Here is a 60,948-nt window from a genome sequence, read left to right as displayed (position 1 = left end):
TTTTTTCGTACATCTCTTCGGTAATGCATCAAAGGTCTCAGAGTTATAATTATGTATGGAAGACAAACTCTTACCTGTTCATTGCTACACATTTTAGAAGCTTGCCTGGATGTGATGTATACCTAAGCTTGAGTTTATATTGAGTTTGCATCAGGTGGTTGATACTGGACAACTATTAAAATTCAGTAATGTAATACCATTCGATATGACTATTACAGGGACATGATATCCATGTAACAGTAATACAAATCAAAATGATAAGTTGAATAAGTTATTTTTGTCAAACACCAATCATTGAGTACTCAAACATTATGTGTTCTTACTCTCCTTCATTTACCAGGTCAAGAAAAAGTTATGTGCATGAGAATAAGTCACAGTTGTACACATCTACTGCTCGGACAAAGTAATAAAATCTAAATGTTTGCAGTTTTATAGAAAAGGGGGGATGCACAAGTTGTGCCAAAAATTAGCATTTTGCCATGCATTCATCCATTTTTTTTTTCTCACCAGGATGCAACTTGCCATACACATGTGTACATTTGATATCATTTCAAGTATCACAAGTTTTATATCATTATCAGACTGTTACAGCTGTAGTTCTGTGCCATTGTACCACCATTTCGGGGACATTATGTCCATGTAACAGATGCATGCATATTTTAAGGTAATGTCTTGAAAGAGATATTGACATTTTAAAGTAATCAAAGATTTAGAAATTATAAAATTTAACAGTCTTTTTGTATTTACACAGAAAAAGACATGATTCAAAAGACAAACTGAAGTGGAAACTTGAACAGGATTAGTATGATTTTGAAAATCACATGTAAATAATTTTTTACATTCTCGTTTCAACTTTAATATTTAGTTCTTTTATTTCCATCCAAAGAATTTGACATTCAAGGTGTTTTTCTGCTAGTACAACAGTAGTAGTATTAATTGGTCCTGTGGCAAAAAGTGAAATTTGGTATGTAATGACCCCTGATGGGCATTTAGTTATAATGCTCCCAATTATACCTCTGTTACAGAGACATGATGTCCATGTAATGGTGGTAACATAAAAAATGGAAGGTTAGGCCAGAAAAAGTAGTCAAGTATTTCCAAAGAAAATTATTGCATTCTGATTAGGCATGATTTCTCTTCAATACCTAGTTCTGCATTCCATCATAAATTGAATTTCTTTGCTTGGTGAGAAAAAAGAACAACACAGAACATGGTACTGCTATACACAAGGAGTCATATGTTCCATTTATTGATGCTCTATCTGTCAAAATACTTGTACCATGTTGAAGAATGTGGAACAAAGTGATTAACAATTTTGTTAGTAAAAAGTTTCTTAGGAGTGATTGGAGATCAACTCCTTTTATTTTGAAGGTAAGCAAGTATAGTCTTAGCAAGGATGATAAATGATGTCCATGTAATGGTGGTATTTTGTCAAATCTTGTTTCTCAGTTTACTCACATATGAAGGACAGTATTATGAAGCCTTGAGTGGATTTAGTTGAAGAATTGTCCCACAAAACTTGGAATAAACAAAACAATCCATTTATCACACTTCTATTTTTGGACTCTGATGTCACAATTTTTGCCCCAACCCGATGGAATGACCCAGTAGTGTCTAACAACTAACGTTAGACGTCTAACAATTAATGTTACTCGTGAAGAGTGAAGAGACAGTTTACTGTCAAGCAAGATGTTGGTAGACACTAGAAGTAGTAGCCAGAAGTGTGATGCTATTCGCAGGACAGGATTTCGGACATTATGCGGTATGGTGTAGGCCTATAAAAACTATAATTTGAGAAGTTTGACCACATGGGATCATATCAACAGATGGCATCCATACCACACTGACCATCTAAAATTTTAAAGATAGACCCCTTCTATTTTCATTCCAGGAGAATCACAAGTGCTCTTCACCTTTTCTCTGTCAATCAACAATTAATCAGTATGTATTCTCTGTTTTGTTTTGTTTTTCCCCAGGTTTGCTTGTCAAATTCAAAACATCATGGAGAACTACCACGTGCTGGAACTTATTGGAGAGGGTTCCTTTGGGAAGGTTTACAGAGGGAGGAAGAAATACACTGGCAAGGTTTGTTCATGAATTCTTTCTGAAATAATGTAAGTCATGATGGCAAATTAATATTAATGATTATAATGATGATGATGGTAATAATGAAAATAGTAGTGTAGTAGTAGTGGTAGTAGTAGTAGTTATGATAATAATAATAATAATGATAATAATGATAATAATAATGATAATAATGATAATAATAATGATAATAATAATAATAATAATAATAATAATAATAATAATAATAATAATGATAATAATAATAATAATAATAATAATAATAATAATAATAATGATAATAATAATTAGACAACAATTAATGGGAGTAACATATTATTGTTATTGATGTCATTATTATTATCATTATCATCATCATCATCATCATCATAATGGTTGCCATATCATTGCTGTCCTGATCAACAGATTGTGGCCCTGAAGTTCATCCCTAAGCTGGGACGCAGTGACAAAGAGCTTGACAGTCTCCGGAAAGAGATCGAGATCATGAAAGGGATGCACCACCCAAACATCATTGAGATGCTGGACACGTTTGAGACAGACAAGGATGTGAGTAGGGGGAGAATTAGCTGAGGCAGGTTGAGGGGAAACTAAAAATACAGAGTCTCCATATAGAATTTACTCTCATTCTTTGTCATGGCAGCTCTCTAGCTGTAAACACATCTAGTACCGGTAACTGTCAACACATGCTTCAGTTGAGGAGTAATATCATTGCCCACCCCCCCCCCCCAAAAAAAAAAAAAATGTACAGCTGGTTGTGTACCAAGAAGTTGTGCTAGCTGATGCTAAGCCACTAAAATTAGGTGTGTATTTACAAAAGTAAAGCTGTAGATGACTTCTTGGTGTTTAGAGGCAAAACTTTGACACGAGCATGATACTTATGGCCATTTTTTTGTTTTGTTTTAATGCCTTGTATGTCACACGTTTCTTTCAGTCTATTCTGTGTCATGGAAAGCTTGTTTGCCTGCATTAATTCAGTTGTTGCAAGGTCAGGCAAACTTTAGACAAGCTTAAATGTTTGTGGGTGTAGCTTTTGCTAAGAAAACATACACAATGAGGGAACTATAAGTGACTCAGTGTGGTGGATATAGGAACAAATAGCATCATTTATTTTTGTAAATCATGAGGACCTAGGGTTTCAGAGACATTCCTACAACGTTTCCAACTAACTGCAAATGATGTGAAGACACTTTAGACAATTTGGTGCTGGATTTTTGCAAAGAATTTGTAAATTTTGTTCAGTATTTCAGCTGTCTCTAAAGATAGACCCCTGTTTGTATATAATATCATATTCACTCCTCATCTGATCAAGGTAGAGCTCATGTGGTGTATTTTAGCAATAACACAGTGAACCTTTGACACAGAGAAGAAGCTCATGAGACCTTTTTTTCACACGTGTGTGTCATTATGTTTAGTTTCTTTTCAAACACAAAATGATATACAGTCAACCTTGCTTAAATTGACCTCGCATAAGTTGGATTATCGCCTAAGTTGAAGGTCTTTTCAAGTCCACTTCCTTTTATATCCTATTGATTTTAATTCAAGGCTATTTCTTCAGTCCGAAAAGTTTCAACTCATTCAAGGTTGGCTGAATTGCCCTTCAAAGACATGTGCATAAAGTAATTGATTCCATGTGTGCCTCTGTCACTCTAGGTTGTCGCGGTAACAGACTACGCAGAGGGTGAACTCTTCCAGATACTGGAGGACGATGGTAATCTGCCGGAGGAACAGGTAAAGGAATTGCTGTTAGCTTTTTGTACTTTGCATGTTTTTCTCTGATGGGAGTAAGACTAAGATCCTGCTTACTGTCTAAAACCATGTATTTGAGTACGTGGCATGTAGAAAGTCCTCCTGGAACTCATTGGTCCTCCCAAGAAAGTCTCCCCAACTCATCACAAGTGGTATTGTGATGGAAAAGATTGAAGAAGCATTTTGCCTATTAGCATATTGTGATTGTCATTGGAAGAATGAAATAAAACAATTATGAAAAAAAAAGAAAAAGAAAATGTAAACACGTTATTAGTCATGGAAGACATATCATAACCTAACATTTATATTCATTGCATGGTGCTCTACATCTCACAGGAAGGTAGGTTTTATGTACTAGTATGCTGTAAAAGGGGATTGAAACCCAAATATATTTTTGCATCGAGTAAATGCAGCAATATTAGGTAGAATATATCAGCAAAGTTTGACGAAAACTGGATGATCTGTCGAAAAGTAATGAATATTCAACCTGCTGAGGACGGTTTGATTTTGCTGCAACACGCATTTCCCATAGACGCCTGCCCGAGTATACTCGGGACTCGTCCTCAACGAGTTAAAGCTTCTGTGCAGCTGTCACTGGACGAGAAGACTACTGCAGATCATAGCAACCCATATGGAGAACGATATAAAAAAAAGATTATAAAAACAATTCCACAAAATTTTATTTTTTACGAAAAATGCACTCATATTCCCATGACTTGTTGCTGGCATATGATAATGGAAATATCATTCCCCCTGCTTCCTGAAAGTGATAAGTCAAGTGCTTTTTATTATGCTAGAAAAGTGGAAATTATACATACATGTATGTCAAATTTTCTTTATACTTTCTCTATATCATTGTCCATATGTGACTTCACAAAATGTTGTAGTCTTCTCATCCAACATTGGCTGCACTGAAATTGTAACTTTTTAATGGATTGTCTGATTTTCGTAAAGCACTAATGATGTATTCCACTAATAAAGCTGCATTCACTCACCCCACATACATATTGGGTTTCATTCTCTTTTGAATCTATGCAAAATGATCTGTGGTACCAGTAATTTATTGAAATGATTACCAGTGTATTATGTTGTCAATACTGCCCTCTATCTGTAGGTGAGGGTGATTGCCTGTCAGCTGGTTGCCGCTCTGTATTACCTCCACTCCCATCGTATCCTCCATCGAGACATGAAGCCACAGAACATTCTCCTGGGCAAAGGAGGTGTGGTCAAGCTGTGTGACTTTGGTTTCGCTCGAGCCATGAGCATCAACACACTGGTCCTCACATCCATCAAGGTGGGTGCAGTCAAAAAAAAGAGAAGGAATACTGTAAAAGTGGAAATTTTCTCGGGGGGGGGGGGGGGGGGTTATAGTAATTTGACCATTCAGATATTATTGTGATGATTATTCAAGGAATCTCCAAAAATGAAGAACAAACCTCTTGCTCCTTATTACTGAGCACAACTGCCAACTAGTATGGCTGTACAATACATATTGGTGGGGGGGGGGGGGTCTTTTGAAAAATAAGACAGAGTGTGTTTAGCATTTTCCATTTTCCTATAAATTGATTAGTCATGCTTATAATGATTGATTGTTCCATGTTGAACCAGTATACAGTTTTAAACCTCAAAATATATTTTACACTGCTTTGGTATGTTCATTATAATGTTGCAGAAGTAGGCAGCCATGCCTGTATTTCTAGTCAAATCAGGAGAACACTTAAATTCTTAGTTGTGGTAAAAAGCTTCTGACGTATGCCATGCTGCAAGCTAGCTTGGGTCATTGAAAAAGTACTGATACATCCCTTTTAATAACAAATCAACAGAGTTGGTAGAGAAAAGAAGACAATGACATATAGCACTGTGTATATGTCTAAACCAAGAGTTTATGAGTCAAAGATAAAATAGTAAGGAGCCTATAGGAAGATGCCAAGCGTCTAACTTGTTTCATTTGATTTGCAGGGCACGCCTCTTTACATGGCACCGGAGCTGGTTGAGGAGAAACCGTATGACCACACAGCAGACCTCTGGTCTCTTGGCTGTATCCTCTATGAGCTGTTTGTGGGCACACCCCCTTTTTACACCAACAGCATCTTTCAGCTCGTCAGCCTCATCATCAAGGTGATCAATTACAACTCCATTAATTACCCCATTTTGTAATGCTTTAGAATGTTTCATACTTCTCCAAGAAATATAATCAGTAAAAACTGCAAATTTTACTTGTATATGACATGCATTAAATTTTGACAAACCGATATCTAGCAAATGCAAAGTTAAGTATTTCTTATGTTTGCCCAGTTGGTATATTAAATGATTGCCTTCCAAATTTTAGTTGTGTGTGAAAAACAGTTGATGTCCTAAGCAGACAATGGAATGTAGAGAGCATCTTAAAATGGTGATTTAAAACAGAATAATGTAAATGAATGTCCTCGTAAGATAACTATCTTAGCATTTCTCAATAAATCTTACCTTTTCTCCACAACACTGCAATGATATTCACAGGAGGTTTTTTTTTTTTTTATAAAGAAGTTGGATATAGCAAAACCCTCTTTAATATAGCAAGGTGAATTTGTAGGTCCCAACTTTTTTATATTCCTTTGTATCTTTTACCCTGATATAGTGAGAAACCTGATATGATAAGGTAATTGTCCCCGCCAAACGAGTTCGAGCAGGGGACTATGAAACGGGCTCCATACGTGTGTGTGTCCGTCCGTCCGTCCGTTCGTCTGTGTGTGCGTCCGTGTGTGATCAAAATGTTCAATTTGCTACTTCTCTGTCATTTATGAGTCGATTTTGATTCTGTTTGCTTTATATGATAGCACTACATGGGAGCTTTGAAACTTCTACACAGAATTTCAGTTGTGACCTTTGACCTTGACCTTTGACCTATATTGTACATTTTGCTTCAAAATGCTACTCTTTCGCCATTTCTAACCCGATTTCGATTCCGTTTGCTTTATGTGATGGTACTAGGTGAGGGCTTCAAAACTTCTATACAGAATTTTGAACTTTGACCTTGATTTTTGACCTATATTGTACATTGGCTACAAAATGCTACTCCTTCGCCATTTCTAACCCGATTTCGATTCCGTTTGCTTTATGTGATGGCACTAGGTGAGGGCTTCAAAACTTCTACACAGAATTTTGACCTTTGACTTCTTTGACCTTTGACCTTGATTTTTGACCTATATTGTACATTGGCTACAAAATGCTACTCCTTCGCCATTTCTAACCCGATTTCGATTCCGTTTGCTTTATGTGATGGCATTAGGTGAGGGCTTCAAAACTTCTACACAGAATTTTGACCTTTGACTTCTTTGACCTTTGACCTTGATTTTTGACCTGTATTTTACATTTTGCTGCAAAATGCTACTCCTTCGCCATTTCTAACCCGATTTCAATTCCGTTTGCTTTATGTGCTTTTCCTTGTTGTCATGGTTTTTATATCATTATTGTAATGAGGTTCCCTGTATAAACATTTGTGCTCTTTTCTTTTTCTTTTTATCTGTGACATTTTCAGGATCCTGTCAAGTGGCCAAAGAACATGAATCCTGATTTCAAAGTGAGTAGAATAATTCCAAGAAGCAGTAGGCTGGCATTTTAGAAGTCAACTTATCCCCAACATTAATATTTGACAAGTCATATAGTCCTGTGCATGACACTGAAACACAAAATGTCGAAGTAGTCAAGCATAAGCATGCCATACAAAATACTCTCTTCTTGACTGTGTACTATATACACAATATGCATATGTATACTGTATGTATAATAGATGGGTATATAAATATAAAACATCCAATCATACACCTCTGAGACTCAAATTCAAACTCACACTGAAGAAAATGCACATTTTAACTTTTGCTTGTTTGCTTTCTTTTTCAATATACCTATGCTAATTGCTACAACAACAAAAAAAGGACTACTATATCACAGTCACATAACATGCTGGACACATGACTTGGACAGCAAGTACAAGGTGCACACATGACACCATATTGGGAAATTTACTGACAGAGTTTCAGATGTCACTTCATATGTGAAGTTTAAACAACAACAAAGAAAATGTCAAAGGTTGCTTTGTGTTACATATTTTTCCATGAGTTGAATTTTTTTCGTGTTTATGTGAATATGTGTTGTGATGCTGAGATTTCATTCAAACAAGACATGTCAGTATGTCTGTTTTTCACAAATATGAAATAATGGTAAATGCAAATATCAAACATGTGTCACACTTGAATTACTTTTTATTCTGCTAATGTTGCCCAATTTGTAGGATTTCCTTCAAGGTCTGCTGACAAAGACGGCCAAACATCGGCTCTCTTGGCCCCAGCTCCTCTACCACCCTTTTATTGCTGGCGGAGTCCATGGTGAGATCATTTGTTTCTTTGAAGTTGGAAAAGAGCAAGAAGCTGGTCACACCAAATTTGTTTTGGTTTCTGGGTACATTCGACTCCTGTCATAACGAAGTCCTTGGGACCAGCAGTTTTCTATTGTTATATTGAAATTTTGTTATAACCAAACAAATAAACAATGTAGAGCGGATAATATCGGGGCCTGAATTTTTATTGTGTTATAACCGGAATTTTGTTATAACCATGTTTGGTACAACAGGAGTGAACTGTATAAAATCATCTGCTAAAACCAAACTGTCTTTCCTGTCAAGCAGATGTGGAAGAAAGTATACTGTGTTTGCCAAATTTCTGTGGCATAAGCAGCTGCCCACAAACTTAAGTTTTATTTCATTTCTGGTCTGAAGATTGAAGATTGTTGTATAGGTTGGAGATTCAAGTTTAACACAAGATTTTTCAGTTTCAATTTGAGTTAAGAACTTCAAATATAAAGATGGAAAATTATAATCTATAAGAAATGATGTCCACCTGCAAAGTGTCCCATTACACCAGTAATACTCTCGCATATTTTCATCTCAGTGTCTTAAGTTTAACTTCAGATCTATGTGTCAATTTAAGTCGAGGACTTCAAGCGTAAAGTTGAAAAATTACATTTTGGGAGAAATGATCTATGCCAGCAAAGTATCTTATGTCACCAATCATACTCTCTCTCGTATTCTCATCCCCCAAGTGTCTGAGTCTCTGACGGAGAGACCGTTCACCGAGGCGCCCTCAGCAGAGGATCTCGCCAGGAAGGAGAAAGCAGTCCAGGAGAAATCTAGCAATGTAGCCCCGGGGACCACCATCATGAGGAAACTGAAACAGAGGGAGCAAGGCCCACAGGTGGGCCTTAGTTTTCTGTCAACCCCTTTGTGGGCTTTAAGTGCTGATTGACACAGAAAACCACTTAGCATTGTACACACTGTCCAAAGTCCCTGGCAGATAAAGGGCTATTGTTAAGAGGTAGTTAAAAGGGATGGCCTAGCCTTGGTAGAGACCTGGCTTCAGGTTTCCAACATTTTTCGGTGAGATAATGAGAAACCTCTTATGAAATATGAAAGAGCTTGTAATTCCACAAGGATTCATTTTTTTTTTTAAATAGCTGAGATATCCAAAACAAGTGATACTGATAAAAGGTGGGACCCACCTTTCATTAGGATTTCTTTGTTCTACCTTGTTTTTGCATACATCTCAACCATTTTAAAACCAATTTTCATCAAATGAACCTTGAATTCCTATCAGAATGGTATGCTCTGTAACATTTTATAAGTGGTTTCTCAGTATCTTGCAAAAAGTTACTAGCTCAGTCCTCATCCCCACCAATACTGTACCATCCCTTAAAATTTTGGCCAATAGGATGCGAGGTATCATTGTGCATCCCTTTAAATTTTGACCAATAGAATGCGAGGTATATTTGTGCATAAACAATCCGAACAAGCTAAACATAATAAGGATAATCATTGTACACTCACTGTTATGTAATAAGACACTAATTTTTTCTTCTGTGTCTGTGCCTAGGAGGGAGGGTCAGGTGCAGGGGATGGGAAGAAGCCCCACAAGCCTGCCGACAAGCCCAAGGGGAAGCCCCGGATGGCCAAGAGTGAGCCCTGGCCCAGTGTGAAGGAACAGGAACCGACCCCTAGAGAGAACCGAATCACCCATGACTACAAACAGGTGAGTTGGGGTCTGAGTCCTCTGTTCTCCTTGTCCTGCTTCTCTTGTACAAACCAAGATTGAAAATAACATGAAGGAAGAGACAGGTATCTTGATGACTTCCAAACAGACATCATGGGAAACCTACATAAACATTTCCTCAAAACAGCTGCAGATGGGGTCAATGAGGCTATTCTCTCTTTCTTCTTCCATTTACTTACAGTTTTTTCACCCATATGAAAATATCTGAACTCACAATACACTATATATGGTGTGCCAATATATGTACAGCAGAGGATATGCTCTGCTGTGTAGAAAGTGCAGAATGGTGTGAGCTGATACAATCACAGTATTCTACTCTCCTGGGGTAAACTGATGTTCTGAAGGTGCCTCATTATCATTTTAATACACTTTCAACATACCTTTGCCTTTTAGATTGTGGGTCTTTTTTTTTTTTTTATCTTGTAGCAGATAGATTCAGTTTACAGCATATTTCATGGATTGTCATGGACACATTGATTTCCTAAAATTCCAATTTGGCTTCTTCTTTATCAACATTTATATGTTACATATCACAAATAGTTGAAATTTACAAGACAAGACAGATTAGATAGCCAACCAGATAACACTTTATATGTTTGATCGTTTCTTTGGTTTTATTTCTAGTTAAGGGCAGGTGTCACTCCTAGATTTAGGATCAGTGAGTAGTAGTTTTATTCCATCTGTGAAATGTGATATATAACTGTCAAATTGATGTAAATAAACAGATTAATCAATTGATGGAGAGAGACCATTGTAAATCTCTCATTTTCATTCTATGTGTATAAGAATATGATAAAGTAGAGAAGCACTCTGAGAGCGCAGACCTCCGCCAAGCATGCAGCTCATTTCCACCACTGATCTTTTTCTTCCATAGAGATATCAGTGATTTCCACCCACACATACTTATAGCATTGTGTGCTGAAAGTGGCCCGATTTCCCAATATAGAAGCCTTTGTTACGTCATAAACCCTCTGAAGCACGGCGCGCCTCGCCCTAGCAGAAACCAGAGCACACACTTTAGTGCGCGCATGCAAACCTCAAATACGCGCAGCCTGAACTCTCAAGTTCATTGATCCTACCTGCCAAAATATCAAAAATCCTTCATAAATTCCCCCAAAATTCTCAGATCACCACCAAAAGTTAATCGTTTGTTACTTGTGTCATTCTAAACCTTTCCTGCAAGTCTCATCCAAATCCGTTAACTACTTTTTGAGTTATTTTGCACACGGACAAACAAACACACACACAAACCAACGGTAACGAAAACATAACCTCCTCCCTTGGCGGAGGTAATTATGACTTTCGTTTCACCCACAGAAGTGTGATGATATCACATAAATATGTCATTAGTGACCCTCTGCCACTGAAGTATTAATTCCATTTGCCCCTGTACCTGTCATCCAGGAATTCCCCAGCGTGGAGGTTGAGAGCAGAAGGGTCCTTAAGAAGGAGGGAGGGAAAGTCAAGGATGTGAGGAAGAGTATTGATAATGTCCGGCTACAGGAAGAGGTAGGCAAGCAGTCTCTTCTATTTGATTATTCTCCTAAACATTTTGGCTTACCTCAGACTAATAACCCTAGCACATTTTACCTGGGGGCACTCGGATGAACCTGGGATTTGGTAGTATGTAAAGGTCTCATGGACGATATCATGGGAAAAATGCTGAGTGACTTTTCAGGAATTTTACCCTTGAACTGTCCCTGGTAAACTCCCAAGTGCCCCTGGGAACATTTGTGCAATACTACAGTGTAAATGCATTGCAGGTAAACTAATGGGTGAAAAGTGAAGGTCAGTATGCCAACAATGTCTTACGGGCCATTTTGCTCCTTTGCCATAACATGTACCTCCACTGCAAAGGAGCAGATGAGAGAAATTCCAATGGAAGGTCATTCGCTAGTTTGAAAGAAATTCTTTGCAGGCGTTCCATGTTTGATTCTGCAGCGATTCTCTCGGGTGATCCCCTGACTGATTAGTGTGAAAGGGGTATGACAGTCTCAGCTCAAGCCCTAACTACTTCTGAAACCATTCCCTCATGTATTTTGGTGGTAAGAACTATGCTTTTTTTTTTTTATGATAGCAATGATGATGATAATGATGATGATGATGATCATCATCATCATCATTATTATTGTTTTCATATCAGCAAAGATTAGATTTATGGAAAAAAGAAAGATTAACCTCCCTCTGGTTCTGTAGTAATGGTATTAATCTATTGCCAATGGGAGCTTGGTAGATACTGTGCAGATTCTATGGGAATTTTGCAGGGAAAGTGATTAACTAAAGCGATGAGATGATATAATTACCCTTATCTTCTACTTCACTGATTCCCACAGGATGTGGACAGTGAGGATGAATGGGACACCCTTTGTGATGTCACAAACCCAGAGTCCACCGACCCGGAGTCCATCGGCCGTCTCCTTGGCGACTCCTCATTCGTCCAGCGCATCGCGGCCAGACTGGAGGGCACGTCGCGACAGACCATGGAAGGGATGCTAGAGGGCGCTTCACGCCTCCGCCTCGTCATCAAGGTCATCAACAACCTTCTGGCATACAAGGGGTCAGTGTAAACCCATTGCTTTTATTCCTTCATTGCTCACTGCTGTGGCTTGGAACTGTTTGTCACTGTTAGGGTAGAGCATAATAAAGCAATTAAGAACCTTTTAGTTATATCGTATACTATATTAAGAGTAGAAGTTTTTGCGCGAGTAAGTTTTTGCACTCAGCCAGTAAGATGAATTTGGCGTGTTTTTAATTCCATGGACGTAGTGTATCACATATAACAAGCAAAAATTTTGCGGGCTTTTATTTTTTTTGCTAGTTTCATGTCGCCTGAAAATATTCACACCGTGAAAATTTCCACTTAACAGTATGTGTAAACATGTGATTTTTATCTTTGCATTTGTTCATTTAAATATTCATTCATTAGTGCATTTCTACCCTGCTTTGTCATTAAATTTGTGCCCTCTGTGTCTTTTCTTTGCTTGGGTGTTTAATGCTCACACAGCTTTGCTGATCTCCAGGCTGAGTTTTGTCAAACAACTAAAGTGCCAGCCTTACCTCTTGCCATACTCAACCAGATGAAGGAAAACAATGTCGTCAGAGAAGTATGCACAGCAATGTTTTCTCAATCATTTTATCAATTGAAATATGCTTTTCATGTTTCATTTCTTATTCTGTATTATGAGGATTTTTGCCTTTTTTTTTTCTACTTTTCTTGGCTCTTTTGTGATGCTTATTCATTTGTATGAAGGAGAGTTATCAGGAAAGTTTGCAGATCATACAGGACATCAATAGTCACTCAGTTGTCTCATGCTACATCTGAAAATGAATGTTGCATGTGGAGCACAGATCACTTGAAACAATCAAGAATGTCCATTACGTATTATTAGCTTCAATAATAACAGCTTCATTGCCTTCATTTATTGTTGAGAAATGCTGGGACATAACATTACAAATGTTCATTTCCTTTAACCTGTTGAGAACGAGTCCCGAGTACATTCGGGCAGGTGTCTATGGGAAATGCGTGTTATAGAAAAATCAGCCCGCCCTCAACGGGTTAAGTTTCAGCCTGCCATCATCTCAGACGCACAATGGATGTTCGTCATAAACTTGCAAACCATAACAGATTATACAGTGCTGATGATAATATATCGAATGGTAATGTCCCAAACCAATAGTTTATACAAAATGTATTTTCTGACCAATTAATTTGATTATTTTCATTATATTTTCTTAGCAACCCTGGTACGTACAGATCCTGATAGATCTGGCCAGTGTGGTGACAGCCTACACCATGTCAGACATTGCCAGTGAGCTCACCATAGACAGGTCAGTCAGTATCTTGGTTCATTTCCTTTCACCTACTAGTACATTTTCACGTTGGCTGCATGCACAGTCTTGCTATTTCAATTTGTTGCCCCATTTCAAATTGGCAACAGTTTGTTCTCTCTCATAAGAGCTTGCAATGTCTGCAAATTTCATGCATACTTCATTTACATACAGTGGTCAAGTTCTACAGAATTTCCTCAAAAAGTATGAAATGGAAACAATACAGAGGGTGTTTAAGTATAAAGTGTTGAGAAATGGTAGGCGGCTTTGCACAAACTTACAAAATCCTTCCTGTTAAGACTGACATGTTTGCATGTATATTTAATACTTTTCCATTCGAAAACACACTCACCAGAGTGTAGAAATATGATACAACAATCATAATATGAACAACTAATGGTCCTCAGCTGTGGCTATGTGACATTGCTGTCCTTCCAATGGGTTCATAACAACAAATTACAACATATCAACATCTTGAATGGGCTGATTATATGTGCAAAAGGAATCGTAACATTATAGTATTATACGCAAATGCATGTATGTACATCTATTGTAAAACGAGGAATGTTCGCGTGCATTTTAATTTCGCGAGAGCCAAGATTTGCAAAATTAAAATGCACTCGAAAGTTCTTGTCTACACAATACGCATTGAATGCTTGAGGCAACTCGCGAAAATTTCATGCCGCGAAGATATCATGTTCTACAGTAATTGACAGGACAAAAAGTCAACATTGATATCAGAAATGTCTCATAATTCAAACATTTTGAGCACAAAAGCAGTTTGGATAAGTATGCTACACAAGAAATTTCAAACTGTTACTAGGATATCCATTCTTTCAAAAACAGTTGGTTTCAACCAAGATTTGGGTTTTGGCAGTAATTCATCACAGCTGCAAATTCCCCCTGTTCACACTATGACCTTGAGGCCTTTCGTGATTTGTCCATGGTATGATTGGTTGTCGTTCAAGGGCCAAGGATATGATGGAGAGCGCCCTCAACTTTGCCGGCCTCCTGCCCTGGTTGATTCACATCAGAGAAGACGAGGACCTCACACTCAGGGCTCAGTGTGTCTATGTAAGTCCTCTCTGTGGTGACTACTAGATGTGCAACTTGATACATGTATCTACGTGACAGTTGGTTCATCAGTGTGTGATGATTGTACGGTCAAAGATGATTGCATCACATCATGATGGAGTCCTGATAATTTCTGTTACATCGTAAAAGCTTCTAGCTGGTAAACCGATTAGAGATTAAAGACTAATCATGACATTAAGCTGGTCAAACACTAAGAAGGAAGAAAGAAAGAAAGATAAGTGTGTCTGTGTGTTTTATGCTATGAAATGAAATTGATATTGGATAGAGCTTCTGTGCACATTACATGATTCTGATGTGATGAATTTTGATTGTGTTGCTGGCAGTGTTTCATCTACCAGTGTGAGGTGATGGACCGATGTCCAGAGGAGTTTGTGACTGGGTTCTACACCGGTCTCTCTGTCGCCCACCCAGACATCATAACCTCTCTGATGGAGACACTGAGACAGGATGAAGCCCTCCTCATTAAGGTCACAAGTAAGTGTCAGAGGTCAAAGGTCGTTATGAATTTTATTCATAGAGAAACTTACTGCTTGTCACATTTTGTTGCTGTTTGTTACTGCTTGTCACATTTTGCTCCAGGATAGGATTTGCAGCAACATCCATAATGGTCGGTTACATTGATGTGAAGATCTTTTCATGTGCAAAAATCTCTTAACAGAGCATGTACATTGTCTGTACTTCAATTTCTTCTTTATCAGGCTGCTCTGTGTTTTTTCTTAGTATATAACTGATCATATAAGGCACTCTCTGATAAGCATGTCATCATTATGTTCGCGAAGAAAGGAGGTTATGTTTTCATCGGCATTTGTTAAGCTGATGACATAAACAAAATGCCTCTATTTTGGGAAATTGGGTAATTTTCAACATGTGTGTATGGGTGGAAATGAGTTGCTTGGCAGATTTGAATGTTTCTTCCAGTATCAGGATTTCACGAAATTCATTTTAAGTTCTGCATCGTTTACAAACTATCATGTAGATGAAGAATTTTATGGTGAAATCATATACCATCATGCAAAGGTCAGTCCCTATAAGAACGATACGACTTGGAAATACTGTGAAATTCTTCAAGAAGTTGTACATTACAGCTGCCAAGTGAGTTTCACACAGACATGATTTGCCAACAAAGCGGAGGTCAGAGTTCACCATTTACCATCAATCATTATGTGTCTCTCGCTGTAGGTGGGCCCGAGGGGGAGGAGTTTGGGGAGCGCTGGGAACAGATGTGTGGTGTAGTGATCGGAGCACTGGCTGAACTGGTCTACGTCCAGCAGGGACTTAACACCTGTGTGGAGGGAAAGCGCAAGGTAGGTCAACACTTTGTTTCATTCAAAGAAATCGCGAGAATGTTGCAGAGCACTCACTTTCTCACAAGAATGGACCTAAAGTGCCAAGTTTGTGTAGATATTTCCTTCGATTAAACCCAAAACATGGGTGCAGATTTCTCAGTTAACCGTGAGTTCAAATTTCATTGGATCATTTTTCATAATACACTGCTTGAGATCCTGTTCTCGCATGCAGGATCAAGTACATGTATGCTTAGCAATTTGTACCACTTTATCCAATATCTTATTCTTGTGTTGAAGTCGAACGGCACTTCACAAAGATCGTGCGACTTCCCACAGAAAATTTGTGTGTGGCGGTATCACCCCTTGACACAGGCAAACATAGCCATTTGTTTCTTATACTATGCTCTACGTGTTGTTTTTTTTTACTTGTATAATTTGCAATGCTGCTCTGCAATTGAGACGTTTGGCCGCATGAATCAGCTTGAAATGAAATAATGAAATGAAAATGAAAATGAAATGAAATGAAATGAAATGGGAAAAGAAAATGAAAATTAAGTTGGAAATAGAAAAAAATGAAATGGAAAAGAAAATGAAGTGAAAATGAAAATTAAGATGAAAATGGAAAATGAAGTGAAATGGAAAAAAGAAAATGAAATGAAAATGATTCACTTTGCTCTTGTGATCAATACAGATGGCTGCTGTCCTCGGGGATGAACTAGCCAAGCCAAGTCACCATGAACTCACCGACAGCTTCATGAAGTATGTGGCACATCTGTCCTACTGTGAAAATACTCTCAAGGTAAGCTTTCTTTTACTCAGTATCCCAGGCAGCATTCTTGTGGATGGTGAATATGAAAAAAAAAATGTATTTCCCTGAGGCAGTTCAACTGAGCATCAGTCACTGTTACTTTGATTTAGTGATCATCCAGCATATTCAGAAGTAGCATGTAAGCCTATGTAGTTAATTTTATTTGAAATGATGATAATAATGATAATGATGATGATGATGATGATGATGATGATGATGATGATGATGATGATGATGATAATTATGATAATAGTTGGGATTTATAAAGTGCAGGATGATTATTAATTATTTCTCTAGCACTTTACATACGTGTACAAGTAATAGAAGTCATAGGCACATATAAAATGTGTAATACATTTACATAACATATGTCTGGGCTGTTTTTCCCCATGTACTTCTGCATCTTTTGACACAAATATCAGTTATGTATGGTTAAAGATAGTGAAAACAAAATGTTATGACATATACATTGTTGAGAGAGAGTCAGGTATATTAGATAGATCTGATGAACAATAATACATATTAGTAAAAGAGTAGTGAAACATAATTTTTCACTGAATGTGATGACATTCTTTCCTTGAAACTAGACCATCTACTTTGGCTGTCAGATGTCGCCACAGCTCTGCAAGTACCTTGCCAGCAAGGAGGAACACATCAGTCTCATTCTTCTTGTCCTCCAAGGAAAGGTGAGACATTGTATATCAACCCTACATTCACTCTTTTAATATTATGAAAGTCTCACTTGAAATTGTTCCTGAAGCATTAATGTGGATAGACTATTTACATAGTTCAGCCTTGTAGGAAATTTTGCACAAATTTTTACTTATTGTGGTGCGTGAAACACTGAACTGACGGAGTTTGTCTGATCACATTCATATCCTACTGGGGATGCCGTTGTACATACTTTTTTTCTTTTCTCTTTTTTGATGCCCAAGCCCTTAAAATAGTTATTTATAATTCCTGTCATTTTTTACCTTTAGCTGGGCAACGCATCCATGTCTCTTATCTCTCTACTGAGGAGGATAAATGGGTCCATGGTAGGATGGAAACCATTATTTTTGAACATATTTGTCAAAAAAAAAAGAAGTTGTAGAAGAGACAGATGGAAAAGGAGCATGGGAAGGTTGGTTTGAGAAAGGAGGATGCCCCAAATTGGGCAAACCAGGTGGCTAGAGGGTGTGAGAGCAGTCGCTTTTAGGGTGAGGTAAATCCAGCCACCCCCGTTATCAGGGAAAGGGATGATGATGATGATATTTCAAGACAAAGTTATGTGATATGTAGCTGTAGAGTAAAGGCTTCCCAGGTAGGGAACATTATGCAGTGTGAACGTGACATTGATTGTGCATCCAGTGAATTTATACATTATTATAGGATTCTCTGTGAGAAATGTTTTACTGGATGTTGTGGTGATGTTTATCTTAATTCTATTATAATTGTCATTTCATTTCACATGTTAGGATTTGGAGCCAAATACCACACAGTCAAAATGGTTTCAGAAATTAAGCAAGGTGTTGGGATGATGATTATTTATGATACTGATAAGTATTGCCACTGTTCACACCAATAACAATTCTTTTTTCGTTTGTGCGTGTTTGTCCCATACAGACAGAGATTGAGGACATGAGTCAGAACACAGTCTATGAGATGTGTTCACACATCCTCAGCACCATTATCATCCAACTTCAGGCCATACCAGAGATGTGAGTAGGGGAAAAAAGTGATGGAATATCATTTTACTCATTCAGTGTAATGTTTATTTCTTTAACCCCTTCTGTGCCATCGACTTTGGACAGTGTGTACCATGCTGTGGGGGTTTATTGTGTCAATTGGCACTGAAGCACTCATCGGGGTAATTAATGTTTCATGACATCCCTGAGAGTATAGTTTCAGTGCAGGTATCAATGAGGAAAAGGTTCAATGATTGACTAATGCCGGTTGGCTAATATTTAGAAGATTGATTAGAGGTATTTTGGGATACTTTTATGACTTTAGTTGACAGTTTTAACTTCAGTTATGTTTGTTTCATTGGCTGATAGAGGTACAAATTATTAAGTGAAGATCAAAGAATAAAAATAAGCAGAATGTTCATGTAGAAGCATATGGGTTTTGATGCCTACCACAAATATCCAGATATTTGCATAAAGCTTGCATTATTCACACTCACATGTAACTGCAAGATGCAGATATTTGCCTGTAAAGAATCACACAAATACTGTAATGAGTTGAACTGTTCTAATTTCTTAATTCTGTGTGTGTGTTGACAGTCTATTCAAAGCCAGTGCTCTGTTTGCAGCCATCTTGCTGGACTCACAAGTGGCAAGTCACACTGTGAGTAAAATACTTCCTTCATGTAAATATCAATTGTTTTTGTGTAATTGTCTTCCTTGTAAGTCGTGCAAATTATATACGAGTGACAGCATTGAGGACACCTGAGAACAAATCAAAGAGAACATTTTTACCCCAACTTCAAAACTGCACTAAAACTGTAAAAAGTGTATTATTTATTTATTTTTTTTTTGCGCTTAGCCAAATTAGATGAATTTTGCCGGTTTTTATTTCTGCTGGATCAAAATGTTGATTACTATTGTATATAACAAGCAAAAATTAATGTGATTGTATTTTAGTTCTAGAATTCATGTTGTGCTAGATGTGCAAAAATGTTCACCTTTACAGTAGCAGAAATCCAAGACTTAGAAAGTATGAGCACCTGTTAACCTGTTGAGGATGAGTCCTGAGTATACTCGGGCAAGCATCTATGGGAAATGCATGTTGTAGCAAAATCAAACTGTCCTCAACGGGTTAAAGACGACATGACTTCTGCATCGTGTTAGGATAGAAATCATGTTCCAGCAGAATCCAGCGTGATAATGTACCTTGCCTTGAAGAGAGGATAGTAAAGTTGTTGTATCTCTATGTTGCTAGACGGCAGCTGCCCTGCTGGTCAGCCAGTTACTCCATCACGGTGTTGCCCTAGAGATGCCCACTGGTGACCTCTTGGATGCCCTCCACTCAGCTCTCAATGACCTGGAACAGGTGGGTCACATTCAGTCTATTATCTCTGTCATTTTGGAATCGGGGAAATCCCCCATGGGGGTCATAGGGGATTTTCCCACTGCCGAAATCAGTCACACAATACTAAAGACTGTTAATTCTTCATAAGGGAGATACACTGTATGGTCATTGGAAGAAGAAACAATAAACTTGCTAGAGTAACACACAGAACTTTTCTTAATTACCAGAGTCTCTTACAGAACAATACACACATTCGTAGGGTTTGTTTTATGTACAAGGAATCATACACTTGTCAAAAATTATTGAAGTGACAAGGAATTACTAATGCTTTGAAATACCAAATGTGAGATATGAAACCATTACACGCTGGCAAAATAATTTACTCAGTGGACTTACAGAACAGAGTTTTTCAATGCAACACCTAGGCAAAATTACAGCCTATTGATATAAAAGCAATATTAACATTAATGCATAAAGGCATATGGGGGCATAAGAGGGAAGGGTAAAGTTAGTATGAGTGTTTATCATTGCTCTGTCAGGCAAAGTTTGGAATTCATCTGATGTAGTTATGAAGGATGCATTTGATGAGAATTGCATATTAATTCTTATCACGATTTCAATTCATAATATTGTCATGCTTAAAAATGTTCACAATTTTTTTTTTTTTTAAATGGAGAAATAGTTTAAAGGTCAAGATCAAAGACAAAGTAAATGAGTTACTATAAGCCATTTCGTGCAGTGTCAGGTAGTCTGAAAAATGTGAATTTATGCCTCTCAATGCTACCCACAGATCTGTGTGCGTTGTCCATTTGACTACGGCATCCTGGATGGACTCCTACTCCTACTGTGCCAGTTTCTCAGTCTGGACCAGACGACGGTCAGCCACTACCTCATAGAGGCCGGAGTATGGGATCTCCTCTGGCACAGGTAAATGATCATCTCGTTTTATCCACTCCGTTCATCTTCTTGTGATTATCTCTTCATTTTCATCAGAGGAATAGAATCTCAAGTATTCACCACACTCTACATACAGAGACTCCAACCCCAAAGCATGTCTTTTAAACTAGAGATTATCTGGCCTGACTGGACCTCCTTGCAAACTGGAGATGCTGATCTTATGACCATCTGCACAATACTATGACATGTGTATGTGGCACACATTAATAGCATGAAGCATGATGTTATCCTAGGACAAATGATGCAATGCAGAATATTCATGGCGGGACCCGACTTGTAGTTCCAATCAAGATACTTAAAGGACAAGTTCACCTTCATAAACATAAGGATTGAGAGAATGTAGCAATATTAGCAGAACACATCATTGAAAGTTTGAGGAAAATCGGACAATCCCTTCAAAAGTTATGAATTTTTGAAGTTTTAATGCAGTAACCACTGGATGAGAAGACTACTGCATTGTATGAATAACTTAGATGTCACATGCGTACAACAATATAAGGAAAATACAAAGAGAATTTCACAAAATTTCATCTTTTGAAAAAAGTACACATTCCCTTGACTCGTTACCGACATATGTTAGGGGTAATATCATTCCCCCTGCCTTTAAAAAGAGGCAAGTCAAGTGCTCTTTTATTATGCAAAAAAAGTTAAAATATGTTGAATTTTCTTTACATTTTCTTTATACTGTTGTACGCATATGACTCACAAGCTGTAGTAGTCTCCTCATCCAGCGGTTCCAACACAAAAATTTTAAAAATTCATAACTTTTGCATCGATTGTCCAATTTTCCTCAAACTTTCACTGATGTGTTCTACTAATATTGCTGCATTCTCTCAATCCTTATGTTTATGAAGGTGAACTTGTCCTTTAAGCCCCATCAATTTGCTGTAGTCCCACACAATGAAAAAAAAAAAAAATGAAACCCGCTGTCTTGCCTACCTCAGCTCCAATGTTTGAATGAAATGAAATCTTTTCCTCTTCTTCCCTTTAGATTGATGCAGACTTTAGGAATTCAGGAGATTTCCAAGAATCCCAGTGCTGTCGACGATGATGATGACGACGATGACGACCAGGTCATTGAAGTGTCCGCAAATCCCGAGTGGACGTTAATGTCACCCTCTGGTGTGGCTGCATCACTCCAAGTCATATTAATTGTCTTCACCAGGGTGAGTAAACGTTTGCTGATCATCACATTGAGCACTAACCTTTTGCATTTTAGCTTCTTCACATTCTCACTGGTAGAATACAGAGACATACTGTTTCTTCACATTTGAACAGCAGACCATACAGTAGAAGCTGCTTAAAATGTGGGGAAAACTGAAGGGAAATTCCATGCAGATATTGTGCTGCTTTGCATGAAAACAGAAAAATCAGAGTCAGAATCAAAATCACATTGTAGAGTTTCTTCATTTCACTGCAAGGAATTCTGACCCATGCCTGTTGATGCCTGCTGCTTATAAAATTTTCAAAGACTATCATACAAGTACTTTCATAGTCATTTGTGTGTATTGTGTGTTATTGGTTTGTTTGTGTATGTTGGTGTGTATGTGCTTGCACAAGTGTGTGCGTGGGCATGCATGCACATAGTTATGTATGTATTTCTGTGTCTGTGTGTGTGTATTCCTGTGTGTGTATGTGATTCAGTCTTGCAGGAGTACTTACTGCAAGCCCAGTATAAAACTCATGTACTTTTGAATATCTCAGGTATGTTGATGTTGGTGTTGTCATCATCTGTCATTAAGGAGCTTTATAGATTTGCAGTGCGGATGCTTAAGATGACGCTTGAGCTGGACATTCTCCTCTCCCCTGCGTCGTGCTGAAAAATAGCTGTAGATTACGCTGGGACGCAACGTACAAAAAATAAAATGGCGCCCCCATATGATCTGTGCATGAAGTAGTTCTCTACGTTGCAAAATGTGCGGACGTAAAAATAGCCCAGAACGCGTAGTGAAAAGCTCAGACGACACAAGCTGAAAATAGATCGACTTGACGCGTGCTTCTGTGCATGCTCAGAACATGTGTTTTTTCCTCTGAACGTCCCCGTCACGAAAGTCTAAAGCTCCCTATTATCTTATTTGCCCATTTCTGTAGGAGCCCTACCACTGTGTGCCCCAGTTCTGTCGGCCAGATGGGGTGGTGATGCTCACCCTCAGCACTCTGCTCTCTCCTCACTTCCTTGCCGTCCTCTCCTCAAGGTAAGCTACCTTATTATTCCCACCACCAGAAGAATGGTGCTAAACCATGTACAGAGAGACCAACTGTTACTCTCTTTTTTAGCATTATTCTGTACTTTTTTAGCAAAAAAAAAATACTCCAGGTTTCATGGAAATACTGTTGTTGTTTTTTTCCCCAAAAAAAATTGCATTGGTACACATGTCTATTGTAGGTTTATTGAAGGAAAGGTAACAACACTGTTTTCCACCAAAATATGCCTTTTTAGCATTCAGAGTACGGCAATGCCATTTGCAAAGTTAACATCCTACATTGTGTAATGTGTAATGGACTTTCAGAAGTGATCAAAATGAGTTGGGATGGAATGTTGGAAACAAATGAGGATTATTTACACATTGTAATTTTGACTTTAGGCTTGGATCATGTCTATGGGTTACAGCACAAGGAATGTCAAGCAATCCAAACCAGTTGTTTGATTGTTGTTATGAGTATTACAAGCTTGGTTGTAAGCACTACTGCTGAGCAGTGGATTATTGAGTCTCTCCCTGCTGCCCACATTACCCTAAATTTAGTAAATTAAATGTAATGCCTCTTTGAATAAAGAATAAACAATGCATGCAGCTTTTATTTTTATCTTGTACATACAACACTCATTCCACTCGTTCTGTGTACTGAAAGAGTAAGCATTAGTCTAGATCACACTGCAGATGTGCTGAGCCTGTGCAGCGATATATGTTGTTTTGCCAAATCACAGCGCAGATATGTGGAGCTAGTATAACGGCATACATTTTTTTTTCTGCCAAATTACACCAGATTTATGCTAGGTTGAAGTGTGCTGGCAAAACAACATATCACCACAAAGTTACTTGTTACATTAAAAAAAAAAGCTTTATAATTTCACCATGGATAGTAGAAATGTGTTATCCACTACCTGTAAACAACGTAACTTAGGAAATGATTCAAATGGAGGGAGACCAGAAACATTTAGTACCGGTACTATGAAACTGTCAAATTGAAAATCTCAGATATCTCAGAAGTATGGAAACAGATGTACATTATTGTGCAAAACCACACCTGAGCAATCATCACCCTGTCTGTTTCTGTTATTAGAGTAGAAGCTCATCTGTATTGGAAATTCAACTGAAATTGGTGTCAAACTTTTGATCTCAAATACAAGATGTTTACAGTACCTTCAGAATTTTCAGCTGTCAATGCTACAGCTCCACCTCCTCGGAAGTATCACAGCACATCCATATCGAATCGTCAGGCCATCACATGGACCTGGAGAAGGTGGAGGTTCTAGACAGGGAACCTTGATACTTCAAAAGGGGAGTTAAGGAAGCAATCTATATCAGGGCCTACCAACCTTCTCTCAACAAGGAGGTGGGGGGGGGGGGGGGGGGAGGTGAGGTACAACTTCCGAAAGTCTATGACACGCTTATTGACCATCATGTGTTCAAAGCAAAGACAGGTCATTTTGCTGATGAAGGCTGTCGCTTGATAGCTGAAAATTGTGGAGGAGGTAAATATCTTGTGCTGAAATTAAAAGTGTAACATCAATTTCATCACCCTGTCTCATTTTCACCCTTCTATCTCTCACAGCGAGAGCAAGGAGCAGAACATGTCTGAGCTGGTGTCAGACATCATCCTCCACGTCTGCCAGCTCCTCTGCTTCCCCTTTGCCGTGGATACACACGAGATGATGCTGTCAGCCATCCTCTCCAGCTTCAGGCAGTGCCTCCTGGTTCAGAAGCTGGTGGCTGCCTGCATGGGCCACGTCCCACTGAAGATGATGGAGATTCCTATGGGTGAGTTCTGCAGCTGAGATTCCTTTTGGTTGGGGATCTCTCGCTTTCATGACATTTTAGCAAAATCTCCCACTCTCCTGCTTAAGTGTGAATTTCTCCTGCTCTAGCTCTGTCTCTCCTGGTTAAGACATATTTTCAGTCTCTTATAATGTAGCTTTCTCCAGCCTAGGTTTAGATGTGTCGTATGATTTTTATGTAAAAACAAAAGGCTATTAAAAGATAGCATGAGAGAGCATATATAACCCTAAAGCTTCCAGGGCCATTAAGCAGACCCTGGACCCAGGCCGCAAGGGACGTCATGCTTCACACTTGTGATTCATGCAAACAGTGCACATGCAAACAGTGCACAGTGCACAATCACAGTCTCCTGTTTGTAGGGGGTCCAGGTGGGAGAATCACCTGTTTAAGAGATGCTTAGGGTTGGCGTCCCTGCTAGAGAAGAAAGTGAGGTTGTAGCTCTCATGTTGCAAAAGCATTGCAGAGGGAACTGTAGTCTTTGTCAAAGACCCTCTTGGTGTAGTAAATTGCAAGAGAAGCCAACAGAGGGTTGTCACTTGAGACAGAGTCAAGCCCCAGTGAGATGGCTGCTGGATACCCGTCAGAATTGATGACTTATTTTTTAATCACTGAATTTCTCCTTCTAGCATTTGGTAGCAAAGATCACAGCCAGAAAGCAGAGCTCTGTTTGAATAAGCTCATGCATAAAAATTTCATACCGATGGTGGATGGGCAAATCTAGCAATTCCTTTGGTATAACTATCTATTCGTCAGTAGAATAGTGCACAGGTTAGGCTTTGTACCAGCTCAGAAATTATAATCACATTTGCAGATCTCAAAAGGTCCTTGTGCTGACTTACTCAGCTTTGGCTCTTTTTGCTCATAACTGTCAGTGCTAACAGTGTTCAAAAACAGAAGGCTCAGGAAACTGTTATGGTAATGGGTGGAGTACAAGAGTAGCTCACACGTAGATCATTGCGAGGGTTTGTGACAGAAATAGAAAAAAATCTGCATTGTATGTATTCTCAGTAATCAAAAGTGCATCAGCATTACCTTGGCTACTATAATTTGTCTTCACCAGTGTATTTTATTTATGTGCATAATCACAATATTCACATCACTGACGCAAAAGTTTTATTATTGATTACATAGAGACTACAAAGGAGGGATTGTGGAAATATGTGACTATTAGTTCTTGATATTGCATCCAACTTCTGATTTGCTAATGCTGTTGATGTTATTTCTCTTTATTTGTAGGTGTGCTATCAAGACTTATTCTCAGTGAGGAGGCCTTCTTAACACAGTTCTGTGACTGTGTATCGAAACTAAAGGTAAGTGCTATTGGATTACGGATTGTGGAAGTTTCTCGTGAAATACTGTATACGCTGAATATTTCATGAATTTCGAGAGTCAGGTGCTATTCGCAAAATTAAAGACATGCAAAAATATTGACTCTGATCCCGATATGAATGTGATGTCCACATATACATTTCTCCACTTAGTACACGACTCCACGATCGCAAATTTAACCACTCGCGAAATCGTCGGGAAGTCCCGATTAGCGAAAATTAAGACTTGCTAAATATATGGCGTATATACAGTATATCTTATGTGCCCAAACTGTGCAAGGCTGTAAACTTTAATAAAGGCCTCATGTTTGATTGATTCTTTTTGCCAACATCTGTCACAATCAGGCCGAGGAGTACCTATCTGGTCTGCTGGCCAAGGAATGTCCAGTGGAGGTCCAGTGTGACATGCTGTCCATCTGTAGCCACCTGGCACGGAGTGGGGCTCACCACTTGGTCCTCCTCAAGACTATCCTCTCTGGAGGGAAAGGTAAAAGAAGAGAGTTCCTTGAGAATATTTAGCTCATTCACAGAATTCCTTAAGGTTTCTGTAAATGAGCTGATAGCCCTCAAGAAATTCCTCAGTTGAGAATTCTATAAATGAGCTGATACTTGTCAAGGTATTCCATGAGAACTCTATAAATGAGCTGGCAATCCTCAAGCAATTGTCAGCTCATTTAGATTTTCTGATGTATACCATATCAGGATTCTAGGCTCTCTCTTGTGGTCCTTTGTTTGGCTTAACACTGAGTGCAGCAGTTGTGTCTGCTGAAAGGGATATGATTTAGATGCTAGGAACTTGATGCTCTCATAACTTGCACCCATCATGGTGTTTCTCTATGGTGTTTTTTTCTTTGAGTGTATGTGTGCTTTTATCATTCGTTTGGGAAAAATTATGGCCAGTGGTTATCCAATCAGATACGAGGAATCTTTTATTGAGACAACACACACAGCTTATTTTTAAGCTTCCTTTCTTCACATGCTTAAAATTGTCAGCTTTAATTTGATACCTTGTTTTTGGTGCCATGAAAGTGGAACATTTCTCAGAAAAGGAAGGATTTTCATCAAATCTGCTGCCATGGTTAAAACTGATTACCTGAAGAGCAAATAAGCAACACATGCATGGACACATATTTGATGTTAGCACTAAAGAGGTGGATATGACAGTAGAGGGGTAATCTTGATGACTCCATTGATGTTCAGTGCCTTTTCTTCTCTCTCCTAAGGTGGGACATACCAGGGTCTGACCAGCCTACTGGACAGCGGTAACCAGACGGTCAAGTCTAGGGCCTGTGGTCTGGTGGGTAACATGATGAGACACTCCCCAGCCTTCTACTCAGTCCTCAACACCAATGATGGTCTCCTCACATCACTCATCAAGGAGCTCTCCAGTGATGATGCAGACATCAGAAGAGTGAGTCTCAAACGTTTTCATTCTCCTGCTACATCTATCTTTCACTATTAGCATCTCTCTTCATCTCTCTCTCTCCCTCTCCTCTCTCACTTTCCATCTCTTCATCTTCACTCTCTCTTTTTCCCTCTCTCCCTCTCTTGTTATATGTCCAACTATTAACCTGTTTGTTACGGGAACCTTGTGTGCCAGGTTCCCAGGATGAAGACACGAGTGCTTGCTTTCGTGGCCTAAATTTATGATTCTTTGTGTTATTATGACCAGAAAAATGGGTTTGATAAAAAGATTAGAGTTTATTCTATCAGTATTCATTCTCTTTCTGTCAGGAAAAGGCATATTTCACAGTGTTATTTACCTTTTTTCTGATTTAGCTTCCGCTTGTTCTGCCATAAAACTTGTATGAACATGGGCATAGCGATCAGAGCTGAGCTCAGTAGATTTCTGTGTTCACTGACCCCAGTCATCCCATTCAGGTGCCTGGTTTTGTTTAGAACAAAAGAGGCTATGAGCCCATCAGTGCACGCTCTATTCATACCTCACACCCAATCAATATTTCCATTGTTCGATGGCACATGTAGTTGACCGTGGGGAGGGGATTCATGTACTTGACTTCTTTCGCATAGGTGGATTGCCAACCTGTCCGTTCTCTGTCAGTGGGTGAAAAGAATCTCGTTTTGGGGCATTAAAGGCACTCAGAGAATTGTGGAAGGAACGGGTTAATCTTTTGTCTACCTCCAATTCACCCACATCACCCAAACCATACAATAAACTATATGCTGCGCCTACAATTTTGCAATCTTCTGCTCCAAATATTACCATAGTTTATCACTGCTGTGCATGAAATTTTGCCATAGGAAAGTTTAATAAATGAAATACAAGTTCTGAAATGTCAGAAGAGAATTCAGAATTTCCCAGCTCTCATATTTTGTAACAATTACCAGGGGTATGCAAAATGTGTAGCAGTTGGCACCTCCGATATAGTAGTGATTTGATAAGTATATCTGACACAGTAAAACTATCCCAAAGCAATAGGAGAGTAAGTGTTTGCTCAAAGTGTAAATACAAGCTATATTTGATTCCCATATCTTTCCCTGTTGTACATGTACTTTGGTATCTGTATGAACTGATAATGTCAGCTCACAGCTTTGTTGCAATCTTCTATTCTATCCCCAGTCCTCATCCTATGCCATTGGTAACGCGGCCTATCACAGTGGAGACCTCTACCACAAACTTGCCTCCGCCATACCAGTCCTGGTCCAACTCCTGTCTGACCCAGTCACTAGAATCAGGACCAATGCAGCAGGTCAGAACCAAATCAAATATTCTCTGTTCATTTCAGTGAAGATATTCCGTCCTTTTTTTCTTTTTTTCTGGTTCTCCATCCATCAAGATTAGTCTGTTCATGGGATTACTGAACTCCTACAGTGCTTTGTTCACCAATTGTGACCCGCTTCAACAAAAGGATCCTAAAGTCGCTGACGGGTGAGCCGAGCATGGCCAAGAAAAAAATGCTATTTTCAGGCCTTTCCTTTGATCATTTAGCTTTGAAATTTCGGCAGGTGATAGAAGATACATTAGACTACAAAATTATGTTAAAAACAGAAATCTGAAAGTTTTGACAGATTTTGGTGATATGACTTCAAACTCGATTTTCTCGGCTCACCCGTCAGCGACTTTAGGATCCTTTTGTTGTAGCGGGTCACAATTGGTACGCATACTGGAATGCCTTTTTTGCCAATTAGTACAGACTTTTGGAAAGCAGTTGTCAATGAATAGAGATTAGCTAATTCAACTAATCCCTATCGTGTCACCATGGTCTTCCTTCCAGACTGAGGCAAATTGCTACACCTGAGTGGGCTTGCTAACTTTACACGTAGGTCAAGTTTTGATGGATTATTGAATACTGATGAAAAAGGTTGGCAAGTTAAGCCAAGGGCCTTGGTACGTGGTAATGATAATAGTAATGACAAGTCATCTGTTAAGCACAGAAACTATATCTATATGAACTACTGTGCTGCAAAGAGCTCTTTAATGCTATTTTGCAGTACATGAAGGGGTAAGAAAGCATTACTTGTGTTGACATTAAATTCGGCATAAGAGTCAGATGTAATTGCCTGGACATTTCAGTGTAAACCCTCAGGGTCCACCACCTTATTAGAGGCAGGGGCTTAAATTAGGGAGGATGGGAAAAGAAGCCCAAAAGGTCAAGGTGCACTTATGATGTTTTACAGCTTTCACAGCAACACAAGGGACATTCTCCATCATGAAAATCAATTCATTGTTATGGTATGACCAGATAATAAGCCAGTTAGGAGATACCGTAGCTCACGTGCACATGGTTACAAATGACCTTTCATTTTTTTCTCAGTTGGTTAGGCACTTCACTCGATTCAAAGCGACATAATGCATCAGTGTGCCCAACATAGCAATTTATAGAACTCATATTCAAACAAAGAATGAACCTACATAGATCAAGTGACAAAAATGGTTCATCAATTAACACTTTGGGAAGCATCCATTCGTTAGGCTGTATTGAATGCATTATAAATGTTTTTCTCTTAACATTGCCAAAAAACAGTCTTGCTGTCAGATGGATGTAATGGCAGGCATGATTAATGAGGATTACATGAATAATCATTACATCACAGATGCTTAACTCAGTGAATTCAAAAACCAACCTCTCTCTGTACAAATGACCTTTTTCTGCTCATGGGCAAACTGGAACCTCCGAACTGGCTTATTCATTGTTTCTACCCTTGTCAAATCTGATATCGGCTGTTTCAGGAGCCTTGGGGAATCTTGCCAGACACTCCCCCAAGCTCTGCCCACAGCTCCTCAAGGCAAAGGTACCCGAGAGCCTGTTAGAGTCGGCTCATCGCGACAACCAGCTCAGCGTACAGGAGGTAGCTCTGGTGGCCCTCAGGACACTAGCCAGGCATCCACCACTCCGGCAGGTCAGTGATTCAAAACCCTCAACACCGACACACTGAAAAACTGGGCCATTCAGGAACAGCTTCGGATGAAATTCAAGTTGCACATACTTTAGTGATAATTCATTTCAGTTCAATTCAATTTCATTTAATTCCAGTCAAATTATGCTAAAGCTGTTTGGGTCCTGAATGTGCAATGTGACTATGGACCACTCAAGTCTTTTCTTGAGTTTCATTTCTTTGTGTGCTTTTATAAATAAAGAAATCTCTGAATCTCTGAATCTCTTTCTTTGGAAATGTGAACATTTGAAAATCTAACAAAGGCAGAAATGTCTTCAAATGTAATTATGATTACTGGTAATGTAATGTTTATCCAGAAAAATGTAAAGGAAAAATGCTTTAAACATCAGAAAAAGTAATGAGAAGTATGGACTATACTTTTAAAATGATAAGTTTAACACTGGAATTATTGAATTTGCTTTCTGCAGGCACTCCTGAAGGCCAAGGCAGCAGACAAGCTGGTAACTCTAGTCGACAGTATCCGTTCCTCTGGCATCACCACACCAGGAAGCCTGCCCTCGTCAGCCCGCAGCGAGCGCAACAGTGCCAGCGCCGTGTCGCACCACTCGTCCAAGCTGCTGGCCCTGCTGAAGAGAGGGGGCAGCGCCAGGTGACCATAAGATGACCATAAGATGACCGTTCTCTACCAAGGGGGAAAAGAAAGTCACACAGTATGGAGGAGCATGGAGGGAAGAAAATTCCCTCGGCATTTTATCCGGCTGTGTCAGGGAAGAGCGAACAGCCTGGGATCATGAATGACAGTGTGTAAGAGACAAAAGGGCATTCATAACAGCAATGCTTCTCTGTAGAATGTTGTGCTACATGGATAAGTGTGACTCTAAGAGATGACTTGCGTAACAATTGCCAAAGGTCAGTTTCTCCATGGTTAAATTTCACCGATTTCAGAGGTACAAACGTGTACCATTACAATGCTCCATGTGTGGCTATTGTGTATTGAGTAGAAACAGTACAGAAATCCAACCTGTGTATTAAAGGACAATCCAGACAATCTCATAATTTCTTAAGTGTGGATGAGATACATGGTAGTACCAAGGTGCCGCAGGCGGAATACCAGTTAGAGGCGGTAGGATTGGTCTTGCAAGAATTACTTTCTGGCGTTGATATGAATGGCATAACTTGCTCCGCCCAAGTTTGATAGAGGTATCTTTTTGGTCATTAAGCCATTGATTCAAGCGTTTGCCATTGAAACTAGAAATGCTATTTTATTAATTATCACTTTCTGTCTTTCTGCCAATAAATTACATGGACTTTCACACATTGAATTTGCTATATTGAACTTTATTCAATGCTTTACTAATTGAATTTAGTACATTGAATATGACATTATGAACTAACACATTGTATATCACACAGAGTACTTACCACTTTGACCTTGTCACATTATTACATTGAAATTAATTTTTGAGCTAGCATTAGACATTAATTCTAACATTAGCCAACAACAGGTTGTATAAAGTTATCATGAGTCAGTTATAAGTCAAAATTCTTTGTGATTAAATCAACACTTTGCCTAAGGTGAGTAATTTAACCTGATTTTTCCACTCATATAATCTGACTTTGTTGGTAAAAAAAAAAAAATAGAGTCATATATAAACTAAATTGCATATCCATCTTTCCATGCATGCTGCTAGAATATAAATCTTTCATACATTGATATGAATGCCAGTGAATTTTCCCCCAGAAGCAGTTGACAAAAATCAGTACTTGTCTCTCATATTGTGTGGAGAATGTGGAAAATTGTGATATGACACATAGCTGTGTATGTAAGTCAGTCTATGTATTCAGTTGTAAGTGTAAATTTCTATAATGTATTACATTCCATGTGAAAGATAAAACAAGTACAGTGTTTTAAAGATGTGCGCTGGAATGTTTTGCTTTGGGGGGGTTAACTTTAATAGCCTCATTGTTAAAAGAATAAAGAGAGAAAAGAAAGTATTTGTTTTCTCCTTGCTGATGCCAAAGTGCAGGAATAACGTGTATCGAAACATTGGGAATAAAAGAAAAATTGGTTAACAAGGAACATAGCTGATCAGCCACGGGGAAGTCACTTTGAATGGTCTTTGGGGAATGCTATTGCTGAAGTACAATGTTTGTATCAAATTGTCTACTTTGAGAAAAATTGGACAATTATGGTTTTGAATACAGTGGACTCCTATTATAACGAAGACCTTGGGACTGGTAGTTTTCTTTCTTTATATCAAAATTTTGTTATAGCCGAACAAATGAACAATAAAAAACAAAGAGAGGGTAATTTTGTGGCGTCAATTCTTAATTCCTTGTAAGCGGAATTTTGTTATAACCATGTTCGTTATAACAGGAGTACACTGTAACTGATAACATAATGTCCTATACACTACATGCAGCAAAGTAGAAAAGAATTGCGAAGGCTTGCTGGCAGCATTGCATATTCTAGAACACATACGTACATGGTATGAGTATGTGGGCCAAGGTGAGTTTGTTCTTCATGAAGAATGCAGTTTGATGGTCAAACTTTCCTTCTCTAACTGACTTGGATACATGAACCTTTCTTGTGTATGTGTGATATTAAAGTCTTCTGCTTGTAATGGCAGCATGAGAAGGGGATAGTGCGGTAATAACTGTGTTTCAGGATGGTTTCTGAGAAGTTTATAGGAGCTTTAAACAGTGGACACTTGGATGTTGTTTTAAAGGAAACAATGTCAGAACATTTGTCCTAAGATTGCCAAAAAGTGAAATGCTTTTGTGCTGTGTGCTGTGGTTGTCACAACATGGCTGCAAGACATCAATGATTATGTAATGTCATTTGACATCCAACTGACTGTACATTTGTGACATACGCGTCTTGTATCTTGCTACAATCCCAATGTGTGAGATGAACTACAATTTGTGTCCTTGACGTGGTGTTCAAACCAGGAATTCTTGTCTGTTGTTATATTGTATTGTAAATATCGATCCTATTTATTTGTGTATATGAGGTTAGATATAATATGTCAAGACTATTGATACAATCCAGGAAGAGCAAAAGATGCTTTCAAAGTTATATGAATGCATTCCATTTAGAAAAAAATAATGTCTAATGATAACAGTAACTATATTGATCTGAATATATGACTGGTACATTATAACTCCTGTTTATCAGATATTTATTTCAATGGATAATTTCAGGCACTTGTACTGTAGATATCTAAAAAAAAAATTACACTGAATATCCATTGTTTGGCTTACCTACTCTGATTATAAACCTCAACAAGCCTTTTATACCTTCTTCTTTAAAAAAAAATCCTATTCATAATACATTATTAAATTGATGTGACCTAATCTAGCCATTATGATAAACAGTGAAGCCTGTGGTGTACAGCATGTTCAAAGTGTACCAAGCAAAGTTACAAACCCAAAAGCCCTTATGCATGAAGATGATTTAAATTTAGTCCATGGTATATGCAAATTTCTCCTTCGTAAATGCACAACAGATTGCATACATCAACACACATCCAATAGTAACCACGTGTTGATATGCGCATGTGAAAGGTACACCTATTTCACACTTATTGTAGTCCATGGATTAAATGCAAACCATGGTTTTGATTTAAACCACTTTCATGAGTACGGGCCAGTGTTCAAACTTTATAGATTGAAAAAGTATCCCTTGCTACTGAGGAAAATCTTAAAGGCATCAGTAAAGTCATTAAGCTGTAGGTGCCAACAACCATATGTAGTAACCAGTTAATGTCAGTCACTCCACATTTCCTTTGGGTCACTAAAATAACCAACTTTTCATAAGCTCTGTATTTATGGTTGCTGTTTTGTTTACAGGGAAGCTCAGATAGATAATTATTCACCTTGACTACTATGAACAGTGTGTGAGTGTAGAAATATTTTCCACAAATTGTAGGACTACTGTGGTCATTCTTGTCGCTTGTTTCTATTACACAGTTTTGATATGTAGTTTATGTAACATATTACATTATGTGCTCAGATAGATGTGTGTGCGCAGCAAGATGTAAAACAGATAACAGCAGTTGCAATTTACAATACTTGCAAACATACTGTAGTTATGAAAGGGGGGCCAGATGTTTGTAAATACATGTATGCTACAAATTCAAATACAATGCCAGGTGTTCCATGTGAACAAAATTTGAGTAAATGGTTTTGTTTGGAAATTATCATCTCATTGCAGTAAGTGGAAATTTTTGCAGTGTTGGAATTTTAGTGCATTTTGTGCGACCAGAAACTAGTGCAAAAATAAAAGAACGCAAATATTTTTGCTTGCCATATGTTCCAGTAGTCGATGACTTGATTACGCGGAATTAAATACATTTGAAACCCACCTCACTCGACCAAGCGCGAAAAATTACTCAAGAGAAAATGTCTGCTTTTTCAGTATGTTGGAGCACAAAATTTCCTTGTTAAAGATTATCCTGGTCTTTTATCATTAACTCTTACTGTGCTTTGGGGTCTCTTAAAAACTAAGGGATATTTGTAGCTCTGCTTGAAAGTATGCCCAGACCTTTCCTTAAAACCCATTTTTATTTTTCCTTTTTCTTAATGAGGTTTGTCCACAACTATCCAGTAGTTTGGATTAATCTCTTTTTACACAAATTTCAGACCCAACTTATTCCAATAAAGTGAGATTTGTATGGAGCACAAGTATGTAATATTCCCAGGGTTTATTCTGTAAGTTGTAATGGTTGAAATATGTTGTGGTGCATTGTGGATCCCAGATTTGTTATTCCTCACAAGTCCTTATTTCAGTGCCTGTCGTGTGTTCTGATTAGCTGCCAATTAAATGTGCCTAGTAAGGTGTCATCCACCTGTAAATGTATTCTCTTTGTTTCTAGCATATCAGTAAGTTGTTGTTTTTTTTTGGATCAGTGTTTATTTGAGCGGATGAAGGGCAATTTGTCAATCAGCTGCAATCAAAATAACTCGACGCAAGAATGATTAATGCAAAGTTTAATTGACTGATGCGCAAACTAACACATACACACTCGCACAAACACACTCGCATGTGCAACTAGTAAAATGAAGATGTAACTCCGGATTATAAAAGCTTCATTGATACATTTTCTTTTTTAGTAACTTTTTTTAATTTTCTATAAATATATAATTTTTTCAATTTAATATACACATGAAGAGATATGACATTGAAAGCCATATTATATGAAATTAAAACAATTCTTATCATAGAAGAAGCAGTACAGCATAATGGCTAAGTTTTAGAGCATAGATAACTGTCATTCATTATATACCTTGAGAGTTATGCAAGAATAAGAATTTGGGCATTGTAGACCCATTTCTGGAGATTTTATCATGAGTAGTAGCACAATAATTAAATGACAAAGAGGGAGAAAAGATGCACATTTCATGTCACAATTTACACACATCCTATCCAATCTCCAATGTTTCTTCACATTTCACAATCTTTTTAAGAGAAAAGGAGTTAAAGTCTACATGAAAAGGGAGAGAAAAATACGAAATACAAACTTGTTAAACAGTCATTACATGTTTCTCCATATACACGTATTAAAAAAAAAAATCAAAACATTAAAAAGCAGCACCCTAAAAAAATGCCGCTCCTTGAGCAATGGAGACAGCTAAACCATCATTCAAAGAACATCAAGCGAACAAGAAAAACTGAATTCTCTGCTGACTGCTTGGGATCTTTGTCTAATTTTATCTGATTTGCAAACACATTAGCAAGCTTACAAAGCTACAAATACTCGAGAGCAGGAAATTTGTGTATTCCTCTTCACTGGGGGTCATCCCACTAGACCAACACCAACGAGTCATATACAGCCCACAAGTTCAACATTGGAAATGGGTCCATGAGTCATACAGCTCACAAGTCGTACAGCCCACGAGTTCGACACTAGGCAAATAAAGCCCATGAGTTCGACACTAGGTAAAACAGCCCACAAGTTCGATAGATACAACACGGGGCTTAATGTGTTGGTCTCGTGGGCCTTGTTAGCTTAGTGTCGAACTAATGGGCTGTATGACTTGTGAGCTGTATAACTCATGGGCTGTATGACTTGTGAGCTGTATAACTCATGGGCTGTATGACTCGTGGGTGTCGGTCTCGTGACGTGCACCCCTTCATTGTGCAATGACATTACAATACACCATCAAACCTAAGAGCAATTTTAACCTATTGGGGAGCTGGATCTAAAGTGATTTACAACGCAAGTTTTCAGTTTTCTCTTCCCCCCATAAGAAAGACAGGATATTGCATGATCACATTTTTCATCTTGCAGATATAAGCAGGGTTTGCTAACAGACACGCTCAATAAATGGCACCGACATAACAGTATGTGCACACACACTTTATGACCCAACTCTGAACTTTGACCTTTTCAATGAATTCTCACTATACATTGTAAATGCTTCTCACCATACATTGTAAATGCTTCTCACCTCACAAATTACAAGCGCAAAAAGCTTCTAACAGACAGAAGCTAGTACAGACACTTAGAATGCTTTCGAGTCACTCCTTACTGAGAACTACAATCCTTTGGTATAATGCAATTGAATGACAGTAATGTTAACACTTCTTTTCTTGCGCTGACAACCTGACAACATAATGTAACCTCAACACACAATATCAACAGCCACACAAACATGGAATTTTTGTCCTTTTCTTCATGCCCAGTGAACATCACAGAATCTACAGACATCTTCTACAAACACATTTGGCACAAACCCATGTGACCTTGAAACAGTTCGTAATGATTGAGTCAATAGAACAAGAGATCATTAAAAACCTACTCTACTGTAAAAGCTATTAGTTTCTTGTACAGATATTTTCTGTGAATGAGGAGGTCACAGACAATTTTACGAGATTTTTTCCCCGATTCGTGAAGTACTGCCTGTCCATTCACTCCACAAATTTAATGTGCTTCAGATCAGGTGGTCATATTTTTGTGTGTTGTTAAATTTGTAGCCCAACAGTGGTTTGTGAAATACATGAAAATTAAACCCTCGCAAAAATAACCGCTTTTACAGTATTACATTATCACAATGTTGACAGATATGCTAAAATATGTACTCTTACATGTTTTTTGTACTGATATTGTGACCAATATCCTTTTTTTTTTTTTTTACAATATACATTGATACAATGTATTTGGCAGGATTGTGATTTTGAGCAGAGCTATTTTTTTCAACCACAGAATTTTATAAAAACCATTGAATCACCCAATGTTAGATATCACTGAGCATCAAACTGCAGGGTTATGGGGTAAGAAAATATCACAATTCACCCTTCAAATATGGAGCATTACAAATATTTCCACTGATTCAGTATCTCAGTCTTGAGTCTGTGTTGTGTCAAAGAACATTAATTTTTTTAGATATTCTTCTTTTTTTTTAACAGGTGGCATCCCATTTTTTCAACAATCATTTATGGTAAAGCACCATACAGTCAAAGGTACAGTGCATGTCTTAACGACAGCCTGTACAATACCTTACATGCAGCATTGCTTCCAGTGACAAAAGGTCAACACAAAAGAAAACTGTCAGAAATTCGCAATAAAAAAAAATAATAATATGCATTATGCATCTCTTTTTCCATCCCAGTAGTTCATTTTACCAATTTTTTCGTCAATAGAACAGGAAAATTACCACACACCAAGTATCTGATAAAAATGATAAATGGCAGGGGTTGTAATGGTGATGGTAATGAATGCTATGAGGATTATATGAAATGATATCAATATTAATGACTAAAACTAAATTTGACAAAATGTGTATGATGACAACAATAATGATGAAGATAATAATAATGATAATAACAATCATCATCATCATGATAATCATAATCATAATAGTGACTGTAACAAAAATAAGCCTGATGTGTTCTGAATCAAGTCATCTTACAGAGCTTAGAGGTGGGAGCAGATATAAATTTAAAGTATTCGTTCATCACATTAATCATAATTTCAACATTTAGTTAAAGACAGCTAGCTGCAACATTCTAAAATCCAGGCACTTCACAATGAAGCCAAAATAGCTTGATAAATCTGTATTTCAACTACTGAATTCAGTATATTCTTACTGAAGGCACATGGTGTGTAAAGATACTGTTAATGGTTTCTTTCCATTTTTGCACTGATTGCTACTAGCATACTACAGCTACAATAAGCCGACAAGCTGACTAAAAAATTCAAATATTTCAAACGAACCTTGTCATGATGGTTTCCATGTCAACTCATGCTTGCCTGACACATGTGACCCGCTACAACAAAAGGATCTGAAAGTCGGGGAGGACGATTTTCTGAAAATGATATGACATTATTCCCTTACTCTTCCGCTTTAATTTTGTATACAACACAACTCATAAGGCACTCGGATGTGGATATATTGGTGATTTTATGAGACCATGTCAAGTGGTCTAGGAAATCAGCGTTTCGAGAAAACTGCCTTCAAAGTTTTCTTTCCGATGCAATTGTGATCAAGGGAGGTAAGACAGTTTTCACCTCTTGACACTAGATTAAGGTCTGCTCATAGCAACCTCCATGATGTTCATTCAAGCTTAGTGCAAGCGGTCTATGCACGACCAATCAGTAACGAGGGTGCCACACACTGACCAATAAGATCTCTCCCTCGTTGCTAGGGGCGGAGTCTATCTGCGGCACTAAATCCAAATCTTCAGACACGTTTCTGTTCCGTTGCTAGTCAGAAAATCATGGCCCAGAAAAACACTAATTTCTTGCCTTTCCTCTGATCGTTTAGCTTCGAAATTTTGACAGATGATAGATGATACATTAGACTACAAAATTATGCCAAAAACAGAAATCCAATCGTTTTGACCAATTTTGATGACTTGACTTCAAAATCGATTTTCTCTGCTCAGCCGTCAGCGACTTTAGGATCCTTTTGTTGTGGCAGGTCACAGATAAATAATCAAGTGAAATGGGAACAAATTCATGGACCAGAAAAAACAAACAAACAAACAAACAACAGGAATACTACAAAGCCCTTCACATATTACACGGGTCAAAAAGATTTGTGAATATGAACACATTGGTGGGGTGGTTCAGTCTTTCCATACAGATGAAAGCAATGTGCTAGTAATCAAGGCAGATAGATGGTTTTCTATGATAAGCTCTCCTGGTTTCCTTGACAACTAATCTACAGATGGTAGCAAACATTAACATGAATACATTGTATCTTTCATGTCTGTGCACAGATATCCCCCCTGGCTCAATGATCTTAAATTAAAGTGTTTTTGGTTGTTTGTTTTTTTCTCTCATTTTTTGCTGCTGAATACTTAAAAAGAGTCCAGACGATTTGCATAATTTCACACCATGTAGTACATAAACAACAGCTCCATGTAAAAATTTGTGAAATTTCTTGTGGTCCTAAGTAGATTAGCAAATACTCTGAAAAACCAGAATAAAGTACTCTGAACAAGGATATGACATAGTTGCTCACATATTTCAGAAATGTAGCAATGTAATTCCAGTACAATACCACTTGCTTAACAAGCCACCAGGGCAGAACTTATGCATGCTTTCTTCTTTTGATCTGCTTCCTTGAGCCCCAACTGATGCATTCTTTTGAAGCTGCCATGTTCTCATCCTTGTTCATTGTGATTTGTTACAAATTTTGAATACACTCTTATTTCTCATCCCAATCACTACAAATTCTGAAACTCTGTACCCACTATATAGTTGTCAAAATGCAAAAGTCTGGAAATCATCCTGAGGTCTCCTTTAACATGTTTTCAACTTATATCAAGATGACAATGCAGAGTGATAAAGATGATGACTTCAAAGAAACTTGCATAGTACTGCAAGCAAATTTCAAGATTCCCTGAACAAAAGTACTGGCAGTTTAGTGGTTTGTAAGATGGAGATAATAAATTATGTCTTATTTGTTACAGTGGACTCCCGTTATAATGGAGTCTCGTTATAACCGAACAAATAAACAATAAAAATACGTAGAGCGGATAATGTTACGGCCTGAATTTTTACTTCGTTGTAACCGGAATTTTATTATAACCGTGTTCATTATAACGGGAGTGCACTGTACTCTGGTTCAGTGTACACATTGAGAAGAGGAATAGATTTCATGTTCCAAACTAAAATGTTGACAGCTTTAAGCTGAAGGATGTCTGAATACTGTGAAATTATTTAATATTACAGCTTTCATTGTTAAAGAAATTTGCAAAGGGGTCTAATGTTCTAACCAGCTTATTACAGATTATTAGTCTTTAACAATCATTCAATATTTTTTTTTTTTTTTTTGGGGGGGGGGGGGAGGGGCAAATAGTACTTTAACTAGTCTCAAGTCAATCTTTAAGGACTAGAGCAGAAGAAATATGTATGTCAGCATGACCAGAAATTAAACAGCCATGAAATGTTTGGAAAGATATCAATTATTTTGAGTTACAATCAATTCATCTTTACTCGAGATTCAAAAATTTCTTTGCATACAGGAGCTAAAAACGTTGAGAATACATCATACAAAGATTAAGTCTTGATGTCGAAGTACTGATACCTTTTTTTTTTTAAAGTGAGAATACCATTCTGATTATCATTTGAAAATATTTCTAGTGCAAGTAAAATGTTGAGGTGAGACAAAGAGAATACAATCACAAAGTACATGAATTATAACAAGGTTGTGACATTTGAACATCCCATAGAATATCATCTACCCTAACTTTCACTTTTGTGTCATTATATTGCTCCTTAAAAAATCATAATTCAAATGTCTGCAATTTGATTCCATAAAACATCTGTATCAGGTATATCAAAGAATCCAAAAACTTTCCACAACAATAACCTTACAAACAACAACAAAAAACAACTGCACACTTCAAGCACCCTGGGTAAGGTGGATGGGGCATTTTGCAAAAACTTATTAATGTTATCATCACTATTCATCAATAACACCATTGGCAAGTCCAATGGTTACAGTCACAATTTAATGTTTTTGAAGAGCAAAAGAAAAGAAAAAATTACACAATCAGTGCATCCTTGGTCATGAGTTATGTATTTGAGACATCATCTAGTGGTATATATCCTGTTCAAAGTATTTTGCAAAAATTGTGGGGGTTTTGTTTTCCTTTGTTTTGTTTTTTACTGCTACAGACTAGGCTGATCTTATTACCCTAAACATTTTTAATACATTACATCTTGAAGGTAACATTAACAATTGAATTCCACATTCTTCCATCAATCAAAATTTTATCTCTCCTTCCATCTATCTCTCACTCTCATCATCCAGTATGCCACACACTCTCTCATCAAAATAAATATATTCCTGTATCTCATCTCTCTCTCTCTCTTTCTCTTACTGTTTTTGTAATGCCTCTTTGGCATCGTAACACTCATCATCATTATAGAATACAACATGCAACAGAGATTTCTCGCCAAAAATATAAATAAATAAATAAATAAATAAAAATATTTCTCTGGCACTGAAAATTTAAAAACTTGGAGATACGTAGACAATACAGTACCTAGTGTCCTAGAGAAATCAAGTTGAGTTTGAAACATGGAAAGGAAATGGCAACATTTTAAAAGAGAAATAGCAAAGATTTCCTCTCACAAAATGACAGTCTTACATTCTCTCACACCCCTCCCTGCAGCTTATGACACCCCACCCCCTTTAATGCATGCAGTGACTAGCATAGATATGCAAAGAATTAATATAGGGCCATGTTACATAATATGTGTTACATATGAACTACAGTTTTTTGTATTACACATTGGATATGTACTACATGTTATATGCTATGTGTTACATCATACATAAAACAATTTCTGATTCAATGTAAATCTAGCACGCTTAGGTGCAGAGGCATAAAAATCAATTTAATTTACACACAAGATTTGATTTGATTGAAAGTCAAGTTCTGAATCACTCTGAATGCCTTCTTATTAAACATAATTTTGTAATTAATTTTGTTGCTATCATTGTGGGCATCAGAACTAGCAAAAGTGTATGCATAGATTTAGTTTGTTTAGCAAAATTCACAATGGACAGTGTATGCAAAAAAAAGTCTACAGTCATCAATAAATAATTGTGACCTCGTCAAATCCACAAATATTCTTGTGCTCCCTTTAACCTTTGGTGCAATGACATACCAATAATTCTAATTTTCAATTTCAATTTCAAATGTATTATGTATTACCTTTCCTTGTACGTAAATAAAATATAACTGACTTGAAATTGAAATTGGAAGAACCCTTCTGGAAGAGAGTCTCATCCAATGTGATTTTGATCTACACATCGATGTTAAAACCCCCAAATATGTCACTGTCCGCCAAATAGTGAACTGAATAGAATAATACAAAACAAGGCTATTGGATTGAAAACAAGTCAGTAGGTGTCCTATATCCTAATCAGAGCTGATAACCTATCAAATCATATAAAAAGAAAGTGTGAATGCATTATGCAGATTTGGCATATGCAGCACGATACACAAAGCCCACCATGTATTGCAACCTAGTCTGACCAATCATGTAGGATATTCATTGGTTGAATCCACATACATCTTACAGAAGTAGCTGACCTACATTTCCCTCAGAGTAAGAACTTTGCTTACTCTCTGTTTAGCCTGAAAGCATTTAAACACATCAAATTTGCGGTGGTCAACATTTACACAGTGCAAGTTCTTGTGACATGATCATACACACAGACAAAAAGGCGGACTCAACACACATGGAGACGATGCGCAGAGACCTTTTTCTGCTTCCCCTCAGGAAAACATCAAGTTGTATCTGCACTACACACCACAAGTGTGCAGCAACACAAATTTGGATTCACCATTCTCAGAAAATCCATCAGTGTACACACTGTTCTCATTAAGTCAAGCTGGAACAGTGATCCATCTCAAGAGCATTATTGCTTTGAGTTGTAATGCTCACAAATTGAGTTCACATATCATGTGGAGATTTCTCTCTCACAAACATAGTCGTTGACAAAAAAATAGCCACTGGAACACAGGACGTAAGGACCGAGTTGTGTCAAAAGAAGCGAACACTCCTAAAAAGGTCAGGCTGGACAAAACCCCATCTCTGAGCACACTTGATGTGACAGTCGCGCACAAAAGTCAAACCATCACTAAGTTCGGTGGATTATACGCAGTCACAAATCACGCAGGGCGAGATCAGAGCTCCTCGAAGAAGGCGACACGGGCACGCGTGGTGCCCTTGCTGATCTTGTTCAGCGTGCTGGACTTGGTCTCTCCGGTCCGGTTGACCTCATTGAAGATGCGGTCTAACTGGGTCTGCTTCTCTTCCACCTTCAGCTCCTCAATCTCTGACTTGAGCTCGTTCAGCTGCCGCTTGAGGTGTTTGGATCGCTCCAGGTAGTCCACCCGGCTCTCCTCAATGTCCTTTGAAAGCTTCTCAACATCCACCTCCTCCATTAGTTCCATCTCGCCCGAGCTGAGCTCCTGGTCCACCGCCAGCGCCGCCAGCTCGTTGCTGAGGGAACTCTGGCTGCGCTCCAGCTGAGGGTGGTAGTGGTAGTGGTTGTGATGATGGTGATGATGATGATGGTGGTGGAGATGATGGTTGTAGTGGTGGTGGTAATAACGATGGTTGTGGTGGTGGGGATGGTGATGATGATGGTAGTTGTGGTGTTGATGGCAGTGGTGACAGTGGTGAGGGTGATGGCATTTGTGGGGATGGGAGAGAAGTTATAAATACATGAAAGACACTAGCAGAGTGGGGTACACCAGATATCTATGAATCTATCATGCCAAACTCTACAAAGTTGTTTCTATCAGCAACACAACTTTGTTAGTCATAGACCAGTGAAGGCACTTGTTAAGTAGTTTCTCCTTTCACATGTCAAATGGCAAGTTTTACTTGCTATTTCAGAATTTTTCTGTATGCTACACCATTTCCTTTTGTTTGTTGTTATTTATTTCACAAGGTCAACATTGGAATTGAAAAGAATATTAACCTGTTGATGACGAGCTGACTTTGCTATAACACACATTTCTCATAGATGCCTGTAAGAGTGTACTCTGGATTGGTCTTCAATGGGCTTCTAAATAAACTTTAATTTTCAGGACTTCAGAAATAATTGTGGACAAGTGCCAAGTGCTTTTTTCAACACTTCACAAATAGTGTGTGAAAAGTGGCCTTCACTGAGTTTATCTCATGACCATCATTTCAGCCAACTTACTGCTGTCATGGGTCTTCTTGAGATCTGGATGAGTTTTTCCTTTGCCTCCTTCTCAGCAAGCCTGGCACTAAAGAGCATGTGCTTCAGGTCTTCCGCCTCTTTACACCTTCATCAGTAACAAATCAAATCATATGATTCACAAGTCAAGTCACATGATTCATAGGTCAAGTCACATGTCATGTCACATGATTCACCAAGAGTCTACACCTCATTTCATCCATCTAAGGTCTACTTTTTTTAAAAAGGATAATCCAACTTACACTTAAACTTGCAAATGTTTCAGATCTAGAGAGCCACTTGTAAAGACATCACACATAGATGCAAAATTTCTCTATGACAACACTGTCAAAAGTTAAAAATGTGGCAGAGCATATTTGAATAATACAAATGAATCCTTCTCAATAATCAAATCATATCTGCAGAAATAAGAAATTTCAAACCATGTGAAACGTACAGTTTTGATATAAATACCCAAGAGTCACTTGAAAATTCCCGCCAGTGGTACAAACAAGTACAGTACATTCAGAAACTTTGCCTAATGTGCTAGTCCCATTAACTGCAATTGCTGTATGGACACACTTATCCAGTCTAAGTATGTTTTTCTGTAATGAATTTCTAAGGCAATCCTTCCTTGCCAAAAATTATGGCAGTACTTACCCAAGCTTATTATTCTTATTCATTTACTTTTTTTTAAGCCAAAAAATCTACTCTCCTCCTAATACAAGTCAATGAAAAATCTGATTCATTTTCCCCCTTTATTTAACAAAGCCTGCACAATACACAAATTATATTGTCACCAAGTTCTTTGTTTCTTCAAGTTTTCTTTGAAAGGGATCTCACCTTTGTTTGGATTCTTCTGCCAGCTTGAATGCCATGAACTCTGCTTCCTGTGCCTTCATTTCCATCAGCCGCTTCTCTTCTGCTGTCTGTTGACAAGATATCATATAAAAGTGGGTCATTTTTAATCATTTTTTATCACTTTTCCACTAAATTTGCCTAATCCAAATAGTCATTTTCATTTTTTGAAAATACTGGTCCATGTTATAACAACTATGTTAAAAGGAAACGGTAATATTCATTGAAACCTCCAATGAAATGAACTGCTTCTGAAGCATGTCATTTCAGAGTAAAAAAAAATGCAACAAGAAACGATGTGCAATCTAGGGTTAAGGATATATCAGATTATTTCATATTCCCTGATAACTAAAAACATTTCCTAATTACACTGTACACGACAGATCACCTATGTCTCATCCAAGCAAAAACATATGAGTGAAATGCTGGACTTATGACTTATTCAAAACATCAGGAACAAAGTTGGCCAGAATGGTTCAGTAACACTTCAAGATCCTCTGGGCTGTATTCAAAGATAATTTTTTTAAAAGACAGCAAATTACTTTTATATCAAGGTGATTTCAGTCAAAGGGCCCTAGTCTTAATTCCAGACCTCCTCTGCTGTCCCTAGAGGGGGAAACAGTATCCCCAAGAAACACAGAGACTCCAACCCCAAGCACCTTCTGATCTGGAAATTCTCCCACGTGAAACCCCTTGAAAACAGGAGACTCCAACTTGATGTGCTCAAAGCGCGAACTCCCTCACGGCCGGAGTCCAGGGTTCTAGACGCTCTTTTGTGGTATCTCAGGCTTATTTTTAGCATACAATGGTACTAAGTAATAAATCAATGATTCATTGATAGGTGTTTGGGCGAGAGAAAGATCATTTAAAGTGGGAGAAAATAATCTTAGCAGGAGACACACAGCCAGGGCGGGAGAAATTAAATCTCAAGCAGGAGAATGGGAGATTTTGCGAAAATGGGCTTTCAGCGGGAGATCTCCCGTCGAAAGCGGGAGAGTTGGAGTCTCTGGAAACAGATTCAACCAGAGATAAGAGGAGTCACTAACCTTGATTGCCTCCATCCGTATGGCCTGGATCTCCCTCTCCGCCTGGTCTGCCTTCTGAGCTAGGAGCATAGCCTCCTCCTCAGCCACCTGGGCCTTCTCATTTAGCAGCTCTGCCGTTTCCTCTGACCTCATCTAATATTGGAGAAAATCAAAAGATGTCAGATAAATTCCCACTAGTCGAAGCCAAGAGGAACTTGGTAATAGGACTGCAGTTCCAGATAAACTGTCTTTAAAGGTACTAGCCCACATTTGCAAACCCACGAAAATCAAAACTGCATAAAACAGGTCCAATATGACTTCAAGTACAAGTTGTAACAGTAACATACCTCACCTGTCGCTCTTTGTCTATACCATTCGATAAAAGAGAGAAAATCATCGTTTTAAAATCAATTTTCAAACCGGGTCAACCCAACCCAAAATCGAATTACGACCGCGGGCTATAGCTACGTACATTGTACATGTAACACGTACGTGGACCGGAGCTAGTGAGCGTTATACGCATGCACACGGATTACGGTGCATTTTCATTTATTTTTATGAAAGTAATGGACTAATTGGAACGAAATTTTGCACAGGTGTTACTGCAATCATACCCAAACTCCATGCTAACTATGAGACCAATTGCTGCAGGTTTACAAATGTGGGCTAATACCTTTAAAGACCCAGTAGTGTGGGATACCATGGAGTGGGAAGGTGGTCCTGGTTGAGATATATTTGACAATCCTATTATTTAGTATTAGCGAATCATGTACAGCTTTATCACTGATTTCTAAGTAAGTACTCATACAGCCGCAGAATCTCCACTGGAGTTGAGCATACGCTTCGATGTATACATATTCACTGACCAGTGTAATTTGTGGTTTTTGTAACATACCCTGGTGGACAGCTCATGATTAGGACCACCCATGTATCCCAACACTATCAGGTCTTTGAGACGTACACTGGATGTTTATCCCCAATGTACATCTACAGTTAACTGGACTTAACTAAGAATTGTTGAGACGAGTAAATGTACACACACATTTAATTTTGTGACTGAACTCAGTGGGTGACATGAATTAGGTCAATGATGCCCATAGCTTTATTACATGCATTCCAGAGGGTCATTCACACCAAAGCCTCTTGTACTATCCTTGAGCTCAGCATATGGTGTGTGTGAAATGGGTCAATGATGTCTGTAGCCTTACTACATGCCTACTTTACGGTCATTCTAACCAATGTTCCTTGTGTGCTATCCTTCATCGTAGTATATATAATATACAAATGTATGACCAAGGTCAATGATATCAACAGCCATATGACATAGAATATTTGGCTGTTATTTTCAGTTGACTTTGTGATCAGGCTATAACATATGGCCTAGGCTAATTACATCCATCATCTTATACTATGCCTATTAAGCCGCCATTCTCACCAGCTCCTTGTTTGAACTATCTTTGAGTTCAGCACAAGACATGTGAACTAGGTCAATAATATCCATAGCCTCATAACATGTCTACTCGGGAGTCATTCTCACCAGATGCTACATGCCATCAATGTGATCAGGGTATTTCACATATTATGTGAAATGGTTCGACGATATCCATAGCCTTAGAACACGTTTACCAGGGACCCATTCTCACCAGAGCTTTGTGTGCCATTATTCAGCTTAGGATATGATATACAGTATGAACTAGATCAATTATATGTATAGCCTCATTGCATGCTTCCTCGGGTTTGTTCTCACTGGAAGTTTGTTTGCTATCTTTCACCTTGTGATGCGATATATGAACCGGGGTCCTGTTTTATGAAGAGTTACAACTGATTATATACACGCATAGTTGATTTCTATAATAAGTCTATGGCAGCCTGTGTGGTAAGGGAATTTATAATCGATCATATATTTTGATAAAATGGGGCCTGGATTAATTATATCCATAGCCTCATTGCATGCCTACTAGAGGCTCGTTCTCATCATCATGTGCTCTTTCATCCAAGAATATGCTACACAGTATGAACTAGATCAATTACATCCATAGCCTTATCACATGCCTACCAGAGGCTCGTTCTCACCACAGCTTCATGTTGTCGTTCAGCCTAGGATATGTTACACAGTATGAACAAGATCAATTATATCCATAGACTTGTCACATGCCTACAAGGGTTCGTTCTCACCAGAGCTTCGTGTGGTCTTTCGGCCCAGTATGAACTAGATCAATTATATCCATAGCCTTCTCACATGCCTACTAGGGCTTGTTCTCACCAGAGCTTCGTGTGCTATCCTGGACTCCTCCTGGATATGTCTCAGCTGCTTCTCCATATCCTCCTTCTCCTGCTCCGCCTTCTGTCTCAGCTGCCGCTCCTTCATCAACTTTTGCTTCTCCACCTGGAGGCAGAGAATGCATCCCAGAGATTAAGATGGTCACTGGAATCAAACCAAGCTTGTTGGTCACTTCATTCCTTTTATTTCATTATTGCATTATTTATATGCATTCCTTTTTCCCTATAAAGCAAAAATCAAAATGAACTATTGAAGACAACTGTGTAGACAGCATTAAGCTTCAGGAAAGGGGGTACATCTACAAGAAGCTGAGGACAAGGAAATAAAACTAATCCCAAATGAAATAATGGTGTAGACAATCACAGGTAATCAGTCTTATAGTAAGGTTATCCTGGCCAGACCAGATCATACTCATGTTATCATTAATAATATAATTGCCATTATCATTATCATTATCCTTAAATTCAACTACCACTTGTAGTACGTAGTAGTATTAGGAGTAGTAGTATCACCATCATTATCATCATTACTACTTTTTCAACTGGAACCAACCCTTCTTCAACTTCCACCATTACTTCTTATTCTACTCTTGCTGCTAATACTACTATTTTATCTAAATACTACTATCATCGTTACCACAACTTTCATGATTACCACCTCCTGAGGTGTGGATCACACTCACCTGTTTCTTGGCTTTCTCCTCCCTGGCCTGAGCTCTCATCTGCTGAACCTCCATGGAGTCTACTCTCCTCCTCTGCATGAAGAGCTCATGGTTCCCCATACACAGGTCTAGGATCTGGGGGCACAAGCATTAGGGAGTGTCAGGTTTGACAAACGTGGTATCACACATCATCCTCAGAAACAAACTTGAATGGAAATTGGGATGGGGAGTAGTAATGGGAAATTGGTAATGAAGGAGGGGCATAGGGGAGGGGTAAAGGGGGAAGGGTTAATGGGAAGGGACAAAGGAAGAATGGGCAATGGGAGAAAGCATTGGGGTGGTGAGGGGAAATGGGTTGGGGGCAATGAAAAGGGGTAACGGGAGATGGGTGATAGAAGAGGAGTAATTGGGGAGTATCAACAGGGGAGGGGCAATGGGGGATAAAGGGAGGAACAATGGTGGTACGGCAATTGGGAGGGGCAATGGGGAAGGGCATTGGGTGGAGAAGCAATGGGGAGGGATAATGGGGAAGAGCAAAGGCGGGAAGGGCAATTGGGGGAATGATGGGGGAACAGTGGGTTAGGGAAGTGAGAAGGGGCAATAATAATGGGGCAGGAGCAATGGGGACGGGTAACAGGGGGAAAAGCAAAGGTGGAAGGGGCAATGGGGGAGGGCAATGGGAGGAGTAAAGGGGAGGGACAATGAGGGAGGAGCCAGGGCAGGAAGAGGAAATGGGGTATATTGGGGGGGGGGGGGGGTTACGTAGGTGGGAAAGTGGGAAGGGGTAATAGGGGTGTTGTGCTGGTTAAGGCTGAGCAAACTTGTCAATACAATACTTACCAGTTTGTTCATATGAAACTTTGGTGAAATGAAGCAGAAATTTGGTGACTTCTTAGTAATGGGCTTAATGGTGAACTGCAGAAAAAATAGAAAGAAAAGAGGGAATAAGGAAAGAGACTTGTAAAAAAAAAATGTTTTTAAACTTTAGTACATGACAAAAGTTACACAGATCAGCACTCAAACATAAGCATGATAATGTTAGCAAACTATAGACAGAGTAAATGAATACCTTAAGGTCCCTTTTATCCTGAATTCCAGTTTCAATACAGCATCAAATTAAAGTTAAGTTCATCCCTGGTGGCATTCATCAAGAAGCTGGACAAGAAGTACAATGATCCACCAACAGCAATGTTTTCCACTTGCATTAAAGAGAAAGACATATATTTTTACAGAAGGAAATCTCTCCACTTTAACTGTAACTGCTATTTTTGTGGTACATGTACTCAATATCACCTGTCGCACTGAAGCATGCATTTCACTTCTTGTTTGAGAGAGAATAATCTTCTGTTTTGTTTATACCCACTACCATAAAATCTGGGCAGCATCACAACTTACAAAAATCGATATACCACTCAGATATTAATATATTGTCTCACAGAATAAACCAAATACAGCACTTTACAGCACGAGTTTGAACTGATACCCCATTACCTTCTTGTCTCGGTATGATATATGCCTGATGTCACTCCATGGGAAGGCTAGCTTTGGTACCAGTTTGTTATCCAGTTCATATATACTGAGACCCGTTGCATCAACTCCGAGGTAAAGATTTGTACCCTTCTCATTCTGTGGGGAAGAAAAGAAAAGACTGATTTTACCAGAAAAGAAACTTAAAGACGACAATCTAGACATTTAAGTTTGATTAAGATCTGCTTGAAAATATCTCTTTGCATATACATGACACTACTGTTATTTGCTGACCGTTATCAATTATTTGAGGTGAATCACAAGTGGTTGGATATTATGCACCTATCTTCCAAAATATGTGTGAAATGGAACATTTTACTGGATCTTCACCTTGCACATAGCAACATGCAAAGACGGATCTTTTACAGAAATTGGCATGATGTCGTTTAAATACTTCTTACATTGGACCTCCATCTACTGTTCTGTGTCGGAGACAGAAAAATTCTTTCCCCTTAACCCAATGAGGATGGACTCATTTTGCTATAGCACGCATTTCCCATAGACACATGCCCGAGAATACTTGGGACTCGTCCTCAACGGGTTAACGGAGGGGAAGGTATGAAAACATACAGTTCTAGTTCAGCTGAACTCCCTTGGTCTTGAACCACAGACTGTTTGTTTGTTAGGCAGACACACCTGGCTGCTTGTTCTCTAACACTAAAAGCATTCACCGAGACATTTCAGTTTCATAAACTTGAATACTGGGAGTCTACAACTGCACACTGACAAATTTGTCACACGTCAGAGGTACCAATTTACTCACTGACCTTGATTTCAAAGTAGCTGACTCCATACATCTCAAGATCCTGAGCTATCTTGAGGTATTCCATCTCAGCTTCATCCCTGTAATCAAAGGCAAATAAATTTGACAACAACTTTGACAATATTGCAGTTAAAAGCATATCAAGGGACAACATAAAGTCTAAAAATCTCATCAATGGACGGTAATGTAATGATAGTTGTACGCGCAACCTCAACATGTTCCCTCTCAAAATAGCTCATGTGGGAATATTTCCTGTGCCCATTTTCAAATCAATTAATATTCTCTGTGAACGTAATAAAAAAACATTCAAAATCCACATCTTCCTAACAAGAGTATTTCTATTACTGGAATCAAATTTATATATGCATAAATTGTTGCTATGTCAGGCAAACCTTGGGTGAATGTTTTGGTTGCCAGAATCAACTTTTCAATTTGTTATGAAGATATGCAGGAATCATTACTACATTACTACACTGTTACACATTAAAAGCTGTTGCAAAATGTTCCTTTAGGATTCCCCCCTCCACATATTAGCTTGATTTGTACCGGTATCTAGATGGCATGTATTTATGCATTATAAGTTATCACCTTCTACAACTATCATAAAGAAGCACAATTCCATCACATCACATTCATTGTACCAACAGTACAATCACACAAGAGAGGTACACTGTACAGCTTTTGAGATGACCAAAAGCAAGATCTGCGGACAAACCTGAGGAGGCCCTCATGTTTCTTGTACCACGCCGTTATCCTCTCCTCCCATTGGCTGACCGACATGTCAAACTGGCTGATCACTCTCGTGGGTAGGAGGCCCTCATTGGCCAGGAATCCAGGTTGATGTACATTGGCTTCATAGTCACCATACTATTCACACACACACACATGTACATACACAAAAGATAAAGAAAGGATGACATCATAATATATAAATTTCCTGCCTACAATTATTCATATGATTGTATTTATCTAAATACTTGAGGTAAAGATTTATGAACTGTACCTGAGATGTGTTCAGGTACAGGGTTGCCAACATTTATCGATCAAAATCAGGGAGGTTCTAAAGAGCAATCAGGGAATTGCTGCTCGTGGGTAACATCCATCTCAACAGGCAAAATATCATAATTTAATTGAGGTTTTCCTTTTGTCTTCAGGACATAAAGTGATATTTATGTTTTCAGGAAGCCTCCTGCAGTATCAGTGAAGGCTTACAGTTCTGCAAAGTGACTGTAAAATACATTGCATCTTAAAGGGAAATTATCAAGGATTCCAGAGGGCGCTATTTCACGGTCCCTTATTTACTAATCATGCATCTGTCATGTTCTAAATGTCCGAATAAAGCCAATTCATATGGTAAGTCAAAAATAGTCAAATAATGTTGATTTCAGTTTGTCTCTTGATCTGCCACTGTTCCTGGCTGGTTCCACCTACCACAGACAGATCCTTTACAGACAAAGTTTGCTTGTTAGCTAGCCATGGAAACTTGGGTGTAAATACAAAGTGATCTACTCTGATTGACAGTGAACAATCTTTTAAAACATTGTCAATCTTGGTAATCAAGATGGTGGCACTCATTATGCCATCTAACAGCCCCCTCTTGAGTCCTAGATCCATGTCCCTCCAAGATCAGTAATCTCTGAGTAATCAGGCAGAGGACCTTGAAGTTACCCCATCATGATAAAGCACATCCTACTTCTCAGCACATGAGCCAAAACAGGCTTAGCTCCAGATATGATTTCTTATTCTAAAAAAGGCTGTGACTGAAATAGATGGAGGGCGAATGAAATGTCTGGAGGGAGTCCTCTACCTTTGCCTGCACGGCGTAGGAGGCCAGGAGGACGGAGGCCTCCGGGGAACAGTAGATCTCCTCGTTGAGGATGAGCTGCTTGACCTGAAGAAAGAAGAGATGCTGGGTGATCTCCTGGATAAGCTCTTCCGACACCTCCTCCGGGTAGAACTTGGCCAGGAAGATGAAAGGCATCGGTTCCTCCTTGGGGATGTTTTGCTCCTTCACCTGGGAAAGAAGGAGTCGGAAGAAGATGCTCATTAAGTTCAGAACCAGGGGGGTGTTTCATAAAGCTGTTCTTAAAATTACGAATGACTTAAGAATGACTGGTGATCAATTTTGATGTGCTATACTCATCAGAATTTCAATAATTCAGCACAAGAATGGATCACCAGTCGTTCTTAAAGGGAAGATAAACCCCAAAAGCAATGTGGATTGAGTGAAAGCAGCAACATTAGTAGAACACATCAGTGAAAGTTTGAAGAAAATCGGACAATCGATGCAAGAGTTATGAATTTTTAAAGTTTTGGTGATGGAACCGCTGGATGAGGAGACTACTAGAGGTTATGACGTATGAGTGGACAACAATACCAAGAAAACATAAAGAAAATTCTACAAAAATCCATTTTTCATGAAAATTACAAATTCCATCAACTTGATATTGACATATGTAAAGGGTAGCAATTATTCCCCCTGCTTTCTGAAAGAGGTTGGTCCATTGCTCTTTCATAATTCTCGAAAAGTGAATTTTTGTTGAATTTCCTTTATATTTTCTCTGTATTGTTGTCCACTCATACGTCATATCCTCTAGTAGTCTCCTCATCCAGCGGTTCCAACACCAAAACTTTAAAAATTCATAACTTTCGCATCGATTGTTCGATTTTCCTCAAACTTTCACTGATGTGTTCTACTAATGTTGCTGCTTTCACTCAATCCACATTGCTCTTTGGCTTTACCTTCCCTTTAAGTCGTTCGTATCTTTAAGAACAGCTTAATGAAACACCTCCATGGTGATTTATAAGCTTCTGGATGACTTGTGGTAAGGCACAAGTTGTATCTTTGCTTTGATACACTGCAGTGGAGGTCTCGTGGTAATCTGACAAAAGTGCCTGAGTTGTAGTGAAATGGTCAGGGATCAAAAACCCACATCCATGCAGTACTAACATCTTTGGTGCATATTATCCTACCACATGGACCTTTGAGCAATTGAACAAAAGAAAATATCCCTTCCTTTCCATGGTGTATTAAAGCAAATGCAACCAAGACCGCGGAAAGGAGTACCGGTAGCACATGGACACAAGACCCCCCCCCCCCCCAAATATATATTCAGTGACTGCTGGTTATAGTATATATGAGGGTCAAGCAAGTTGTATCAACTTGAAAAATGTCTTCATCTTTTTACTTTTCTGTGCAGAGATAGCAGTCTCAGATTTTCTTTTTCAATCACAGTGATAACGTTCTCCTAAATCACTTTCCAGTAGATAAAACAGAACTGTTGACAATTATGTGTAAAAACAAAGATGGTGAAAGGCTGGAAATTTTGGGGTGAGATCTCACCTTTTTGTCCATCTTCAGCCAGGCGATGTAATGTTTGGGGTCCTCGTACTGCAGACCAAAGTACCAGGTTTCCCTCAGGCCGATGGTCCTGCACACGAGGTCAAACAGCTGGCGACCCGTAGTCTTTATCTAAGGACAAACGCATAATTTATGAAGTTTACAATTGTGCATCACAGCATTAATAGATTGATATGTAAAGGTGGTCTGAAAAGGTCATGGCTCTCTTGGCAAAGCATTGTGGGAAGGTTAAAAGGAAACTGGGGGTGTTTCATATAAAGCTGTTTTTAAAGTTACAAATGACTTAAAGGTCTTGTTTACCTTTTGGAGCAGTGATTTAAAAAATTTTCAAGATATCACATTTGATGCATATGTGTACGTCAGCTGTATCACAAAGCATCCTACCATACAAAATTTTCGCAAAAAAGCCTAAATTTTATGGAGATATCACTATTTTTCTTAATAAACCATAACTGTACATGTATATGGTTTAGTCTGGAAAAAATTTTAATTATAACTATTGTTCAAATTTTGTACATTTCACAATATTTAACATCGATTATACTGGTTCAATTTTTAGATTGGTTGTTTCTATCTCTAACTCACATTTTAGAACTATTTTGAAGCACAAATGCTGGGTTTTTGTTTCATATGGAAATTGTAAATTACAAGAACGACTGGTGATCAGTTCTTGTGCTGAATTATTGAAATTCTGATATTGTATATATAGCACATTAGAACGTGTTCCAGTTGTTCTTAAGTCCTTCTTGACTTTAAGAACAGCTTTATGAAACGCCCCCCTAATTCCTTGGAGAGCTAGAAATGATAAACTATTGGTCAGACAAGATGCAACATTCCACTCATTCACTGGTTGATTTGTAATATTTGCTCTTACAGAGTTGACAATTAGTCACAGTGGAAACTAGGAGACACATGTATTATGTGCTTTGTACCTCACAAAGTGAAAGTAAATACTGTGGTACATACAAGTGATTCAAAGATCACCCGAGTGTGTCAATGCATTTCTTGTCAGACAAGTTCACGACGCCAATCATTAGTAGCTAACAATGAAATCTATGGATATTAAAAGAGAGTTGCTGTATACATGTACATGTATGCCATTACACAGAGCTCTGAATCTAGTCTTCCAAAGAATTGCACTTTTGCAAAATGGTAAAAGTAAGCAAATGAATAAATGTCATATTTCACATTTCCCACAGACCCCTACACGAGTATACTCATGACTCATCCTTAACCGGTTAAAGAAGAAATCAACTCCAAAAATAGATAAACTCTGAAAGAAAGATAGAAAAAAATCCCTAACATTCCAAAAATGACAAAAAATGTGATACATGATGTGGAAGATATAACGTTTTGAAATTTCACATTTTGGGGGAAAACATGATTTTTTTGACAAAACCTTACGAATATTCAATGAGTGAGTTGATGATGATGTCATGCCCTCACAATTTTTCATGTATGTTTTCTCTCGCATCGTGACAAGGTTTTCCTGGGTTGCTTCTGAAAAAAGTACAGTTTGTACACTACAGTGTAGGTACTCCATGGGTTAGAAGTTGTCAGAAGCACGAGCCAAAGTAAAGGGGAGGGGGATTACAATGTTAGTGGATCCTAGAAATGAATGCTGCAGAGGAGAGAGAAAAGAAGTAACACAAAAATATTAGAGTATGAATACATGTACATTTCAGAGTAATACTCTTCTCCTTTTTCTTTTCTTTTTTAGTTTACTTGGCTTCAATGCTTCTGTTTTTATCAGGGTTATGATGTGATAGGTCCCTTACATTCTGATTCAAATGTGATAAATAACTTTACTAAGTTTCAGAATATGAGCACATGGACACGGCAGCTAGACGCTTACCCTGGCTTTGTGAGTTTGTACAAGGCGAATTGCACAGAGCTGTTGTAACCTCATACAGAAACAGCCTCATTTTGACATTTAAAAATAGTCTCTACATTAACGTGACAGACCAGAGTGTTTGGCATTTTATTTAGACTGCACGACATGCACCAGTAACTTGCATAACACAAACAAGATGTTCACTCTTTCAAGGACGCTTTTACGCACTACCGGCTGGCTGGCGTGTGGAACACTTGCCAAAACACAAACAGTTCTCTGGAGTTGACTAACCACAACCATGCATGTTATGTCTGTCACGAAATTACCCACCACTGGTATTTCAAAAATGCACTCATATTACTCTGAAAGTACAATGAACCCAAACATGTCATTCTATGCCTGGTGAGAAGTGTTCTATTTCCAATGTCTCACCACACAGGCTGACAATGAGTATCTTGAAATCAAAATGAAACAATGACTTGACTCGCTTTTGATATTCCTTGCATGGGATGAATACATGTGCAGGTATTGTGTTTGTAATTTGTCTTTTGTGCCAAAGATCCAGTGAATGACCTGTATTGCAATATTACTGTCACAGTACAAAATGTATGCCATATTGACAAAATTATGAATTGCTCAAATCTAATGCTCAGATGTAGGTAAGATTTTTAATTTTTTTTTTTTGAATTCTACAGTACATAGATTCTATTGCTTTGCACATAATTCAATGTATTCAAATTGGCTTTATGTGAAGATGTCTGCAATTGTAAGCCTGCGGGCTGCCATGGATGATTTTTGATAAAATGCATAATTTTCAATTCTTCAAATTTAATTTGTAAGAAGTTCAGTGTATATTATACAGTAGGTAAGTGTGTACTTTATGTTTGTGAAATCTTTCAAAACCTAGCTCTACAGTGTACCCTGTACCCTGTATTGTACAGGAATCAATGACATGACGTTACATCACAATATTCATCTTCTCCCCTGTCTCATTCATGATGACCTGTTACTGATTTTCCATAAATTTGCTCCAAAAATTTGGTACCCTGGGCCTGGGCATTTATACTCTTCAAGATCATGGACACTAATTTAGTGTACAAATGTACATAAAACACTATGTATAGGCAACAAAACTACATTTCGTGTTTTTTTTTTTTTCTGGTTGTTTTTTTTTTTCTGATAAAGACAGAATGCAGATTTAAAGTAACATTATTATCAGTCCATCACCATGTATTCACAGCAATCTACTTTCAGATCTCCAAGAGGAATGATCCATCAATGAAAATCTGAAGGCAACTGAAGAAACAGCAGCCAGTTTGAAAGAAACAACAACAATTAAAAACATGAGGGTTTGAATGCTACACTTGTATGGTAACATCTCTTGCTTTCAATCCTTCATTGTGTTCACACTATCACTAAACTGATGTTACAATTCCTGGGTCATTTCTACAATCACAACAATGAGGTACAACAATTCTCTTTAAAGGTGCATAGTCCCGGTAGTGTAGAGGGCGCTGTTGATGATACTGCCGATCACCATTAGCATTGATACGAAGATGGCCGAAGTTGAGCTGTCATCAAGAGTAAAGCGCATAGGTGTTGCTAGGTAACGTTGCCTTCGTTGTCTTCTCTGCGCATCACGCAGTCTGTAGTAATGCCAGGGTGCGTGCATATATATGTGCTTCTCATTTATGACATCACAAAAGAAGTTTGCTGAAGCTGTCATACCCCTCAGCCGAATCATGAGCCGAACTGTGATCGGACCACTGACTACAGTGGATCGGACTTCTTCGGACTCGGGGAAATGGGCTAAAGCATTTACTGCACTAAAGAGGAGTTGATAGCGTAGGTCTCTATAGGAAACTTACGCCGTGCACCCGCGTACACATTTGACTAAACCACTGGGACCATGTGCCTTTAAATAATGTACAAATACGGTAACCATGAAATAGTCTTGTACTGTAGGGACATTGATTCCTTGAGTGTACACAAGGGTACTAATCACATCACATCACATCTGATACAGAAGTAGAGGACTGGTCCTGTAGTATTCCGGTCCCAACATACATGTAATGTAATTATCTTCAACTTTGTTGCTTTATGTGCATTGAGGAGCAGAGGTTTTGAATTTTTCCCCGCTCCAATGTCTATCCAATAAATCTTTGAAATTATTAATTGAGGAAGCTTCAACAACACTAGGAGGCAATCTGTTCCAGTTTGTTTGTAGGTTTGTGTGTGTGTGTGTGTGTGTGTGTGTGTGTGAGTGTGTGTGAAGGCCCTGTCATACTAGTAGTAGTAAAATATGGGCATGCACTGTCCAGCCATTTACAGTAAAGGAAACCAAAGCCCAAACATTTAAAGTGGATTGAGTGAAAGCAGCAATAATTAGCAGAACACATTTAAAGTGAAAGTTTGAGGAAAATTGAACAATCAATTCAAAAGTTATAAATTTTTATGTAGTTTCAGTGCTGTCATTACTGCATCAGGAGACTACTGCAGTTCATGACATCATTTTGGACAATATTATAAAGAAAATATAGGGAGAATTCCACAAAATTTCACTTTTCATGAAAAATACACATTCCGTTGTTTTTTATATTTACGTATGTCAAGGGTAACATTATTTGCTATGTTTTCTAAAGAGACATTAAGTCAAGTGCTCTTTCATTATGCTAGAAAAATGAAAATATGTTCATTTTTCTTTATTTTCATAACTCCTGAATCAATTGCCCAATTTTGCTCAAACTCACACTGATGTGTTCTACTAATATTGCTGCATTCACTCAATCCACATTTGAATCATATTTGGACTTTGGTTTCTTTTTAACAAATGAAACAGAATTTGGAGCTGAATACTGAGGCATCGTACGCCTGCTTTCAGTATTTTCCAAAGGTACGTATGTATATTTCAGAAGAAAACATTCCCTCTTTCGAAATGCACAAAAGCATTGCCTTGCTTGACTTTTCTAGTATAGACATCCTGTGTTGCGGGCCATAGTAGATACTGCTAGTGTATCGGTACCAGTAACTTTAACCACACGCAAAAAGGATACAGGGGTTGAATTTTGGAAGTCTTTCTAAACTTTACATTTCTTGGATGCAGCTACAATTCTTTCTCCTTTTGAAGTAGACATACAACGTATACAGGTATGGTATTACCAGACGGCATGCTAATTCCCCATGTGCACATCTCTGCGTACTAATGACATTCAAATATATGCATGGGACTTTGTAGACTAGCCTCACAGAGCGTTGTAATTATGGGCCGAAATCACAAAAAAAAAATAAATAAAAAATAAATAAATGTGACAGAAAAATATAAAAATGCCAAGAAACTCACATTTCACCTTGGAGTTATATCCGTAGATGTCAATTTATCATGAGATGTTATGTGTCTCGGGCATTGTTACAAATGTTCATGTTAGACGGTGTTAGACCTTTACCGGTCGCACAATGCGAAATTTCAGCCTCATTGCTGATTTTTCTTTGTCGTCCACTCAGTACGACTGTGTAGGGTATTGTAGGGATTGTGATTCTGGTGCAAGGACAAGATGTGAAAGATGTTGATTATTCCATTTCGAAAATCGTGTCCAGAATTATAATGTGGTTTTACACCGTGCAGAAAGATAACTTTTTGTAGAGGGGTAAATTTACACTTGATGTCTATTTTAAGAAAACTGGAGGGAATAATTTTCAGAATTTTTGCTAAATTCATAATTTTCAGGACTATGTGAATAACTGTTTTTTTCTTGGCTGCAATTTCACCTCCGAGTATGGAATTCAGAGCCATGAAAAAATAAAAAGAGTTCAGTGATACAATCCACTCTCCTACTGTAGATGGTCTAATTATTGTCTACAGATAGAAATGTAAAATC

At 38.3% G+C, this 60,948-nt stretch overlaps 2 protein-coding genes across 2 annotated transcripts in view; one reads left to right on the top strand and one right to left on the bottom strand.

Annotated features, from left to right (window-relative positions):
* The first annotated feature begins 2,001 nt into the window (after positions 1-2,001).
* On the top strand, positions 2,002-32,509 carry LOC140227363 (serine/threonine-protein kinase 36-like). Its single transcript, XM_072307775.1, has 31 exons — positions 2,002-2,085; positions 2,491-2,631; positions 3,736-3,813; positions 4,946-5,125; positions 5,791-5,949; positions 7,349-7,390; positions 8,102-8,195; positions 8,908-9,059; positions 9,735-9,890; positions 11,316-11,420; positions 12,245-12,468; positions 12,916-13,015; positions 13,648-13,739; positions 14,708-14,813; positions 15,158-15,308; positions 16,014-16,138; positions 16,812-16,919; positions 17,516-17,614; positions 18,534-18,628; positions 19,193-19,256; positions 19,851-19,961; positions 20,731-20,867; positions 21,889-22,063; positions 22,989-23,092; positions 24,672-24,877; positions 26,132-26,205; positions 26,569-26,710; positions 27,447-27,634; positions 28,805-28,934; positions 30,416-30,585; positions 31,050-32,509. The coding sequence occupies exons 1-31, from the start codon at positions 2,002-2,004 to the stop codon at positions 31,233-31,235; spliced, it is 3,978 nt and encodes a 1,325-aa protein (XP_072163876.1). The 3' UTR covers positions 31,236-32,509.
* Positions 32,510-43,566: 11,057 nt separating this feature from the next.
* Positions 43,567-60,948, bottom strand: part of LOC140227362 (merlin-like) — an 18,257-nt gene continuing 875 nt past the window's right edge. The window contains exons 2-13 of the mRNA XM_072307774.1: positions 55,222-55,350; positions 53,686-53,892; positions 52,594-52,745; positions 51,883-51,958; positions 51,080-51,214; positions 50,429-50,503; positions 49,610-49,723; positions 48,910-49,032; positions 46,668-46,799; positions 45,607-45,692; positions 44,767-44,872; positions 43,567-44,083 (exon numbers count right to left, since the gene is read on the bottom strand). Coding sequence (XP_072163875.1) covers positions 43,739-44,083; positions 44,767-44,872; positions 45,607-45,692; positions 46,668-46,799; positions 48,910-49,032; positions 49,610-49,723; positions 50,429-50,503; positions 51,080-51,214; positions 51,883-51,958; positions 52,594-52,745; positions 53,686-53,892; positions 55,222-55,350 — 1,680 coding nt within the window. The 3' untranslated portion in view covers positions 43,567-43,738. The remainder of the gene's footprint in view (positions 44,084-44,766; positions 44,873-45,606; positions 45,693-46,667; positions 46,800-48,909; positions 49,033-49,609; positions 49,724-50,428; positions 50,504-51,079; positions 51,215-51,882; positions 51,959-52,593; positions 52,746-53,685; positions 53,893-55,221; positions 55,351-60,948) is intronic.

The sequence above is a fragment of the Diadema setosum genome, chromosome 4, assembly GCF_964275005.1.
Source record: "Diadema setosum chromosome 4, eeDiaSeto1, whole genome shotgun sequence".
Lineage (NCBI taxonomy): Eukaryota > Metazoa > Echinodermata > Echinoidea > Diadematoida > Diadematidae > Diadema > Diadema setosum.
Note: the sequence above shows the minus strand (reverse complement) of the source record. Positions and strands in the feature narration are given on the sequence as shown.

What these genes read in the sequence shown, in the direction of transcription:
- LOC140227363 (XM_072307775.1), top strand. Translation starts at nt 2,002, where the DNA reads ATGGAGAACTACCACGTGCTGGAACTTATTGGAGAGGGTTCCTTTGGG. An exon ending in ACATGAATCCTGATTTCAAA is followed by an intron (nt 7,391 to 8,101) that starts GTGAGTAGAATA and finishes CCCAATTTGTAG; the next exon opens with GATTTCCTTCAAGGTCTGCT. An exon ending in CTTGCCGTCCTCTCCTCAAG is followed by an intron (nt 23,093 to 24,671) that starts GTAAGCTACCTT and finishes TATCTCTCACAG; the next exon opens with CGAGAGCAAGGAGCAGAACA.